General features: G+C 35.8%; 1 protein-coding gene across 7 annotated transcripts; it reads right to left on the bottom strand.

The window, feature by feature from the left end:
* Positions 1-3577: 3577 nt before the first annotated feature.
* Positions 3578-49519, bottom strand: LOC117327762 (protein quaking-B-like). Of its 7 annotated transcripts, XM_033884896.1 has the most exons (9): positions 49268-49519; positions 30974-31107; positions 29703-29819; positions 25317-25475; positions 19409-19526; positions 16890-16973; positions 16290-16562; positions 12830-12912; positions 3578-9790 (listed from the first exon to the last, which is right to left on the bottom strand). In XM_033884896.1, the coding sequence occupies exons 1-8, from the start codon at positions 49392-49394 to the stop codon at positions 12839-12841; spliced, it is 1086 nt and encodes a 361-aa protein (XP_033740787.1). In that variant the 5' UTR covers positions 49395-49519; the 3' UTR covers positions 3578-9790; positions 12830-12838. The 7 variants fall into 7 exon arrangements, with proteins under 7 accessions (XP_033740787.1, XP_033740788.1, XP_033740786.1 ...); XM_033884897.1 differs by lacking the exons at positions 3578-9790; positions 19409-19526 and adding an exon at positions 19639-19756 and having other exon boundaries at positions 11111-12912; XM_033884895.1 differs by lacking the exon at positions 3578-9790 and having other exon boundaries at positions 11111-12912; positions 49268-49518.
* Positions 49520-60948: the final 11429 nt, after the last annotated feature.

Below are 60948 nucleotides of genomic sequence, written 5' to 3'. Positions count from 1 at the left end.
TCTAATGACAGCGTCGTGAACGTTTCCAAATGAAAGCGTCATGAACGTTTCCTAATGACAAGTGTCATGAACGTTTCCTGACAGCGTCGTGAACGTTTCCCAATGACTGCGTCATGAACGTTTCCTAATGACAGCGTCGTGAACGTTTTCTAATGACAGCGTCATGAACGTTTCCCAATAACAGCGTCATGAACGTATTCCAATGACAACGTCAACGTTTCCCCAATGACAGCGTCATGAACGTTTCGTAATGACAGCGTCGTGAACGTTTTCTAATGAGTGTCGTGAACGTTTCCCAATGACAGCGTCATGAACGTTTCTCAAAGCGTCATGAATGTTTCTCAATGACAGCGTCATGAACGTTTCCTAATGACAGCGTCATGAACGTTTCCTAATGACAGCGTCATAAGCGTTTCCTAATGAAAACGTCATGAACGTTTCCTAATGACAGCATCGTGAACGTTTCCAAATGACAGCGTCGTGAACGTTTCCCAATGACAGCGTCGTGAACGTTTCCTAATGACAGCGTCATGAACGTTTCCTAATGACAGTGTCGTGAACGTTTTCTAATGACATCGTCATGAACGTTTCCTAATGACAGCGTCGTGAACGTTTCCCAATGACAGCGTCGTGAACGTTTTCTAATGACAGCGTCATGAAAGTTTCCCGACAGCGTCTTGAATGTTTAATGATAGCGTCATGAACGTTTCTCAATGACAGCGCCATGAACGTTTCCTAATGACAGCGTCATGAACGTTTCCCAATGACTGCGTCATGAACGTTTCCCAATGACAGCGTCATGAACGTTACCCAATGACAGTGTCATGAACGTTTCCTAATGACAAGCGTCATGAACGTTTCCCAATGAAAGCGTCATGAACGTTTCCTAATGACGGCGTCGTGAACGTTTTCTAATGACAGCGTCGTGAACGTTTTCTAATGACAGCGTCGTGAACGTTTTCTAATGACAGCGTCATGAACGTTTCCCAATGACAGCGTCATGAACGTTTCCTAATGACAGCGTCATGAACGTTTCCTGACAGCGTCGTGAACGTTTCCTAATGACAGCGTCATGAACGTTTCCCAATGACAGCGTCGTGAACGTTTTCTAATGAGTGTCGTGAACGTTTCCCAATGACAGCGTCATGAACGTTTCTCAAAGCGTCATGAATGTTTCTCAATGACAGCGTCATGAACGTTTCCTAATGACAGCGTCATGAACGTTTCCTAATGACAGCGTCATGAACATTTCCCAATGACAGCGTCATAAACGTTTCCTAATGAAAACGTCATGAACGTTTCCTAATGACAGCATCGTGAACGTTTCCCAATGACAGCGTCGTGAACGTTTCCCAATGACAGCGTCGTGAACGTTTCCTAATGACAGCGTCATGAACGTTTCCTAATGACAGTGTCGTGAACGTTTTCTAATGACAGCGTCATGAACGTTTCCTAATGACAGCGTCATGAACGTTTCCCGACAGCGTCGTGAATGTTTAATGACAGCGTCATGAACGTTTCTCAATGACAGCGTCATGAATGTTTCCTGACAGCGTCATGAACGTTTCTCAATGACAGCGTCATGAACGTTTCCTAATGACAGCGTCATGAACGTTTCCCAATGACTGCGTCATGAACGTTTCCCAATGACAGCGTCATGAACGTTACCCAATGACAGTGTCATGAACGTTTCCTAATGACAAGCGTCATGAACGTTTCCCAATGAAAGCGTCATGAACGTTTCCTAATGACGGCGTCGTGAACGTTTTCTAATGACAGCGTCGTGAACGTTTTATAATGACAGCGTCATGAACGTTTCCCAATGACAGCGTCATGAACGTTTCCTAATGACAGCGTCATGAACGTTTCCTGACAGCGTCGTGAACGTTTCCTAATGACAGCGTCGTGAACGTTTTCTAATGACAGTGTCATGAACGTTTCCTAATGACAGCGTCATAAACGTTTCCCAATAACAGCGTCATGAACGTATTCCAATGACAACGTCAACGTTTCCCAATGACAGTGTCGTGAACGTTTTCTAATGACAGCGTCGTGAACGTTTTCTAATGACAGTGTCATAAACGTTTTCTAATGACAGCGTCGTGAACGTTTCCTAATGAGTGTCGTGAAAGTTTCCCAATGACTGCGTCATGAACGTTTCCTAATGACGGCGTCGTGAACGTTTCCCAATGACGGCGTCATTAAAGTTTTCCAATGACGGCGTCATGAACGTTTTCTAATGACAGCGTCATGAACGTTTCCCAATGACGATGTCAACGTTTCCCAATGACTGGGGCATGACTATGCCATGAAAGTTTTCCAATAACTAGGGCATGACGTTTCCCAATGACTGGGTCATGACATTCCCAATAGACAGCGTCATGTGTGAAGACACTTGTAATCAAAAGTCATGTGGTTAAATTGTTTAATATCAAAAACTGATGGGCCTTCCGATCATATGATGAAAGCAAGTTGTCTGTATTTAATGTCACTACATGGCTAGTCAAAATAACTATATTTTGGGAATAGTTTACACAAATCTGTATACGCCTGTGGTAAAGGGATATAACCTTGCCCCCTAAATGGGGTCCGACTTATCCTCTCTCTGACCTTCCATTTCGTAATATCTCAATGGCCTCCGTATTGGGGCGACAGTGAAAGCCAGAAAGGTTGTTTAGTCTCTTATCGGAGAAAAACCAAAGTATATAAAATTGGACTTCCTGCTATCTGTTGACCTTCATTGACCAGGACAAACTTAAATCCATAATACTCTCGACTTTCAGCTATAAACGCAGCGCGACAAGGACTGTTTGTCAGTATGTTACCAGATGAGGTGTTTGACTACCTATCAGTGACAAAATCATAATGCACTTAGAGTGGCCCCAGACTTTGGATATTACGAGGACGAAAACCCTTCAAGACCTTGACTTTTATTTTTAAATGCCTACTACTTTCAGCTAGTTAATACCCAATGCCCTTCCTCTATTTCTTGTTTCATTGTTTCTATGGAAATTTCTGGTGTCTGTGTCAAATTGCCCGAATCTCTCCCATAAACAGAATAAAGAAAGGGTTTCCCTGGAGACAATTAAATATATCTGAAAGTGTATTATTGATCCTACTAAGACCTTTTTAAACTCATAGACACAGCCTCTTGCAGGGAAGTGCTTTTAAAATTGCCAAGCATACAAAGGTAGCTATGACTCACTTTAGGGTTCAAAATAGTTCTCAAACTTTCATGGAGGCTAGCAAACTCAAAGAAAATACTCCTTTTAATATGTACCGCATGTATGTTAAATGAACATCTAGACATATGTTTGCTTAAAATCGTTTAACGGTGATGATCTAAATAATGCACATGTAAAATATACATGTAGTCCTCTCAGAGGAAATACCCGTTACAATTTGTTTGTTTATGTTTTACGGCCCATCGACAACTAGGGTCATTTAGGGCCAAACCCGTTACAAAGTATCACCCAACTGTAGCTAACACTGCCCTCTTTAAGACATTTTCCAGCAGCAACAACAACCATAAACAAAATATCCTCATGCTGATTGAAGAACTTATCCAACACCTTAGTTGACTTTTTTTCATATTCTTTAATACTCTTTTTTTTTTGTAAAAAAAAATCCTTGCTTGCGATGACTACCCATAGCAGTGAAAATATAGGTCCCTGCACTATCGTCATCAGTATATTCACAAATATAATTGAAAAATGAGATTCAAAATCAAAGGATGAAGGTTACGATGTAAAACTATACTAAATTCAATGATTGGTGCATATGTGTTAAAATGATTATCAATTATAATTATGCCTTGAAAAACATCATTATGATCAATGATTGTACATACCGTTAAATATGAAACAAATGTGATTTAAACACTTGCTCTCAAGATCCACAAGAGAGCAGGACACAAAACGTCTAACATCATCATCTGAAAGCATTGTCATGGATATATTGTGTAAATAGAGCTTGGCGATGTTTCGCTCAAGCTTTCAGAAATAAATGTAGTAAAAGTAAAATAAACAGATCCAAGAAGATAAACAGCATTAAGCAGGTTTTTGTTAAATTTGAGCATTTTGAGCAAAACTTGAAATAACCAAGAAAGACGACAGAAGTAAACATGTAAGAACATGCGATAGGGGGAAGTTATAACTTCTCATAGCGATCTTTACCCCGTCACTAGACGGGAATTTCATTAATATTTTCCGTCCCAAGTTACCACTACAATGAATTAAAGAGAAATTTACACTGAAATGAAAATGTTCTTATTTGTATGTTTAGCAGATGATTATCATTAACATGGCAAGGCTGAATAACCAAGACCATCTGAGTATTCTCTACAGCAATAAAACAACGATGATTTTTTATTTTGTAGAAATGAAATAGGAAACATATATGTCTATAATAATCTTACGGGAGGGACCACTTTAATGCATACAATATCACAGATCCAAACTTTACTTCCCTGAAGTTAACTAAAATTGTCTAAGCTTAGTAATACAAGGTTAAGGATAGTAGTAAAAACAATCTTTGGTTAGCAAGGTTTTTTTTAATAGTTTGTATATATTGGAGGCAACTATTAGCAATGTTTAGTAAGATTAAAGGACAAAGTTAACCAACAAGGAATCAATCTTGTTCAAAACATGACAAGGCACTTCGATTTGTGTCGCTAGAACTACTTTGGCATTTATGGGATCTTGCATGCTTGAAAACCTCCCCTGTCTAGTTTTCTTCAATAGAAGAATAAACATTTATCAAAAGGATGACATTGGCATAGAAGATTATCACAGCTGTCCAATCTAATCTATACTTCTCTCATAACCTTTAACTCTACAAAATATACATTTACAAAATAGATATTACCACTAGATTATACATCTGCTTTACCTATTTATTCAACTTCACATATAATAAACTAGAAAATATAAATCAAAGACTAAAATGATGTTCAACATCTGTCTTTGAATTGATAATTGTCTTTGTAAAAACTTTCATTTCATCTCAACACAACAACCTTTAGATACAAATCCCTGACCCCACTGGGCAAGATTTGGGCCTTGACCACATTGCATGTTCCCAGTGAAAATCAACCAGATTGAATAATTGATCACAAATTGGTACTAATTTGTAACTCAATATTCTATTAGACTGTTTATATTCAAACTAGACATGAGCATTAAGGTACAAAGTCCAACCTGGCCTGGATAATACAGCATATAAACGTATCAACCGTCATGCTTGTTATTAAAATCAAACTACAGGCAGAGTATGCTGCAGGGTGACCGCAGGGTGAGTAGGGTTAGTAATAAACTGAGAAATACAACACACATACAAACAAGACTTTATTGCATAATACTGTTACGCAAAAAGTACAAAATGCAGTGTTATATGTAATGATGAATTAGTCGTAAAGTTAAGTAGACAAACAACCAACCCAAGGTGTATAGCATGGCCATCAATTAATTTCAGCAGCGACATTTTCAACAAATCAAATTATAATAGTGTCAACAAGATTGTTTTGTGATGTCATATTCTGGTAAATAATGATAATCTTTTTGTTAACAAATATCGATGGAATTTTAAACATTTATTTCAATAAAGACATGGCCATGTTTGAAAACTGTTAACACCTTGGTGGTCTGCAGTTCTGGTCGAATGACCATTTATGTTACATCTGTGAGGAGAATCAAACAAAGTTACAGGCGTGCACATAGGGGTTCAACATGCAGGGCAATGGGCACGCCCACTTCTTAAACCACTGGTATGTCAAATAGGATGGCTATATCCCCCATTTACTTAAATTTCATTCAATGTTTTTGGCCCCTAACTGCCACAGAATTTATCAGATCTAATATTGCAGACCAATCCCATTTTCCTTTCATTTTGGGACAAGTAATATCTGTACTGAAATATCTTAATTGAAGAAAGCTCTGTAATCATGATAATCTCCTTGTATAAAATATGTGGTTTCTGAGGAATTGTTCCCTCTTTATAGGAGTATTTCCAAAATGAGGAGGGGAAATCAGGAATACTAGATAAGCTATATGTATGGGTAGGTGAATACCAATTAATAAGGAAATATATATATATATGTGTGGAAAATCTGAGATTCACTTCAATTATGACTCTGAACTACACATGTTAATACAAAATACACTCCAAACTAAACACATGAGTAGGGCTGTCGGTGAATCCAATGCGGACACTCCAACAGTCTGGGAGGACATGGATGTATGTTATTATGCATTTTCTGTTATTTGCACCAGCAAAAACAAAAAGATATGATAAACATAAAGAATAATTAGGGTGGGAAGAAATCAAAATATCATGTTAATATTTACAAAAAAAAAATAAACAGTAACAAAATACTTGTCAATATACACAAAACAAATGCTAAGTAGCTACAAAGTTTTGGCCCAGTACAAACACCTGCGCAAGTAATCGGTGCACAAGTTATCAGTGCATGCAACGTTAATAAGAGTAAAAGGCACTTGAGGTTTATGTATCTACAACCTGCATCCAAGATCTAACAAAATAATAAAATGAAATGAACTCAAAATAAACTTTGAAACTTAAAAAAAGACACTGATATATTTTAAATGAGCATATTTCCATGTTTTAAAATAAATTGCATAAACTGTCAAAAAGAAAAAAAAAAGAAAAAAAAAAGAGCCACCTTATTTATATATTAATGGGAGTTCCTGCTTGGTGGCAAACAGATAGAAAACATTTTAATATCAAGTGAAAACAAGGAAAGGAACACTCAACTAATTGTTCAAGTCCTACCATTTTGATCAATAAGTAATTTGCTAAAACTGTGGAAGCCATCAAGGTTAGTAATTGAAAAAGAAAATCAGTTCCTTGATGAATTTTGATTGGTTCATGATCTTGTAATTATTTGTTTCTCATCGCTCAACATCACACTTTTACCATCAGAATAAATAAATTCTTAATAAAATTAACTTAAAAATGTGTGCATATATTCTGAGGAACTCCCATTTCAAATATTATATTCATCGAGTATATTTACAGGTCTTGTAAAAAAAATAAACTATCCCATTTTTGTGCAATCTTTGGAAGACAATCCAAAATTGAAATATAAAAAATCTCAATAATTCTCCAACCCTTCATTGAATACTTGACAAATGCCTGCTACACATAATAAGTATGTAAATCTGGAAGCATAGGGATATGATCATTAATTGCATAGCTACTATTGTTCTTTTCAATATTTTTTTTTTCTTTTTTTTTCTTCTCTTTTTCTCTCACTCTCACTCACTCATTTCTTAATACATCTCTCCATATTCTTATCAATGTATATTATATGAAGATTATATACATGTTACATATGCAGTGACATTCTATACAAATGTTATCAAACAAAATATAACATAACCCATCCAGTTGTACACAGGAGTTAGGACAGTGCTATTCCCACTTAATGCATAGAGATACACACAAAAACTGATATAAATGTATAATATAGTAAGTACATTGCCTTAATGTGAAGTGTTTTGATCTTTTTCTCAGTACAATAATATAAAATATTGATATGTTTGAAATTGCAGGACAGATAAAAACATCTAGATTATCTAGACAGAAAATAAGATCTCTTTTATAAGTATACCCTGTTATCATCAAAGACCTAACGATATGTACAACGAGTATCAAATTGGTAAATATTTCATCCTCAAATGGATTCTGACTGGTAAAACCCTACAAACTTAACACAAAACATCATATATAAAGCAAAATTACCATGATACACTCTCTATACAGAAAATAAGTTTGGTTTATATACGATTCTGTATAGTCTACAGATGTTTTAAAGCTAGATATGTGTTTGATGGGGTGAAGCAGTCAAAATTCACAGGAAATGGATTTTTAAGTGGGAATAGCACTGTGCAAATTGGTGATAGGAACAGAAAGCTGTGCTCAGAAGCTCAGGACAACAACGGTTACAGCAGTAATGGCTCAGACACCTGTTGCTTTGATATGACTTCCCAGGTTATCATCTAAATCACTGACACGCAGATCTACCATGAAACTGTGCAATGTTAAAGATGACAATTGTACAGTGTAATGAAATGTAATGATGCTGGGTCAATATAAAAGCACCAGTTGTGGATTGTCAGTCTCTTCTTCCTTATTTCTAGTGTCAATGGGAAGCAATCAAAACGACAAGTTTTTGCCAGCACAATAACTTTTCTTATGAAGACCAATTAATATTGAAAGGATAGAGGAAATTGTAGAGCTCTCATCATTGCATCTAAAACAATTATTTTGTTATGTCAATATCAACCAAAATACATAACACCTCCGAGTTCGGGAGAAAATTACCACACAAGAAGAGATTCTATCTTGTCCCTGTGTCCAATTTTCCGTGCCAGATATCTGTAGGCCTTATGTATGTGTGTAGGTTGAGATCTGATGGCACTAGGTCACCTCTGTGACCTACTGTCACCAAACACCCAAGGACTGAGATATCCACTCCGTGGTTATATAACACATGGAATTCACTCGTTAGAACCACTAAGTCATCGTACCAAACACGTTCTGTAAGGTCATAAAACATTACATTTCTGACAAAATGGGAGGCTGTTACTTTCATATATACCAAACAAATATTGCTTTGTATATATACTTCGGTGGGAGAGTATTGAGCACTTCAATATATAGTTATAATTTAACTATTTGAATATTTACTTAAGAGGTGATACCCATGTCAGAAGTAAAGGTGTTTGGTAGGACAACACATGATCAACGAACCAGTCTCTCTAACCACATACTGCACCAATAACAGGTGTTATTATTATATCATAGGGCAATGATCTTAAAAGCCAACTAATTGTATAGCCTTGACCTTGAACCTGTCTTAAAAAATTCTTTCAAAATCATATAATCAAACTTTCCTTTAACCTTTTAGATCCAATATCATATTTTGACTTTGCTTAGCGAAAAAAACTTGTCCCTGAAGTTAGAAAAAAAAAAACGGCCGGGACATAATATCAAAAGTATAAACACCTACAGAGAGCCAGTACCAAAAACTGTACAAAAAAAAGTTAATAAAATTCTGGTTTAACAAGGTTAATGTATATGATATATATGAATATATACTATATATAGACATGTCTCAAAGAAAAAAATATTGATTGGTAAATTTTTGTTGCAATATTTTCTTTGCACACAATGCTATGTATTTGTTACGGTGGGAAACTGACACAACAGTCAAATTAGTACAAAGGAATTAGTTAACGAGTAATCTCCAGGCACTTAGACATTCTGACGATTCTGTCAAAATATTTTATACACAAGGACGGTGGGCTCTTTCATACAAACGTGTAAATATAACACTATAATCACACTTTAGTCCATCTGTTCTGATAAAAGAATGTTAATCGGCTCAGCCTCCAAGTCACTAGGCTGGTAGAAGGCAATGTTAGTGGATGTTGTTTGCAGAAGGCAGGGTACCGATTCAGTACGTCTGGAAGTAAGTAGTAGTAGTAGTAGTACTCCTAAGTCCCACTGCCACACGGTTACCAATGGAGCGTTAAGGTGGATGGTTCGTGATGCAAGTCAACAAATACGGTTGTCGGTCCGTCTATAGTGGTGCAGTGTCGGCTACCCAACAAACCCCTCCAGTAGTACATGTGTTAGGTTTGGACCGACTGACCGACTGATCGATACGATGCAGAAGTAGTAGTAGCAGCAGCACAGCATGGATACGTACGGACAGGCAAGGGGTTCGACTTTAACTGTGACCAGGTATGAGTTAGTTGGTAGGCAGCTGAAGGTTTAGTGAAAAATAAAAAGAAAAAAGAAGAAATGTTAGTTTATACTGCTACCATAAATATTGTCTTTGTATGCATTCAATATGAAAATTACAGAAATTATTATTATGATTAATTCTGATTGATAATAATAACATTTGTTACCCATATAACAGTGATACTACTATACAGTTTGCAGATTAAAGTGTGCTTTACAAGTGAGAGTAAAAACCTCATGCTTTTAAAAAGATTATATCAACTCATGCCGAACCCACAACTCGTTTTGTAAGAAAGAAGGGGAAGGAATGGTGTACAGATAAAAGCATATGTCAAAGGTCAAGCAGCCATTGACCAATCAACAAGGCGACCCAATTAATTAATGAACAGTGATTAATGTATAACTGTATACCAAATTAAATTAAGATAGCACACCTTTAATCCTCAAAATGTTAGTACATGTATTGTCATTAGTTTAAAGAGTACAATCAGGTATAAGCCTACATGATATTACACAAAATGTCCGAGAGGACGGCATATCTATCTGTAACACTGTGCAATACTACTGTCATAGCTTTATCTTCTATCAACACAAAACAAATGTTAAGACAAACTTCACATGAACCTTGTAAATCTGGACTGCTGTACAATTTCCTGGTATTAGTCAATAATATCTTAATAAAATTTAATAAAATGACCACAGTCCAGATAAACATCAAGTCCATACATAACAGTCTCAACTCCATTCATTCTGAATTGAGTTTTAATTTAAAAGCGATATCTCTATATTGCTGTTTCATGGCCTTGTGAATGTTTTCACAAATCATGGAAATTTACAATGTTAAAAGCAGAGTTGAGAAAGTTAAAATTTAACATATAGCGACTAGAATAAGGCATAATAGTGGCCCCTCCCTATGTAAAATAAAACTTGGTTAGAGCTACATACAGCAGTCGAACCTTCCTTCCAGATATCCCCCCCCCCCCCCCCCTCCCCAATATCACTTAAAACTTATCCACACCATCCATCTCTCTAGATGTTTCCATGTTGTATGTATGCATCACCCTAATGGTGAGTAGTAGTACATACGGTGAATAACTGTAAATGTACTTGCTGTTCTTGAAGTAGAAATAGCATTGTAAAAGTTTTAACATTGTAACTAGAACAAAACTCTGAAAATTTATCTTTCTTTTTCTTTTCTACTTACAGAAATTCATCTTTAGTTTAAAATTTCCAAATTTCTATGAATCTATGCATGCCATAACTCTACGTATTGAAAAATAAGCAGATTTACAGTTAAGATCACGACCTCGTTAATATAAAATGAAAATCAACACTGTTGTTCGCTCAACTGATGTGCTTTTATTCCTAAACATACTTAAAATATAACAACAATTGCACGTGTCTCTTGTCACACGGTTTTCATTGTAAAAGTTGAAAGAAAATGTTGATGTCATATATATATAGTTAACAACTGTGGACATCTAAACAAGGGGACATACAACTATACACTGGCTTAATCCACCTAAAGAAACTAATGATTGTACTTGCATGGACTTTGCACAAATATCCCGAGAAAAAATACTTAATGCATGGAGAACAAACATTTCTATCTAGTGTATTACCAGATCATTGGCATGTTTCAGAATCCTTTTATACAAAATGTATACAACAGTTTCAACAAATCTACCCATACCAAAGTTGCACTATTTACTTTGAAACATTTAAAAATCATTAACATCATTTAACATTTGTATCGGTTATAATTTAACTTTTCTATTTTTCATTGGAATCAATCAGCCTGCATAGTTTGGTAACACTTTCCTCTGCTACTATTTGTATAGAGATTGCTGGGTTAGAACACTAAATATTTTTATATGAATTGAACTTGAGCAATGACATATTTTTTTTTTTTTTTTCGTTTTTCAAATTCATATGTCAAGATATTGAGCATTTACTGGACTTCCTTGGCAAACTGCTTCATTTACGAACAGATTGGCGAAATGGATTGGTATGGTTTATACTTTCGGTTAAATAAACCCAACTACAATTTTGAATGGCTTCTACATAAGAATGAGAAACATATAATATACAACTGTATAATATGACAAAGAGATGAAAAGGTTCAAACTGACAGGAAAATCTTGGCAAAATAAATTGTTTAAATGATTTTAAAGAAATTTTGCTGTAGTTGATGGTCAACATAATACCTACTGACTAACAAACAAGGAAATACCATGTAAATCAAACATCCTGAGTATTGCTTCTAGTTTTCGCAGTCAAATCATTGTAAATATATGTATAAAACTCAATGAAAACTAACATATTCATTTAAGAAAAAAAAACATGCTAACGAAAAAAGGAACGAAATATCTCTAAGATATGCAGACATGATGAATTGGATATGGAAAATATTTCTGAAACAAGATATGACCCTCACCAACAAATGGCTGTGGTATGTTGGGAATCGGTGCCGACACTATTTGCATTACATTATATGTAGCTGTGATGAGACTATACACTATGGTCATTTGACATCAGCTCTACAACATCCGCCTTTAAGGCACATCAAAATATCAAACTTAAATAAAGTATTATGCACAGCCATCCAATATTGGATAGGTAAAATTTGATTTTTGTCCTCATGTAAAATATAAATAACTTTGATGGGTATAAAAAGAGCACATATGTATGTAAAACATATACAGAACATTTTGTCAATGGCGATGGTTAACCCCAAAATCAGATAAAACAAAAGAAATGGATCCTTGTATTTTCATTTTTACATAGGCACATAATTGAATTTGCATTATTGTAATTGATATATATTTCAAAATTAGAAATGTTCTTACAATGCATAGTTATGCATGCGCAACTGACCAATTTTTTTTTGAAAAGGATGCTCAAAAGCAAAACAATGATGCCGCCCAGTCAATTTAAATACAAATCCACTTTTCTTTTGTTCACATCAACATTATCCATGGTAACCATCCCCTTTGATACGAAATGAAACTCCACTAGGGTAAAACATCTCAAATAAAATATAATAACTGGGACTAACCTTCCACATTTATGGAAGAGAAACCCTTGCGTAAGGGTGTGCTCTCATTCCCTCGAGCGTTCTCCTGATTTTAGGCACTGCACCTACAATATCCCAAGACATTTAGATATTGGCCTCGGCAAATACAAAAAAATTATATATGTATAAAGGAGAGACACCCTCTCAGTATTTTTGACTTGCCTGATAATGTTTGCTTTCATTCACAATTCCTCTCAGTGACTTGACCTCCGACCTGCCCTAATAAACAGTCTATACATCTTGGCATTTATGATAGGTAAAGTAGGTCAAAGTCACAAAATTTTAATAGGTTAATTAGTCTAAAAGTTAATTCTACTTATACGAGATCTTTGGCACTTTGTCTTTTGGGCTAAGTTATAAATATTTCAGTAACTGTTATAGGCTTTTGTCCACTATAATACGGATTTGAATTTAGAACAATCTACAATATAATCATTTAAGATGCTTAAACTTAGTATGTTTTATTTCCATTTAGTACAATACAAATAAAGTAGGGGTCAGGATGGTTTTTTTTTTTTCCCTTTTTTTAATTAACTATTCTGAGTATACTAAACTTGAGTTACTGACAGCTTAATGAAACCTTACAGACAGAATGATGATTTAACACAAGTGTAAGATAAAGCATGGAATGTGCCTGAAGCCGAATTAATACATGTAATGTGAATAATGAATACACTATTAAAGCTCTTGCTCATCAGGCAGGGAATTAATTGAATTAATTTAAGGTATATAATCTCCGTCAAAATTCTGCCCCTAAGTGTGATTAAGTGAAGAACATGAACTATCTGTGAAAAACATGAACTATCTGAACTCTCAACCCTTAATTTTGTGTTCATCAAAAATAAGACAATAATTGGTAGATAATTTGGCTGCATTGCTCCAGTTTTCATTCTGCTGTCATTCCTCAAGCCAAGCTTACTGAAATGGCTTCAGCCAAATTAGCAGGAGATTATTAAAAGGAAACTGTTAAGGTTACAGGATGTGAGGTTTTCCGTTTAAACCATTACCATAGGGATATATTTCTGTAATGCCTTGGCATGTGAAAGTTAACATCCAATCCTAATGTGTTAAGAATTAAGAGAGGTATATGAAAGGACAGAAAGCAAACACTATCATTGAAGTCCAATGGCACCAGTCAACCACACCTCCTGGTTTACCTAATATCAACATCCACAACATCATGTTATGGCTTGTATATTTACAATCTTTATATTAACTTTCAGCGTGAAAGACAACTGGTTCATGTTAAAGCAAATATCAGCACATTTTGTGCTATGAATATTTCATTTTTGAAATCTTACAAAAATAATTGTGTTAATCTAAATTTGTTAGATCGTGAGGTTAATCAATTAGTTAAAAAATAGGATTAACAGTTTTTATTATATAAAATGTTCTTTACAAATAAAATTGAAAAATATAAATAATTATTAAAATTGCAAACTTGAAATTAACAAAAAATCAAACTTTTTCTTAGCTATAAATCTATTTTAATATCTAGTGCTGTTACAACCAGGAGATGTCACGACAAAAAAATGATCGAAAAAAATCGACCAAGGAAAAACGCAAGCTGAAATTAATACATATTATTGGATTATTAACAATTCTTAAGAGTGCTTAAATTCATGGGAAATATTTGACAAAAGCAAACACAACTATATTAAATCAAATATATATGTAGTATTTGGTTTGGGTTTTTTTTTTTTATGTATTTTTTATGTGTCAATCCATCACCAAACATAAGATTATTTTAAGAAACAAATGAAAATTATGTTTTGTTTATTTCAACAAAAAAATATTAAATGGTGAAAGTAGAGGCACACAAGTGAAATGTCTACAGACACGACTACCTCCAATTTACAAAGCATAGGGACGCATGTTTAGGCCTAGATTGAGCCACTCCAGTTTGATTGGCTATGCTTTGCCTGCGAGGAGAAAAAGAGATAATGTGTTGACTGGTTGGTGAACCGGTATGATATCATCACAGTGGATAAATCGTGAAACTATAAAAAACGATTGCATATAAACTATCCTTAAAGTCAACTGTTTTCCACTAGTTAGAAGGGACAGATATATATATAAACAAGCAGATTATATTTCTAGTACATCTGTTGGTTACTGCTAGTATTTTAATTTATATACAAATATTTCAGCATCCCTTTGTAAAGGAATAATTAATGGAATGCTTGAAAAGCAGAAATCACAGAATGTTTGACTTTCTTCTGTTGAAGATGCTGTTAGCTAATCACAGAATTTAGATTTCCCACTTTTACCATTACAGATTCTATTTGATATGGAATGCACAATGTATTCCGTTAGTAAATTTAACACTTGTTTACGTAAAGGACTAGTGAATTTATCAAAATGTTATATATGATTATTTTCTTTAAAACAAGTTAACTTACAAAGTATTTTCACTTTTTTTAAATAGCATGCGTAGTCTTATTACCACTGTAACAACTTTTTGGTGAAGTTGACTTGGGAAATGGTGAAGTCATAACAAGCATTAAAATAGTAGAAAGCAATAACGCTAGTAGTATTCTCAACTATTTTCTGTGCTCCATTTGTGGGACTGTTGCTTTGGGTATATCATACATACCATGTCTGTCCTACACAATGATTAGCATGTAAAGTGGAAAAGAATTCTACATTACATACATGGAGGACCCGTTTTTCATTGCATTTCTACATCAATTCTATAGATATGGGACTTTTAAAATAATCATAGTAAAACTTAAACGTGTAATATCATTATTTACAAAAGACACGGGCTACTTTCACAATCTAGCACAAGTAACTATGAGTTTGGAATGTCGAGGAATTACATTGTGTGAACGAAAACATAAATTTGTGTAAAATATGGGAATAGATTCCAACAGTAAATAGAGGAAATTTACATCATTTACAAACATGAGGGTTTATGAAGTTTATGTGTAAATAAATTTAAGAATTCATATTTAAAAAAAAAATAAAAATAAGAATAAAATGTATATGAATAAAATGATAAAATGGTCACATAACCTAACTAGGCCCTTTAGGGCTATTCCAGAAAAAAAACAAATATATGGTGGGTATTAGGTAAGGATATTTTTGGCAGAAAGGCACATCTATGTGAACCAAAACACATATTTTCTCTAAGTTTACTAGTTTACTAAGCAAATATTCCTAACTATAGATCCCGCCAGCCATACATTCCCTTGAGCACCCCTCTATATAGTCATGCCTGGAATAGCCCATGTATGGTTTCTTCATAAACAGGTGGATTTCATTCATGTTCATGTGATAAAACAGCATTCCACATAAATGAAAAATAATGATAAAAATATCAACATATATATATATACTATATATATATAGACAAATAATGATTGTGCAATTGATAAAATGATTTCCCCTGTTGATAAGCCACTCGATGACAACATCTAACGCACTACGGGAAACATACCAATGTTGGCTTGGTCAAATGAAGAAGGATATTCAATGAGGGCTGCTGCTTGGTGAAAGGCGGCCGCAGAGTAGGGACTGTACTCGTAAGGGTTATACACCAGACCAGTGGCGGCCTCTGTTGGTGACACAAGTGGTGGGGGACCGTTCATTATACCAGCCTGACTCGTTGGGATCCTGGGCGTCAGAATGATGGGGGCACCTTGTGGCGTTTGCGTGCGTAGGTTGGGAATGTGTGATAACTGTTGTGCTGTGGTGATTAGCCTGGGTGCTTCTGTAAGTAGAATACATGTAATATGTCAGTCCAGGGCAGTTTGACCTGATAAAACACAAACTTCTCTCTCAGGACATCAAAAATAGAATTAGAGGAAATACTTATGACAGCTTCGAACACCTTGTACATACTGCAAACAATGGATGGGTACACATTTTCAATTTGCTAATATAATAGTTGTATATAAATTTAAAATCAAAAGTTATTACATCAACACAAAACTTTTGCTTAAATTGTGAATATTCAAATGTCAGCCTTTAGGAATGCCTGTTAGAAGTGGTAGAGAAAGGATGAGGTCTTGTGATAGGATAGCTTTGATTAACCAACCTCCTTGTCCCACTGACGTTGGGGAAAGGCAGCCTACTCCTACACCTTGAATATTTGCAAGATCCCACGGTCTTTTCATACCAGCTTAAAGTGAAAAGGCAAAAATTTATCAAACAATGAATTCTTCAAAAGATATCTACCAGGTCCAATATAGTGTTACATATGTAGGAGCATTGAAAATGTGAGCCCATACATGTTAACAGGAGATGTTTGCTGCACCTTTGTCACATAAAATCATTGTATATACACGTGGCACAAATACTACAAGCATTTCTATCAATGTCAACACCAACGTAAACCAAGGTTAGTATACTGCTTAAAATTCCAAAAAAATTCCCTAAATCACAACTGTACAAATTGACCAAATCTTCATTTTCTAAATTGAAATATTTATCAGTTATTGCTCTAAAAGAACAAGAACAATAAAATTTGAAATTCAAGAAGTTTGACAAAATCAAAAAAAAAATAGAAAAAATAATCTGCAAATTTCAGTAAATTTTAACATTTCAATATTTCTATTATTTCGTCATGTTGACAGCTTTACAAATGAAACCAATGACATTAGAACTATATTTATGCAAAGTTATTCATATGGATGTAGGCTTTGTTTCTTGTCTATCAATCAAATATGCTAAAAAATGTTAATCGCTCTGACTTTATATTCCAACAGATAAATTTTGCTCAAAAATATAAGAATTCCATCAGAAAGCAATTTATCTTTTTATATCTAACTTCTGTCGAGATGAAGGAAACTTGTTTCAAACTCTCGCTTATAAGATAAGAATTATGTTATGGGAATTTTTATACATGAAAATTAAATCAAGGCAGAAAATCTTCCAAGTCAAGTACAAAGAGATGCATTTTCCTATCAGATGTTTAGTTTACTAAGACCTGAAGAATAAGAAAATAGTACCACAAAAGCTACCATAGCCTAATTAGCCTTACACCTCTCTTTGTTTAGAGCTTTTAACCTCCATTCCAAGGAGTAATGAAATTATATATAAAAACTGGTTTTTATCAAGTCCACATTTATTTGGAACACATCTTTTTTCACAAAAACATATTTTAGATTCTCGATAACATTTATTTTTCTCAACACAAAATATGGAACGTTAACTAATTGAAACTAAACAGTTCAAGATACAAGATTTCCATGTGGGTGGCTACGTGGATCATACATCAAGCAGACCTTCTTTCTTTGAACAGAAGCATTTTGATTAGTACAGAATACAAATATGAAATGTGAAGCTAATGTAGGTAGCGTTTGTGGTCTGATTAGCAAAATACATAAAAAACCAATGTGTAATAAATACAAAATAGGTAAAGCAAACAAAATCCGTTCCAAAACAGGTCACTAGATGTGTATTTCATCTGAAAGTCATGCACAAAAACCGTTCCAGTACTGTAAGAAAAAGTCAGCCATTTCACCCATGCATTCTAGGGCCTTGGCCTGTAACTCCCTCCAACACACATGCAGATGGAATGATATGGAATGGTCTCTTATCAGTGAATGATACTTTGGAGTGTCTAAACCATAATAACTTGCACACCATATCTTTAGAAAGTATCGGAATCGGTATCGGCCTAAACTGATATTTTGTAAATTTTAAACAACTTTGATATCGGACAGGTTCAGTACAAAATAGAGAACATCACAGAGGCCTCTCCTCTTGGAAAGATCTATATTTGGAGAAGGACGACAGGAAAAGGGAATGATCCACATATTTTTGTAAGGTTTGGATTGGTATTGTTGAATGTTCTATCAACAGCTATATATGGTCATTTAAGAATGACTATTGGTTAAGTAAAAACATCTAGAGATATACTTCTGTACATACCAACTTGATTTTTAAGACAACTGTCCTCATACAGAAAACAAAATAAATAAATACAATTACGGGAAAATAAACAGGTACATAATGATTTGCCTGTTTATGTGCATTATAATAAACCTTCAGTGCAGTTTTATTCAAAACATGTTAACAAAGCTGTCTAGTCTAGATTGTATCACTTATAAATTCTACACTCCTTGTTAGCAATAATATACAAAAATATTAAAAAAAATTACCATTAGGAATTCTAGGATTACCAGGCTTTAAGGAAGTGATGAAATCCAAATACCTAGAGTAAATGGACGGTGAAGTGATTGTTATACTGGGAGAGGTGAGGAAAGATGATGAGGATGATGAAGATGTTGATGATAAGCAGTGAGACAACAAACCCCCTACATCTATACTGGAAGCAGCACTATATGGTCCCCAAAACTGGGCTGTCCGGTCCAATCTACCCCAGTTAAGCAAGGGTGGGTTTCATGCATCTACCACTCAGCCACAGAGTAAATGACACAGAAAACGGGTGTGGATATTAAAGTTCCTCTTGCCAAAAGGATGCAAAGATAAATAAAAAGATGTAGCAATACAGGTAAAAAAAATAGAGGAAAGCTAAACACCGCACACTGGCATAAGATAGGGTTGGCTGCTGGTATATGGTGGCCCATAGGAGGTGTCACCGTGACTTACGAGTCGTTGATGTTTGAGAGTTCGATGAAGGTGAGGGTTTAGAAGTGTCACGGTATGTGCCATTTATGATAGCTAACTCCATGAGTTGGCGTTTCTTTAAGTCATCCTCTCCGTCCGGCTGCAACAAATCAACAACACCAGTCAAACATCAAATTGTTAATGGTCAACAAAACCACCCTGTTCGTCATTGGTTAGTCTTCATGGCGATCAGGGGGTGAAAAGAAACTTACGGGCAAGCCCAGTGGGTGAGAACCCTGGGGGAGCAACAAGTTTTGAGTCTCTGTAAGTTCCATTCAAAATTGCAAGTTCCATCAATTGCATTTTCTTCAAATCATCTTCTCCCTCCGCCTGTAAACATAATGGCATTCATAGCATGGGTTAAAGTACGTAAAAGTTATCTCCCTTGTCAATGTAACTTTCCTTGGTTTCACCACTAAAGACCTTTGATACCTTTCTTGATCTCTATTATAACTGTAGTCTCCCTAATTGAAAAGCAGATTATTTGATCAGATTATCAACAGAGACTAATATCCCTCTTGGGTTGTGGCAGTTGGAACATAATTTAATTAAATGATTTTAATATCTTTACAACAATGTGGTTATTGTTTGGTTGTATCTCCCAGTATTTCCCCCCTACACTGATGCCCCTCCCAGATGTGTTCCCTGTAACCTCGAAAACAGAAAATTAAATCTTAACAGCATCTATGTATGAACTACCTAGTTGATTGTATTTCTAATTTGTGTAATACAATCTATTTATTTAAATCACTTCTTAACTAAAACGTGTTGAAATATTCTCCGTCAATATATCTATATATGGAGATGACTGCTCTCCGAGTTCAGCTTTAAGTAAATTAAGATACAGATACTGTAAACTAAATTTCAGACTGTACCCAGATCATTATTGTTGCTTTGGATTTCAATTTTCTATGTGGAAGCAATCAGTACGAAGCTAAAAATTCAGTAGTACAAACATTATCTATGGCTAGTTCAATCAATCACCAAGTATTACATACTAACAGGTCGTCTACAGCTAATGGAAGATTGCTTACAAGTTTTCTCGGAGATTATTTGTAATTAATCAAGAGATGTAGTCTGTACCCTGTACTTAAGTCAACTCCTAGTAAGCCACTCTATGTATGAGGACATTTCTGGTCTAGACACTGTTTGGATAAGAGATGTAAAAGGAAACTGAGCTGCATCTGTACATATATGGATAGTGAGGATCACTAACACAGCAAAATTACCTAGAAGCTACATTATCATATCTTAATTCTATTTCACACAAACCTAAACATAAAAAAAATCTAGTTCTATCTGATTTTTTTTAATCTTTTAGTTGAAATTTGATCCCCGTTATGGAGACCTCTGGACATTATTAATGAACAACTGAAAGCCTGCATACGTTCCATCTCTACAGGACTCAAAACATAGGAAATGAAAATATTCATCTGTTGAAAAACAATACTAGCACATGTTTATAAATGGCAATTATCACGGACTTGAATACAGTTGATCTTTCTATTCTACAGCTTCCCTCCATAAATTACATCATGATATCATCTCCATTACCACCAAATTTAATTCCTTCCCAATGTCTCGGTTATATTCTAAGTTATTTGTTGTGCGCCGCCCGTGTTATAGAGTAAAGGCAATAAATAAGGCAGCCATGCGATTACTAGACATAGGTAGGTCATCATTATCTATGCTATGTTGAACACTTTCTGCCACAGGCCTTGAATTATGAAAATTGAGCAACAAAGCATTGCAACAATTTTCCTCAACAGTTCGACAGTAGCTGGGGGCTGAACATTTTTGGTGTTTGTAAAGAGAAGTTGTATGGGTTTATTCATGCGACCCTTTAGCTATGTGGCTGGGCTGATACTGTAATTGGTTGGTCTCTGGTATAGAGACCAGTACAATACCCAGTGTACAAACAGCTCCGAGACCACAGGTACACTGAACAAAGACGACTCCAATCCTAAGGTTTATCCTACACAAACATGGCACCCTTGTTTTTCTCTATACTTAGAGTATTTATTTTAAATAATGTTAATGTATAGAGCTGTAAAACTACTAATCTCTGGGTGTATCAGTTGTAAACTAAGCACCTGTACTAACGGAACAGTAATGCTGGCCACTGCTAAGTACTTTTCAAAATATATCTCATGGTGTCTGAACATGAAACATCGAAAGACTTTTATCACCAGTGAACAATATCATGCTCAGGTATCTTCAAATTCTCATATCAGTCAACAAATGAGAAACTACCAAAAAATCAACTATCAAATATTTTTTTTTGAATTAATTATAAATTTAAAAATTTCTGATATACCAACTAACGTAGATATTTAAGTGTTAATCTAAAAGTCACATTTTTAATGCTTATCACGAATTTCTACAAGTTATCGTTTTCTTATAGGATTTTTTTTTTTCATTATAAGTTAAAAAAGATATTTTTATCTAGGCCATCCAATTAGCTTGTTCACCTTCTCACAAAACATGTTGGGCAAGTAATTTCATGTACAATATACTCAAAATATCACCCTTCATATAAATAATTGTCTTTAATATCAGTTATCAGTTCTGTATAGAAGTTAAGCTGTCAATATAATTTCCTGTATTGAAGTAACAGCACCTATCTGATCATTTTCAATTTCAAAAACAAATCGAAAGCAGTTATGATAATAACCTCAATATACAATTTGAATGGTTTTTCAAATATTCTGATTTCATTAAAACTGAAAGATAGTGCTTTTTGAAGCAATGGGAATTACATTCAATACAAATCTGATCTTAGAGAGGTTGCCACAGAAACCAAGCTATATCAACATCAAACATATGTTCACATTCTTTATTGGTAAAAATTGAAACTACATAATTAAATTAGAAAATTGCCTCCTATCCAACAAATTCAATTTCAAATCTAGAAATTGTTTTCAGATGTTTTTACAAGATATATTTGTATAACTTGCTGTGTATATGATTCCCCTACGAGTAAGTTATTACTTTCAATGACAAACTTCTAATACCCAAGCTTCAATTCTATGTATATATAATGTGCCAGCAAATCTCTTTCAGTCTAAAATAGATCTGTCTGCTAGACTCTGTATTTTATACCTCTCCATACACAAAATTATTCCTAATCCACAAACGTTTTTAAGTCTACTACGCCATTTAATGATTTTCCCAATTGAGACTGACAAGACCAGAGATATAAAACAGCTCTTGTGTTTAGAACTATTCACATCAGAGAGCTCCTAGTGTTTCCACTATCTCTAACATCACACTGATACAGGGTAAATTGTGGGGCACTGGCCAAACAGGTACATAGATATTTAAAATATTGTCAGAACTAATCAACTAAATACTGACAAAAATGTTACCTTGGTTATGGATATAGCTTAGGAGGGCAGTCGTGCTTGGTACTGAAAGAACAGTACAATGGAGACCGATGGAAACAATACCTATTCTCTGTGCACTGGCCCTTGCCAGCAACCCTTACAGGAACTGGCAGAGGGGCAAATAAATTAACTCAGCATGAAAGCTGTGCCACTGCTAGCTTTCATACAGATGAACCTACACAGGAGCTGAAAGGATCATGTTTCAGTTTTCACCAGGTCTTATCTCTGGTCTGGTGTACTGAGCTGGGAACTAAAGCCACCATCCTCTTATGTATCTACAGTGCAAAGTTCTCTGGAAATGTGGTATAAATGTTTGTGACAAGCAATTTGTTATGGACCACAGATACAACTTGCAGCTGCACATTTCTACATTCTACTGTTAACTTTGAGGTGTGATTTTCCCTACATTGGTATTCCTAACAGCAATGGGACACATCTACAAGCTAGACATACCAGTTACAGAAATAAGCATTCAACACGAAATCTTTGAAATATTTTAAAGTAATCCACAAGTAGTAGGGATACCTTTACTTTATAACCTATAATATAATTACACCTCTACTGGCAAGTCATTGATATTTAGGTCTAGCAATAAAAAATCACATTACACAATTAACATGTCTGTTTACCATAATCTGACTTGACAAGATGCATGTTTATGATTTTCTTAGAGTAATTCTTGCCAAATTTTGCCTGACAATATAATGATAAAGTCAAGTCAAAATATCAGACTATCTAGATTTCTTCAATTTAATGAATTTTGAATTATTTACATTTCTCCATTGGAGTATGTTGGAGTCTTTCCGCCTAAATAAGTTGTTCTCAAGACTGATGAAAACAATCATGAATTTGGCATCACTGTGTATTAACTTTGTTATATATAGCCAAAAAAATTCTGTGTAGTCATGTGGTAATATTAATAATAGAGTTTTTTAATATTCTGAAAATTTTGCTATTGGCATTTTGACAAAAGGATGAGGGATGGTTTATATGAACTTTGAAATAATTCCAAGTATCGTAAGGGTAGGACTCGCTGCTAGAGGCAGTCTTTCTATTTTGAGATGTATTCAGGGAGTATTTGTACAACGACACTACACTATATACAATATGTATGTATTATGATTTCACAGGAGCTCCTATACAAACTGGTAACACAGAGAATTCCTAAACCCAACAAATTAGCTAAGCTTGTGGAAATACCAGACAACTTTTCACAACAAGAGAAATTCTCTTTGAGAGCCAGGTAATGACAGAATAAATACATTCTTACGGAACAAGTGTTTTTGTAAAGGGACACACACATAAGCCGGCTAGATCCTCTCAACCTAATGTGAACTCTTAAGCGATGTCTCTACACAAGTTACAACATGGCAGTGGTATTCATTTTTTAAATTTCGGGTTTTTACTGGATACGTAGAGGTTGGGAAACAGAAAATTGAACTATTTGGAGTATAATTTGACAAAGAAATAACTTTAAACAGTAACTGTTAAGATTACAAAGCTATGTGTACATATATACATGCACTCAGTCAAAACAGTCAAACCTGTATAATTTTTTTTTTAAATATTTAACTATTTAACAATAGTAACTCAAATTATAATTATACTCCAGGATATTTTTACTTTACAATCTGATAAATAACTTGTCCTTCTCCCAACCTAAGAAACCAATTATAAAAGATCATGTTCCTTCTAAAATAGAGTATATTTGATCACACACAAACTTCCTTGTACACTTCCACAAGTATGATTTATTGAAGGCTGGCTATAAATCCCCATTATGGAAATCTAATCCTGGCAAGAAGTGTCCATTTACAGACCTCAATGTGGAATGCAGCAGTGCATATCAGCACTATCCAAATTCATCTTTGATGGTTCACAATGAAAAGTTTCATATAACCAGCTACATGCATAAACACAACAATTTCCACATTTACTTGGTCTTTAACTTGCAAAGCAATATACCTGTACTTCTAACGTCAGTGTTGGGGGTGTGATAAAATAAAATACCCTTGTGATTTCCCTTTTGTCATATTTTGGGAATAGTTCTTTTTTATCACAGTTACTAAGAACTGAAATTCTTAGAAAAGTTTAGGCAGGCAAAATAATCATTATATGTTCACCACTTTAAAATGCTAATGTTGACACCCGAGCTAGGCTGCACATACCTAGGAGCAATTCCAACCTCAAAAGGCTATACATATACCTTCCATATAGAAAATTAAATTTCTTAAGTGTATTTTTATTGGAAACCAATAGATAGGTTTTATTATGGACATTTAAAATTTCTACTTTACATTTTTTTCACATTTAAAAATGGTTTTATTTAAATCCAGCAGATAACAGAAAATGTATCTACAATCTTCCCACTAACCAACGTTTACCTACATTACAGCTATTTGTTGCGGAGACCAGGTAACATTATAGTTATCAGTTGTCAAATCACATTTACCTACACAACCCAAACCTGAACCATCCCTGTTCACAACAGCATTACAACTTACCGCAGGCACCAGCAGCTTCTTTACTTCTTCAATGGCTTTGGCCATCTTGACCTCTGCCCTTTGTCTGGCATCCTCCACTGTGATGAGTACATGTAATTCTTCATTTAAATGTTCCCAGTTGGCTTTGCCTCTGTTTTGTTCTTCCTGAAATGATACATGCTAAAAAATATAAACAAATTATAGAAATTCAAAAACAAATGTATCTTTGTAAGAATAATAAGCAGTTATTCATGAAAGGTCACTTTTCATGAGGATGAACACTCCATTTAATCCAGAAATGATTCAACTTGTTACAAATTTAAGTTTTTTCAAATGACTACAACCCATTTCAATATATCCAATACAATGACAGGAAACATAAACATCTACATCTCTGGGCATATTGCTTGAAAGAGTGTCCCATTAATGGTATTCTTTAATTCCATCCCCCAATTAAGTTCTAGTGTAATGTTGGTATTTATTCCCCCCCCCCCCCCCCTTAAAATTCCCATGGAGGGTTTCAATTTTTTTTCTCACACAATGGAGATTTTTTAACCAGTAGTATATTTATTAAAGGCAGCTTTTTGCGTGCCCTTACTGCTGTGATGAGGACCTGACTGCTGACAGGAGCCTGATCCCAGGCTACCACAAGGAAGACAGGTCATTAAACACTCTTGTCATCTTTCTTAATTACCGACTGGATTAGAAATCCTTCATCAGCTATTACAATATCAGAAGACTCAATGACAAATAAAGGCAATTAAAGCAAGTTGGTGGATAATAAAGATAAACCAAACAGATGATATCTTAACATTTTAATTTAGAACATTAATTACACCCAGGAATGACATTCACAACACAGAGAAACTAGGCCATCCACAATCCTCACATATGCTTAAGCAATAAACATTTAAAATGTTCATCTCCATATGAATTCAATTACCTAGAAATGGGATGAATGACCTAGAAGTAAGATATCGGGGATAGTTCATGCTAAATAAGTTGTAGTGCACTGGATAAGATACATCTCCATCTCAATCACACTATAACTTTATGTATTAAAAGTTACAACAGAACGCATAACATACTACTTAGTAGAGTTTGATAGAAATTTGTTTCTATCCATAATTTTAAGATCTATGCCATTAAACTGCTAACATGGAGTCACAAGTGTAATATATATTTATATATAGAACAGTCATTAATAGCATATTTGACAAGGGCCAAATTGATATGAATTTCATTTGCAATGCAGATCAAAATCTTAATCATACAAGAACTCAACTCCATCTGTTTTTAATATTGGTAGAGATCTGCAAATCCTTAACTTGTAGGGAAAACTCAAACTGAAATATGTTTTTGATATTTATATATCTACAGATAGTTCTTTTTTAAAGAATCTGGTTTTTATCAGAGTAAACTCACTAAGGGTCATTGCCAGCATTGGCCAGACTCCAAAAGATCTCTTCCCCAATACCTATCCCGAAAACTTGTTAACGGTTAAACAAAGATTTTTCTATATTTTATACAAAATTTGGACAGCAAGTCTGTTGTTAAGATAAGTAGTTCCCTGATCATAGTCCGAAGATAGAAATAATTGCATGTAAAATATACCCAATCTGACAATAAAATAGATAAGTCAATCAGAGGTATCCCTGAACATCTGAAATCTGTATTTCACTGCTGTGTAGATGTATACATGTGTGCTGGTATAGCAGCTGTATATCAACCAAAGCTGGGTAACACCAGCTAGTGCCCTACACTATCACCATATTGTTATATTACACACAACAATGATTAGTATGTGTGATGATTTGACCCCTCATGTCTTCACTAACCATGCCCAGTAATGTCTGGAGTATATATATATACCCACAGTCTATATCACAGCCCACACAACCAATCCTTCTATTTTCAACAACAGTTGTAATCTGCTTCCATTTACCTCAAATGTCTGCTTTCCCATTTGGCTTATTAAATTGCTACTAAAACAACACTAAACTTCCTCCACCATTGCAGCTTTCTCATTTCTAGCCTTGTGAAAATTTTCTCGAATCTACTGTAGAACAGCTGCAGTGTATCTAGAGGAGAGAACTTGTAGGACACATGGAACAATTCAACAGGTTTAACAAAACCATGATAGTGTAGAATATATACATCCTTTATGTCTCTCTCCATTGGTAATCTGTTATAGATAGGTTATCATACAGCCCCTAGTACCATCAAGTAACCAACCTTTCACCAACTAACAGCTGGTTTGTATATATTCTATTTAGTCACCATCTCCAGGTTTCAGGCTAGAAATAGTTTTACATAATTCTATGATACATATTTCCCTTCCAATACTGTCCATGTGATTACATCCTTACTAAGTGACTTTAAATGTAGCCTTTAAATTGGATTAGCCCCCCACAAACTGGAATGATTATATGGAAAACATGTTTCATTGCTACACATAAAATATGTACTCGGAAGTAAGATACACTCCAAAACTGAAAATTTCAGAAATGAAAAGAACGAAACTTTGGCAATGAAGAAGGGATGCAAGATAAGGGCTGTTGATAACAAAACCTGTCCAGTGTCCACTTTCTCCCCACAGAAGTAAATTTTATGGAGATTTTTAGCTTCTGAGGGATACAACCTGCATTATATATGACTTGTGACAGTGGTGGATCTGTCCTGGCTCTGTGTGTGTGACTTGTGACAGTGGTTGGGATCTGTCCTGGCTCTGTGTGTGTGACTTGTGACAGTGGTAGATCTGTCCTGGCTCTGTGTATGTGACTTGTGACAGTGGTGAATCTGTCCTGGCTCTGTGTATGTGACTTGTGACAGTGGTTGGGATCTGTCCTGGCTCTGTGTGTGTGACTTGTGACAGTGGTAGATCTGTCCTGGCTCTGTGTATGTGACTTGTGACAGTGGTGGATCTGTCCTGGCTCTGTGTATGTGACTTGTGACAGTGGTGAATCTGTCCTGGCTCTGTGTATGTGACTTGTGACAGTGGTAGATCTGTCCTGGCTCTGTGTGTGTGACTTGTGACAGTGGTAGATCTGTCCTGGCTCTGTGTATGTGACTTGTGACAGTGGTGGATCTGTCCTGTCTCTGTGTATGTGACTTGTGACAGTGGTGGATCTGTCCTGGCTCTGTGTATGTGACTTGTGACAGTGGTCGATCTGTCCTGGCTCTGTGTGTGTGACTTGTGACAGTGGTGGATCTGTCCTGGCTCTGTGTGTGTGACTTGTGACAGTGGTGGATCTGTCCTGGCTCTGTGTATGTGACTTGTGACAGTGGTGGATCTGTCCTGGCTCTGTGTGTGTGACTTGTGACAGTGGTCGATCTGTCCTGGCTCTGTGTATGTGACTTGTGACAGTGGTCGATCTGTCCTGGCTCTCTGTGTGCCAGTCCCCTCCCTGTGCGTCATCCACCTGATTTCCTATGTAGCTGAGTGTTATCCTTTGTACTAAGTGTAGAGCACTACATGGTTGTAACTCCTCCACTACTTAACAGCATTTATGTGGTATTCTACTAATTTCCATTGTTGTGCAATCAATTGCTATATGGCTAGTTATATAGATGAAAGCCAGTGCATCTTATACAACTATTTTTTTCCTAACCAGAATGTAGCAGACTTATTTGCATCATTTTTGATCACCAGCTATATATACTCCTATAAATCTTTCCTTGTTCATAAAAAAAATCTGTATGGGAATATTGTTTGCTAACAGGACAGATATCTGTGCCCTATTTCCTACACAAGACAGCACCAGTATGGAAGGTTAGCGTCTTGTATCTTGTTACCTGTAACCCTGACCTGTACAGGAACCATTACTTGTACCAACACAATCAATGGCAGAGTGCATGACCAAGTCCTTACCAATGTGCTTCCAATTTTTGGGGTAATAGTGTTTGTTTTATTATCTGGGTTGTACTCTGTACCATTATCCTTCATATATTATGTGTGGTTGTGCCTCTGGAAGTGGATGGGGACCAGATGGCAAGGGGATCTTCCCTAGACTTGAAATCAATGCTTATAGGTCAGCAACACTCATCACAATTTACAACTGTTGCTATTGCTGTCAATTAGAGAGAGGACCATATGTACACCTGAGTATATCACAGAAATACCACTAACTATCAAATCTAGACACTGCCAAAAAAGTCCATAATTACATCAACCTGGGTTCAGAAACTGTCCATAGGTTTTTAGTTTATGAGCTTCAAAGTGCAACAGGAATGGATTCAACAGAGATTCAGAAATGTCCATAGAGTGTATGTAATAACATAACCTTAGGTTCAGAAATTTCCTACCAAATGATATAAATTCTTACTACTACAGTGTATAAAGGTTCAGATTCTAGTTCATAGTGTACAATACTATCACTGCAAACAATAAACCCAGGTGATATTTACCTTCTTTTTGTCTCGCATTGATCCTTTGCCTCGGACCATTATTTTACATCCTGTGAACTGTTCCAATTCTTTTGCTGTCATCCCCCTTGGTCCCAATATTCTCCCCACAAAGTTGAACTGGAAGAGATGAGAGAAATTAATTACATTACCTTAACAACATGAACATAGAATTACACCAGCATAAACCAATCACTAAATCCTGTATCTACACTGCTCGACACAGACACTCCATATTAATTTGATTCATTAGCTATAGGGTAACATTAACTATCTTCTCTACATTTCTGAATTCATTTATTTGACCAGTGCAATTACTTTTTTTTTTTTTTTATAAATTTCAGCAATGCAAATTTTGTGTTTTATCTCTTGATCATGTACAATATTGTTAATTATTATCTAATGCATGAAATAATTTCAATTGTACTTATAAAGGGATAAAACAAAACTTCACATGTATCTTTAGTATATATACACAAGAACATGCATTAACTAAAGATTATATCCCACACAGCTGATGAGGATCACAAACATACATATGCATGTGATATCAATCTCCTATCTCACATATTTTACATCCCGCTCAGAACTATTTTCAGAAATGCGTTAAAAGTGAGCCATCAAGACTGGTAGTTTGTACAATGGGATTAAATGAACCTGGTTGACGTCAGAGCCTAAAAACTTCCACACAACATTTCTTTACTACACAAGTAGCCCTGGGGTTTTCTGATCGCCATGTAAAGCTATCCTATTATATTGCTATTCATTTTTCAAATGGAAGAATTCTTGCACAAGAGAAGACTACTTTTTGTAAAAGTCTGTACAATATCTACTGATCCATCTAGTTATAATGAGGCCACGAGGCTACCTTCAACTCAAGACACCTGCACGTAGAAATAATCTGGTCAAGGAGTACACCATCAAAGCCAAATATAAGAAATCTTACTTTGGAGAGATGATACAAAATTCTCAGACAAGTAATTATATATAACCATAGCAGTGCCAATTACTTGGCCAGACTATTTAATGATACAAAAGTTCAAACTTGTATATATATATAGGTTTCTTTTTTTTAAAGTTTCTTTTTTCTATAATTTTTTTTAAATTTTTTAACTGATGGAATTGTCAATAACTTTATCCACCAGATATGTTAACAAGGTGTTAAGTACCCATACCTATAATGCTTCCAAAACAATGCTGATAAACCGTCCATGAGGATTTCAAAATCCATCCATGAACCTGAGAAGTTTTACCATGTCTCCTTGTATACTTACATCTGGGTGTTCTTTAACAGGGACATATAATTTTTCTGATAGTGTAACAGTAGGTCCCTGTACCTCAGGTAGCGGAAGGGGATCTCGATTGCTTCCTTTGTGGTGAAATAATTGTAATCGAACTCTGTTGATTTCTGAAAATACACAAACATCAATTCTCGTATAAAATTTGAATACAGGTCTAACAGTGAACACCTGCCACCATTTACACAAAAAGTTTGCATCAAAAACATCCTCACTCTCAAAGTTTTGTAGACATTTCTTTCTTGAATTTGAAATGTGTACTATTATATAGCATTAAAGATGAGATAGACGTTCGGACAAACAAAGATTTTGAAAACTGGTATAAAGTTTTTAAGTCTGTTTAGATTTTAACACTTAAAATGGGACGTCCTACACTGGAACAACAATATTGATGTAAGTGACATAGTTTGATGTCAGCAGCATGAACTGTCCAACATTCTGTCAACATTACATGGCACCCTAACTGCTATAACTATCGGCACACTATTGTTATCAATATTAGCTAATTAATTATTAACTTAGTATTTTCAATAGGGGATGCTTTTAGTTGCTGATTTTAAAAAGTTAAATTTCTAACAATTAATATTTTAAAGTTCTTAAATTTGTATTATGTTAAAGCATTAATGTTATATTTTTGAGATCAGGACTGGAATCTGGACTACATTTTATTAACGAAATTGTCTGAACACACATAGAAAATACAACAATACTATCTGGCCAAGTACATATATGTGATGACTCTAAATTATACAATTCTGACTTGACATAAATAAACATGAGCTCAGGTTATTCATCAGCATTTTGACTTCGTGACTGTGAAAAATGGACAAGTATACAGTCTGTCATTGTTATCGAGAACATCAACTCAAGATTCTGATCTTGTTTTATCATGGGTAAAAACAGTTTACTCAGTGCATATAATATAAATCAAAAAATATATAATTAAACAGCTAGCTATGGTAGACTGTTGTACATAACAAAAACCATGCAGTAATTGAATTTGTCATTGTATATATTTTTGTACATTACATCTATGTGACATATCATAATTTAACATTCAATTACTGTATTTTGATACACGTATATATATACACACAGGATATAACACAAAAAGTCCAGTGGAATGTACAGGTTTGAACCAATTCATAATGAATTCGATTAATTATAGCCATTAGGAATTGGACATTATCTCTACAATCAGTCTTAGGTTACAACATTCATCTGTCCTAGTGGTACTTAATATTGAACATGTACTGCACCATGAAATCACACAGATTTAAAATAAAGGAAGTCCATTGGCAATCTATATTTAAACAAAAAATTAATTCAGGTACATACAAAATGTTTTAATACCCAGTTGTACTAAAGCTACAATCCAATATACAAGCTAGGAACCTACCAGAATATACCTATCCATATACATAAACCCACCTTTATCAAGTATACATAGTACATATGGGATGTTAAGTAATTTTCTGGGGAAAACATAATTACATTTTATAGTGAATTTCTCATGGATAAAAATACTAATTTTCTGTGTCTGAAGTTTACATTGTAAGAATCATCAAACTAATCTGTAGTGATCATAACCAAGACACCAAAAACATTACCATTTGACCTTGTCAATTATTATGTGCTCCTCCATGGCATAAGCAGAGGGTTAGCTTGACCTCTAGTTTAATTAGGGCCTGTGGCATGCAGGCACAAGGTCAAATACCACATGGCCCTTGAGGGCATGGCTGGCCTTTATGAGTATGTATATCTGACACTGACCAGAACCCCAGTACACAAACACTAAAACCCCCTGCTGTGTTGACCATGTAAAAAGGTATGTCCATGATATACTGAATGACCTTGAGACTAGCCATTCAAGTTCAAACAACAACTCTTTTAGGATACACTTTGTTGTGATCAATTTTCCTCAAATAAAAAGTAAGCGTCTTCTTGACAGTAAATTTGTGTGAAAGCCCCTACAGGTAGAATCTTCATGGCTTTGTTTTATGGCTTGTCCTGGTATGATTGATGAACGGAGAGCTAGCATATATATTAAGTCATCCAGAGTTCATGCAGGGTAAACATGACATAAATTACTGTTGCATACTTTTTCATTATTTGTGTGTATATATATCTGTATCGGCTTGATTTCTACACCGAGCTTTACCTCTTACAAATGTTATCACAAGATTACATGTGTACTCGCACATTCCCCAAGTTCCTGTCCCCATCTATAGGGCTAACAAACTATATAACACATCAACTACTCACAGGGTCAACAACTAAAAGCTCTGTCACTTTTCCCAGTACACCACTTAGGGATAAGTACACTACTGTACCAAGTTTAGACTACCTCGGAGAGGGGGACATTTGTGAAGGTACATATTATAGTGAAGCATAATCCCTACCTAAATGTGAATCAAAGTTGCACAGACCTGGGGTTATATATATCTTAAATATACCTATAGTAACTCCGGAAAATAACTAATTACCAGCCCTACCTATAAAACAGAACTTTGAAAAAGTATAATTCAAATTTGTCACAACTGGAAATACAATTTGAGGGAGGAACTGTATACATATATAATATCAAACAGCAAATTTATCACAATAGTATTAAATACATGTACAGGTGTAGCTAGCTCTGCATTCTAATTACACTTTGTTTCCTTGGTTAAAAGAGACATTACCTTAACAGAAAACTTGAGAGAACTAGTAAAATTGCCAAAAAAAGGGAATGCCTTAAGCTTTCAACCTTGAATATTTCACAGCAATAATCTTCAGCGGTAGTTAATTTACCAACAGCAAAATAAACTTTCTAGGGTCATCTAGTATTAACATCATTATCTTCAACATTGTACTTGATTTAGTAGTGAGTGTAATTATCAGGGTAGCTTTGCCCAGTGACCATTCCCCAATTAGTGTTGAGCATGGTGGGATGGAATGCCTTGGCCTCCTCATTAGTGATGCATGACTGGCTTCAGACAGAATGGGGAAGCTGATGTTGGCACACATAATGATGTTTACAGAGTGTTTCCCATATGATGTACACCATGCCTAAAAGATCAGACATGCATGCCCGACATGTTGGCTTCTGTTATATGTTCAACAGGACAGGACAGTGTTGATTGGTGCCAACTAAAGCAACGAAAGCTTTGTGAGGGGACAGTCGGAAATAACAGAATACCTATGTTAAGAACAAAAGATGACCTCTTACAAGTGTATAACTAACACAAAAGATGTGTGAACACTCCTGTTCCTCCCACTCAAAAAAGATGTTCTACATTGTATACAGTTCTGAAGGTGATGAAATTCAGAAACATCCCAGCTTACATTTTACACTAACCTCAAATTTGATTAAAAAAAAAAAAAAAAAAGGTACTGCTAAATCATGGCATCTTAAAATGACTCCATTTGGGCAGGTTGAGTATATCTATATAAATTTAGTTAATGACATAATGTTTCCAAATTCTTTTTAGTGTTATATTTCAAATGAGATATATAGTATATATTTCATACTGGCTACATGCAATAATCTAAACTTTACAAGTTTTGTTTTCATAAACCTTATACATGTATCTATTAAAATTTGCAAATTACGAAATGAGTTGTGCACAAAAAGAATTTTTTATTTTTTGGCAAAAATTGAAGAACTTTGATTATAATTGTCTCATTCGAAATTGTATTGCATTAGATGCTAATGACATAATCGATTACATGTTTTCAACAAGAGTAAAATTCTTAAAAAAATGATATACCGTATATATTATGCTTAACATCTAAATTAATCCTTTCCCTCATAAATAACTACAATAGTTCTGACAACATCTACAGTATATACTTTCAGTACGTGTAAAATGTCCAAAGTTAAAAAAAAAAAAAAAAAACAGCCATGAACTACTGACTGCTACCTACAATTTTTCAAGTATCGGTTTGAAATCCTGTAGTAACAGAGGATTTGTGTTCATAATGTGATTATTTACCACATTTGAATGTAAACTCGGTCATATGAACATTCACAAACTGAAACAATGGCTCTAAATGCAGTAAGCGGCTTTTTCACGATTAGCTTATTTCATAGCTCCCAATCAGAACCTCCTACAAAGTTTTGAAATAGCAGCACCTCTTATACAAATGACAATGTCAAGAATAGGGGAATTAATCTGACACAAAAAAATGTGCCTCTATTCTAAATAGCTCCACATGACAATCTGATTGTAGAAACATTGCCTTCACACATGACAGAGTATACTGAATGTTGGTATAAAACACATTTACGGTTTGTGATGTTAATCTAGGATGAACAGTTGCCAGCAATTAGATAAAGCTGGTAAGCATTCCCCCTGGTATTATAAACCTTTAGCATACATGGACAGATAAACCATGTACAAGTTAGGACAAAAATCTAGTGACAATAGATACACGCTGCACCCTTCTCACCGACAGTATCTTGAATACTGACAATTCTGTTTAAAATCATAAAACGTGACAAACAATTGTTCCCAAGAGGTAATAAAGGACATTTTGAATCATTGAGTTAGATATATGTATACATGTAGAATCATTGAGTTAGATATATGTATACATGTACAATGTACTGGTATTGCCCAATAAAAAAATTTTTAATGGAACATTTGTTGATACATTACGGTTAGTCTGATTAAGATTGTATTACTTGTTTGTTCTTCAAATTAATCAACATTAAAGAACCCCAAAACAGGAACAAAAATCAAAGTACTGGAAGTACTGTAAACGAACATTATTGTTTAATGCAAAATCAGTAATCTTCTTAGTTTTAAGTTGATAAATTTACTGATATTGGTTTAGGAATTAATTGCAAATAATTTGAAATGTTTGCAGCTGTTCTGATTTGATTGTACACATGCATGTTTCTGTAAGGTCCTAATTGAAATTGGAAGTTTGTTGATCTATCTTGGATCGATGAAAATAAAATATGTCTTCTTTCTTTCGGGAAGGCATCATCAGTTATAATACAGCTAGGACTCTGTGACCTTATTGATGCCAACTTCTAATATGCACTAAATTTTGGCTAGTTCCATCGTTAGTTTAGCATACATAGTTGTATTTCAACTAAATATGATGAAACACACATAAAGAATTACTGAAAACCAAAACCAGAGCTGCTAATCAAGGCCCGAATTAAGAATGTATCCTATTGAAACTGTACTCAAGCATTTATGGTACTTCAAAACAAAACAAAACCTGACTCCTTTTGTTCAGGAATCATTTGATGTTAATAAATCTGTATATGAGAAGATAAACTTCGGTTATAATTACAGTATTATAAACAATGTGATAAAGAATAACAACCAGATAAAGACTATCTTCATTGAATAATTCAGCAAACAGGAAAAGAAAACTTCAAGATTCATTTTCAACTTCAAACCTGATCACAAAGATTACAGTCCATTCGATGGGATGACACATTCCCTATTTATTGTCCTTTTCCAATGTTGATCATCTAATCATACTGAACCACACAATTCAGCAATGTAATTGCACAAATCACACCTTTATGTGGTGAGGACATTTTTGGGTGTGTTATAAGATTCCATAACTGTATGCAAATTTGTGAAGCATTCCATATCTATGTAATTATATACCGTACGTGTATATATTTACACATATCAAAATTGGAATGACACAGGAGATTTGCAAGTTTAAGTTCACCATCAGTCATGGGAGGTTTATGTAAAATGTTATATTTACCGGGGTAATTAGTAATTTTGAGAACATATTTATGAAGCTCTATTCTGTACATTCTACCAGTTCTTAGAGAATGGACACAATTTTATGTTCTCCAATGTCAAAATTAATTATATGTAAAATATTAGGGGTTTATTCGCCATTCTAGGCCCGATTGCCATCATAGTAAAATTACCAAAATGGACTTGAAATCAATATTTTTAAGAGAATGATCTATGACTTGAATATTTCATAAAAATAATGTAATACATCGTTTATTCACTTCATTCAGATCTTCAGACACCACATAATTTGTGAAGTCATATATAGAAATATATGAACCATTTTGTTATTATTTATAGTTCACACAAGTAAGCACTAGATGTAAGCAGTAAATATATGTACCGCTATCTACTGGCATGACTTTGAGTACAGTAAACTACACTCGCTTTGTGGATATTGACAGGATAACATATATTTACATACTAATTCAATTTTAGAATTGTAACTGAAATCTTGTAACAGCATGGCACAAATAGTCATCTGAACATGTGTTGTATATTGAAAAATTATTTAAGGTAAATTTTCAGTTTATCAATTCATTGATTACTCCGTGTTTGAAGTATGGTGTAGTGAGAATATCAAGTCTTGATCATGACTTGATGAAAATGTTAAATTAACAAATTATTAAAATGAATTTGTTTGAAAAATAACACAAGTTCCACAGCAATATTATATAGAGAATCAATCACAATATATCAAAAGTTATAAAACTACAAATAACAATTAACGGCTGAATATCAAATTAAGTGAATATCACAAGTCTTTTTGCATTTGTTTTTAGATAATCCAGATTTCGGTTTTCTGGCTTTAAAAAAAAACCGAGAAGTATTTTAATTGCTGTTATAGTTGAATTACCAAAATGGACCTGAAATCAGTATTTAAAAAAAAAAAAAAGATCTATGACTTGAATATTTCATAAAAATAATTTAATACATCGTTTATTCACTTCATTTAGATCTTCAGACACCGCATAATTTGTGAAGTCATATATAGAAATATATGAACCATTTTTGTTATTAATTTATATTAGTTCACACAAGTAAGCACGAGATGTAAGCAGTACGTATATGTACCGCTATCTACCGGCATGACTGAGTACAGTAGACTACACTCGCTTTGTGGATATTGACAGTATAACATATATTTACATACTAATTCAATTTTAGAATTATAACTGAAATCTTGTAACAGCATGGCACAAATAGTCATCTGAACATGTGTTGTATATTGAAAAAATATTTAGGTAAATATTTAATTAACTCATTTGCTTGACTTTTAGAATTGTAACTGAAATCTTGTAACAGCATGGCACAAATAGTCATCTGAACATGTGTTGTATATATATACCGGGTAATTGAAAAATTATTTAGGTAAATATTAACTCATTTGCTTGACTTCAATTTTCAATTTATCAATTCATTGATTACTGTGTTTGAAGTATGGTGTAGCGAGAATTTCAAGTCTTGATCATGACTTGATGAACGTTCTAAATTAACAAATTATCAAAATGAATTTGTTTGAAAAATAACACAAGTTCCACAGCAATATTATATAGAGAATCGATCACACTATTTGAGAAGTTATAAAACTACAAATAATAATTAATGGCTGAATGTCAAATTAAGTGAATATCACAATTCTTTTTGCATTTGTTTTTAGATAATCCGGATTTCCGTTTTCCGTCTTTGAAAAAAAATTACGTAGGCGTATTGCATAGTAAACGTAGCCATATCATATGTACATATGTAACAGCTGATTTCAATCAGATTGACTTAACATGAACTTAACACCGTCTCAGTAGTTCGTCACAATCGAAAATTTGATCGTGAATTCGGTATTTTGCAAATTCTTTCAAAATACTTCCAGGTAAAGGAAAAAATGCATATGGTCTCTATACACACACCAAAGATTAATAGATCCTATATTGGGTCCATTCTCTCTTAAAAATATCGATTTGGGTCCACTATCGGCCATTTCGGTAATTCAACTCTAACGACAATCAGGCCGCGATTCGCAAATGAAAAATTAATTTAAAATTCGTAAACCTCTAATATTTTACATATGATACAATTAGGCATTGAAAAACATATATGTGGGTCAATTCTCTGAAAATAATGCCAATTTATATTATAATTAAGCCCCATTTTTCTTCGTTTCGGTATTTCCAAGTCTGCTTCACCTGTGGTCCGTTTCAGTAAATATTCTCGACTTTGCCGAAATAAAAACAAGCTATATAATTGTTCATTTTAAACATGACAACTGCCGACCACACGTATCTAAAAGTGTTAGTGTTGATATCATCTGAATATTGCCGTAGTTATCTGTCACTTCGATTGTAAACCCTTTGCCAAAGTCATGGAAGAATCGACCAATCAAATTGGTTTAACGTTTGATTTCCGTAATCTTGCAGTTACCTCCCTTACAACAGTAAATACGTTCTAAGTATCGCCTACAACAACCAATCCCGTGCACATGGCAACAAGATATTATCATTTGCATTTGATTTATTGGTCTTTTTCGTCAAAGGAAAATGGAATATGGAAATCGATGACAATGTTAACGCTATGACCAGTCACCCTGACCACAAATGCCACCTAGTATCCACCTTTCTCGCAAACATGTACTGTACAGTAACCTATATAGTATGATACAATGTATCGTCTCGTATGCCGTTGTTGATATATTTCTTTCTCTAAATTATATAAATACTCATCTAGTTGATAATGATGTAACATTCTAGAATATATATAATACACATTTAAGTAAATCGCGGACATATTTGCAGACCGATGCTATAATGTCAGCCGTTTTGGAATGAACACGGAAGAGCAAAACTTTCTAAACATCCGGAGACGAATGCGCCTGCGCAATATTTGTTTACATAAATATAGGCCCTATTGACCTGGAGTTATTCGCAAAGTTCAGGTGCAGTCTTCACATTTCGCTAGCGTTATGCATTTCTCAAATCGTATGCATCTTGAAAACATCTACTGAATACATTTCAACATTTTCGGTAAAACTACTACATAAAACGAAGATGTTTTTGCAAGTAAACTATTTGAAGCGTAAGGCAATGGGGGCAGCCATATTTCATTGAAACAGACAGTAGATGGCGTATTGGTGAATGTGGCTACCAAATATGGTCATATTTCTCAGTCCAGTTCTTGATGGCAATAACCGAACATTAATGTTCGTTTAAAAACCACTATCATTTCATGCTATATAAATGAACGTATTGATTCTCGATTCCAACAAGTGCACTATAGGATGTCTTTTATGTGGTGCTGAACTTCCCTGTAACATAGCTATGGCAATGAAACGAATAGAACAGTGTTATGCCTAATTGGACAATAAAACTAGCCTTCATTCCTTAAACCTACTGAAGGTGCAGAATTGGAATTGATGATGCAGTTCTTCAAATGAAAACGTGTAACAATGACAATAAACATGTGATGAAAGCCAGCACAGACACCCTACAGAATTCTTCAACTGTTACATCTAGAATACTGACATCATTTCACAGTCTTAACATCCTTCAACTTGCTGTTTTCATCTAGAAAACAAGACACATTCTACCAGTCCTCAACTTGATTTTGTGTTCCAAAAACAGACATTACGTAAGTCCTCTAACAGAGATCAAACTAAAATTTGGGTATCCTTTGTTTCCTCAAACTGGAGAAAAATTTCCTTTTCTTTTCTAATACAAATTAGTAATGTTGCCAACAATATCCAACTGCCTTAATGTTATTATAAATCCTTTGATATAAAATTGATATACTCATCAATTTTTGTCAATATTTTATTTAATTTTCTGTGAAATTCTAGTTTTTTCCTAGACCTCCAAAGGAGAAATTTGTTCCTAAAAGTGGTAAAATTACAAATTGTGACTTTTTGAAAACAATCCAAAGCTACTGTCCATGATATTGAAATAACAAAAGTATAATAATGAAAATAATGTATTGCTCATATACTTGTCAATATGCTGTTTAATCCTCAAATTAAAAGAGATAAATATTTTAATACTGGTGTACATGTATAGTCCAATAATTCTGTCTAGCCAATTTCAAATTCTGTCAATGAACCTCTGGCTAATACATTGCAGTTTAAAAACACTTCCTAGATACAGATATTCTAGAACATGATGCGATGTATTTCAATAATCCTTGATTACATCTTTCAATACTCTTATAGGTAAAACAGATCTGTATATCAATGCTGAATATCTTTCTCGGGTATCGGTCATACAGATCTTTGCTCTTCCAAACATCAGCAGTCTAGCTACATGTACTTAAGAAGTACGAGATTCTAAAGCATTCCACCTGTTCCAAGATCAGCAATTGATTGGATTGCTTGATCATACCAAAAGACAAATTTATTGAAAAAAATCTACTTGTACAATTAGCTATAGCTATATATAGTCTATAAATATTTTTCATACTTTGACTGCAATTTCAGGTAATTATGATTACTGTACATGAATCTTTTATTTTATTATTATATAATAGATAGTAAGAAGGAACTTTGTAAATCCAAAGAAACTTCAGTAACTGTTTTGGGTTGCCATGAATTTGAAGTGTTGTCTGTATAAAGTGTAAGGTATGAGATACATATGTAGCAGACCAGTACATAAATCAGAAAACTAAATGTGCCAGGATGTTGTATGATTGGTGGGTCCCAGTGAAAGTCGAGGGCAATCTATATCCATGATAGATGCATGTTTTAGCTTAGGGACTGTTACAGCACTAGACTCTACACTGCACTCTCTGCCTCCAAAATATCAATTTTGAGGTTCTGCTGCCAAGGGGAATAGTCTTCTGACAAACAAACTTTTCAATTAAAGTGCGCAATATAGAATTGTGTACAAGAAAAATTTTCACTATCAAAGCCCGATAAAATTATACTGAAAAAGTATCCAGGAAAAAAAAAAGAAATCAAAAAGTGACCTGTGAAGCCTTACAATTTATATATATGTATACAGACTTCACAAAGGAAGTGTGTGGGGCTAAACAATAAACCTGCGATTCAGGGGCTAAACAATGAACCTGTGACCGAGGCTAACATTGGACCTGTGACAGAGGCTAACATTGGACCTGTGACTGGGACTAAACATTGGACCTGTGACTGGGACTAAACAATGGACCTGTGACTGGGGCTAAACATTGGACCTGTGACTGGGGCTAAACAATGGACCTGTGACTGGGACTAAACAATGGACCTGTGACTGGGGCTAACAATGAACCTGTGACAGTGGCTAACAATGGACCTGTGACTGGGGCTAAACAATGGACCTGTGACTGGGACTAAACAATGGACCTGTGACTGGGGCTAAACAATGGACCTGTGACTGGGGCTAAACAATGGACATGTGACAGTGGCTAAACATTGGACCTGTGACTGGGACTAAACAATGGACCTAGGCCTGTGACTGGGGCTAAACAATGGACCTGTGACTGGGGCTAAACAATGGACCTGTGACTGGGGCTAAACAATGGACCTGTGACTGGGGCTAAACAATGGACATGTGACTTGGGCCTAAGAAAATGCATGCCGTATGTTGCATACTGGCGGGAATGGGCAAGATGATTGGCATGGTTGGGAGGGGAAAGGGCACATTTCTGACTGACAGAGAGGCAGGGGTGAGGGGGTGATTGATCCCCTTCTATAAAGTGGGGAAGCAGGACTACACAACCTCCTGCAGGTGCCCTCATACTTACATATATCCCTACACATCTGCTTATGATCAGCAATACCCTGCTGTTTCCTCATTTTTCTTTTTTTTTCACTGCTAAAAAATGTCAAACAGCTTGAGATGATTGCAAGCGTGTTAACTTGTGAAGGAACTTCTAAGCTAAAACCATAAGGACCTCTCTTTTGTACTTCCTTATATTTAAAGTCCAAACTGAATGTCAGCATGAAAATCTAAGTCTGAACTTGAAAATATGAATTACCATTTTAACAGAGAAGAAGCTTTTGTTTGATGTACATATAGGAGCCATTAAAAAACAAACGAGTCGTAAAGAATGAGAAAATCATAACGATTAAATACCACTGAAATTTTTTTTTGAAAAAAACTTTACACCATAAAACACATATATTTAACTAAAATATAATAAGCTGGGTATAGGGCGACTTGAGGCCAGGAATGCACATAACCATGAGGCATACACAACCATTGAAGCATTGTGGGTATTACACCCTTTCAACTCCTCCCACTTAGACTGTATATATCATAACAAAGTCCTTTCAGATGTAAAATTGCATGTAATATGGGTGTATTACCTACTATGAAAGTTGCATCATTGAACAATATAAAGATAAAATACCTCCCGAGCTCTTAGTACTGTGTACACAAATAATGATGTCTGCATCATGGTGGTCCAACAATATGAACTCTATACATCAATGCTATATCAATTTGCACTGCTCTTCCATGTTTTGTTCTTCAATACAACTCTCTATAAATGTAAGCAAATCAACATGAAACATCACTGTATACAACCATCCAATTACCATAGTCCAATTCCCTTAACAACGGACAGACATAGCCAGCATCAGAATAACAGAAGCACTCACCAAAATGTATAAATCAGATTCAAAATAACATTGTGGCTCGCCATACAAATGTTCAAGCATTAAATTGTGTCTGCTTTGTATCTGATCCCACTAACTTTTCATCATATCTCAATTTCTACTAAATGAATAGATGAAGAACTATATACTTTAGTTTATCCCTGAAGGAAAGCACCTGTAAAATGACTCCGCCACACCATGTAATAATACACCATACAGTAAACCTCCGGTTAGTTCGTATACAGTTTTTTGACAGAGGTAGTATCACCATTGAACCCTTCCCATCGAGCTACTAACTGTATTATTCCCCAGGTAAAAACTAAATAGCAACATTGCTTTTTTCAATTTTTGAAGCGAGAATGTGCCAATCCAAAACTGGGGCTGAGGATGGGCATAAACCTGTTAGTCGTATTGACTGAATTTAACATGATTAAAAATAAAATGGAGTATCAAATTTAACTATTTCTCAACCTGAATGCAAAGTTTGAATCCTGTTCCTAGATTACGAAGAGTGATAGAATTGGAAAGTGTCTGCTTCATAAAATGAGAATAAATCCCATATCACAGCTATCTAGATTATAGTCTACTATAGGTTAGGAGGAGTAAACAGATACCCCTATATACCATGAACCTGGTAGAACTAAACTTCTCTATTGACCAACTGCAAACACATGTTTCAAAGACTCAAACAGGCTAACCTATTCAAAGGCCCAGAAAAATTATTTCAGAAGTGAGCAAGGTCATCTATTGTTACCAAGATAATAAAACTCAACAACTTTTATAAAGAAAAACATTAAATCTGATACAATAAGATGACCAACAAAGTGCCCATTTAATTAATGTTTTAAATACAAATCTATGTGTAATTTTAGAATAACCCCTAAAAATTAATGTTATAATACAAGATGTTGCTTGAATTATGATGCCCCCATTATTCCCTCCAAAGAGACTCCCTGACCAGCCCCACATGGCCCCATAATGAGGACTGTGAGAACTCCACATGCTCCAGATTGGGCAGGGCTGGCACACACAGGAGGCCAGGAACCTCAAGAGGCCAGCTCAGCAGGGCATTTACAACAAGTCTTAGCACTGATGGAGATCTTTTTGTAGTGAGAATGTGCCAATCCACAGTGGCCTTGGTCAATCGACATGTGGTTCTAATTCTTTCCAATATATCATTGCTGTTAAAATAATTGTTTTCATAAGGCTCTCACTGTCAAGCAGGGCAGTATTGTGTTATAGAGGATTTCTCCAACACTGACCTCTATATGATTTATGCATTAATTCCATTTTCCATATGGAAAGTTTGCTATCAAATAATCAATGCAGATTTATACATGTATGTACACTAGTGCATATAAATGCCACAATCCCAACCACATTAATGCTAACTGCATTCAGGTTCTTCAACTTCTACTACAGGGCAGTTTTTTTTAACTTTAAAACCAAAATCCTGACCATACAGTGTGACAGTGTTTATTGATTTGATGAACAGAGTATACACAGTGTGTAGTAAACTGGTTTCCAGACTCACTGCTAGTACAATCACAACCACCAGCATAAAGACAAGCTATATCTGGTTAGGAATTCACAGTTTTTCTGCACAAGTGGAGATCCCTTTGATTGTCCTGGCAATAAAAACCTGGGCTTTAATGTCGAAATGACTTACAAATACAGCATTTCATAAGTTTTATACATGAAACTATCAAATCTGTAGATCAGGAGACAACTGCAGATTCCAGAACATGAGGATGGATAAGATCATCATAGACATCACAACATTGCAATTGGTTGTATCCAATCCCCCATGGAAAATTCTAAATGTATCAACATATATTTAGATTCACTGATAAACAGGCTAAAACCCTCAATAAAATCTTGCAGGTCATAGCTACCAGATTTCTCCTGATACATTTACTATTCTTAGTATCATAACAGTGCAAACGAGGACCCATATATATGTAGAGCATTACATAATATAGTAATCTTATGTTCAAAATAAGTCTCTAATTCTTTATATAGATAAAGTTGGATTAATCTGTGATGCACTCTATTTTGATCAAATGTCTTAAGCTTACAATTCAATCACACCTTGGAGACAAAATTTTGAACAATCCTGAATGTTGCAAATAACCAATTTTTGTTCTTGCAATTTGGGATATGGAGCCTTTTTGGATCATTTTAGGAAGAAAAGTCGCGAGAGAACACTTTCAGGAGTAAAACTGCAAATTTTAGGAATTCAGGCTTAGATGTGAATAATTTCAATGGGAGATGGGGCCTATTATCGACGTTAAAAAGATCCCCTGAAACCTTGTATCCCTCTTTAGGCATATAAGCCATACTTATAGGTAGTCAGTATGATACTTAAAGGACGACATGCAAAGAACGTGTTATAGATGTTGAACTAACTTCAAAGAAGATATTGTATGCCTGGAGTATTCAATACTATTGTATTGCACCTGTGAGTCATATAAGGAACTTATTAGGGGAGTTGAGACATCATGTAAACAGTTTTCAATGTACATGGAATATCTTCACACAAAAGCAAGTAACATAATTACCTTGAAGAGATATTTCTATAAACAATAATGCGAAAAAACTTATGAAGTTGTGCAATGCCATACAAATGCGTAATTTTTTTTCTTGGTTTGAAAGAAGCCTCTGAAAGAATGTTTAAATAACACTGACTAGTCCAAAGATAAACCCTGTAGTATCACTTTATCAGGAAGGTTTTGTGATATTCCACCCAACCTTGGTCTGGAACGGGCACTGCCAGGTCTTCTTGTGCAATGGGGTGTGAAATATATAGTATCTGTGTAGGTTTGTAATTACACACCGATTATTCACCCTTCCAGGCCAACAAGCACAGCCATACAGAGGACAGACTCACAAAGCCTGTCTGTGTCCTCTTCACATGGAGTCTCAAATCCTCCCCATTACATACAGTCAGTGCAAGGCTTATCTCTCAATAATCACACTAGGCCAATGTCAGCAGCTCAATGCTCGAGAATGTGATCCATTTTCAAGATTTTCAAGTCTGTTTTATTTCTATCTAGATTAACTTTTACCTCCTTTTCTAAATTTGATGAACAGCATGCTTAAAAATATTTTGAATCAAAATTCATTAAAAAGCCAAAACTTTTTAAAATGGTGAAATGGACTGCAAAAATACTGATCAACCTTGTGGTAAATTTGATCAAATAAATTGAAGCGTTATTTATAGTAAACTTGGGTTGTCAAATTGTCATCTATGAATGTACAATGCACAATGAAGTTTTCAAACATTCTCTATTTCTGATAAAATGATTCAATTTACAAAAAAAAAGGGACCGTTTTATTATGATATTCTAAAATTAAAAACATTTTACATTTTTTTGTTATTTTCATAACCTGTTACATTCCTTATTTATCTTAAGTAATATATCTCAAGCATACTATCAGGTGTATACTAGAATTTTCTCACACGCATTTAGTTGTATTCTATTCCACATTTATATATATATACACACACACACTGATTTAGTAGTAAAAAATATTCCAGTTTGAGCTACATGTTCAGTCATCATTTCAGGAAAATCTGAAAAATCCACTTTAAGAGTTCCCAAATAGTTCTGTCCAGGCTTCAAATGTTGAACACATCATCAATTTTCATTTCCTTTTGTAGACTTTCCAGGGTTGATGAGCTCAGTAAATCCATGATAAGATATGATTCCAAATGTATTGTTCCAACACAAAAGTCACAAGATATCAATTTATAGACAGAATATATACATACACAGTGTGGTTATAGTAAACGAACCTCCATAAAAAAAAATCCAAGTTTCTGCACCAATAAGTTATCCAACTATATGTCACCAATAAAATATAATTGCACAGGGAGACCTATTTCAAAATGCATAGATTTGGAAAAGGTCTTAAGATTAAATTTAGAGTTGATAAAACAATAACATCTTTAACACTGAATACAGTATATGTAGAAAAAAGTCTTATTTAATAATTAATATTCAGATATATTTAACATTTACTACAACATCTGCCACAATTCATCAAAATATATATTTTACCATACCTGTCACTGTTCTGTGTAGCTGATATTATTAGCTGAAGTACCACCGACAATTTCAGTGTATTGGCCGCTCGTAAATCCATCCTCCTCTTTGGAAACACTTTTTTTCTCATATTGGGATCACAATATTCTCTAGCGTATATCCTTTAATGGGTGTCAAACAACAAGTAAATAGTTGTTGATAGGGAGGGATATTAGTAGATTAGATGGTAACCCAGTGCTCAGATGTTGGCACACTGAAGACTGCATTATATATGGTACAGAACATGTAAAATATGGTGGGAAAAATGTTACTGTTTTACACAAAATACTCTAAATAGCTACCACAGGTTAAATGATGAGAGACTCTCGTATATTTGAGAAATACATTTAATGAAAACAAGGTTATTAATATTTCATGTGACATGTGATTCGCACCCATACATTTTTTTTCTTTTACAAACTCAAACCTTTGTCAATTTCTTTTAGATGGACAACATGTCGCAAAAAAATTGACAATCAAGCAAGAGAGATGCAGATAATAAATATTAGACATATGAGTGTTACCAGAAGTGACGGACAAGCATAAATGATGAACTGGTTAAGAGGTAGACATGCTAAAACATCCCGTGCTGTGGACAGGTGATTTCAATAAGGGAAAGGGTGCATAGTCATTTGATGCTGCTTAGTACGTAAAAATGTTCAATACAATTTTAGATATTACTACAATAGTATACATCATACAGTAGCTCAATGAACAGCCTAAATAACCACATATACATGGGTATAGGCCAACCTAGGTTACACATAAGCCAATAGTCCAGGCATTTAACCCAACAAAACGTGCAGTACAAATTATTGATCCAATCAGGTTAATGTAAATAAGAGTGTTCATTGACAAATTTTCTATTGATTAGTTAATTATAGGTCTATCACGAGATTTGTTTAAAGCACAGATTTCTGAATTCCTTAACAAGATCTTCATTATTATTGGCTCAAATATTTAACTTGTCATTAACTCATAAATAGCCTTTGATGATAATTATCCGTGAATTATTTATTTAGCGTTAAATTATTCAATACAGATTAAAACAAAATTTTACAATTGCAAACATTAACTTTATAATCAGTACTATATATTATTGTCATACTTAAATGAAGGCAAACAATTACTAATCAAAATCGAAAAAAAAATACTACCTCTTTCTTTCGCGTATTAACTAAATTATTTACCTATGAGATAGTGCGCTACCTGAGCAAATCAGCTGAGCTCATTTATCATACCTTATCAACAGGTAATATTTACAATCTGGAGATAAGAGAAACCGCGGGAATTACGTGTTGATATCACTCCAAACTGAGATTTCCCGGTGTCAGATTGTTATTATTTTAAAAGAAAATCAGAGAAATCTTAAAATCAAGAAGTAAGAATGAGTCACGCAGTGTAAAAACACTCCAAGCTTGTGCAGTGACGGGAGAAGTTTCAAAATGGCTGCCAAAATCTGGGCTGTTCGCTTTGTGTCGGTATGCGGCGAGTATGTAGCTTACTTCCCACACAATAGCCCAGAATTTGGTCGCAATCATTAGCAATTAGCAAAAACTCAATATTGGAATAGCAAAATATCAACTAAAGAGAAATTTAGTAACTTTTCCGAAGTATATTACTTGTGTTATTTTTAGTCCAAAAACTTTTGGTAGACATGTTCCCCTCCATGTGGGTCAGGCCCAACTAGAATACACCATCAGAATTCACAGGCACGAGTAAATTCCAATACGTTTTGCGTCCGTATCAATTCATATAAACACTCCGAATTATAAATAACAATTTCTGCGAAATTTGTGGCGAGAAACACCAAGAAATTCGCACGTTTTCAAGCTTCACGTGAACTTACCTTCATCTAAAAGTTTTTCCAAGTGTACAAAAACATTCGGAAATGCCTGAATTTGTTTCTTGTCTTTTAGTAACTGTGCTAAATATTCTGGCGTGTTACGCTCATCTTTGTTAGTTTCAGTTCCCATGTTAACAAGCGTTGAGCTCTGTAGCAAACTACCTGAGTTAAGAAGGGTTAGATTCCAAACTACAAGTCACTACTATATAGTTCTGTGATCCCTCTTTCATGAAAATTTGTTTATGAACACGTGCTGCCGTCTGCGCATGTCATTGACCGGACCAATGAACTCGGAGCTTAGAGAGGGGTGTTCAGGTTGTTGCGGTGTACACTGCAATACACACACGTTTACAGCGCTACTGTACCAGAAGCAAGAATCAGGGAGTATGCTGTTGTTGTGTCTTCTTTCGTTGCTGTACTAGCATCAAAGTAAAAATATAGAATTGGAATAGAAGTAAAATATCAATATGTAACTTCGTTTTTTCAGAACAGATGTTAGCTGCACGACGAGTGACCTCTCTTCTGACACATAGGTCCTAGTTAGGCCTATAGTGCGGTAAAAAATGTCAAATATGTCTTTTTTGACAGCTAGAGTGACCAAACCGGAAAATACCTTTTATGGCAACATACATTCGATCAGTGTCTTAGAAGTAATACACATGACACATGTAGTTATTTTCGTTTAATTATGGGATTATTCTGAATTTTAGCAATATAAGGTAGTATTAGTAAAATTATTTAATTGCCAATAAAACATTAGTATTGATTGTTGAAATATAAAAATAATGTACCGGCATTAATTTTGTATAATGAAATCATTTTTTACATGGAATATAACCACCCTGACCAAGCATTGTTAGATACGGATTATCATTTCAGACCAGAACTAGTTTGGCTGTACAACTTTCACTTGATGTGTATGGTAAATCATATGCTACTTAATGAATTACTGTTTTGGAAGAACTTATGATGAATATAATAACACTCTAGTGTGGATTGCCTTTAAATGGAAATTTATTTTAATTCAATTACATTTTTTAAATCTATAATATATTTAGTCTATCATTTTGTCTTTACGTTGTAGATGATAGAAATAATGAAGTAGATTGGTAATATGATCCTTTCTTTTAAAAATGATAATCAAGCAGTTTATGGTATGTTCTCTTATAAAAGAAATATTTTTATAATTTGTTTGTGTGTGTTTTTTCTTTTTTTCTTTTATTTAATTTTCTTTTCTTTTTGTGACAGCCATTTTGATAAACACATTTATATGTGAAACCAATGGCTTAATATTATTTCGTGTTTATAAGCATAAATGTGTTACTAAATGATAATAATGATAATTTTCAGCAATTGTAGATGTGTATAGCGCTACCACAGTCCGCCTGTTGGGTGTGAGGATCGTCAGGGCTGAATGTGTCAGTACCATGTTATGTGCTATCAATCAGTTCGATGATCTATAATCAGACCGGGATTTGTACGGGGAATGTTTACCCCGGGGACACGCGCTGTCCGACATGTCAATCAAATAATTCACGTATAGCATCATTGCTATGCAAGATTTTTTTTATTACTCCTAACAGAAACTGATGATGATGAGATTTAAAATTCGTCATGATAACGAGTAAATACCAGACATATTATGCCACATATGATAAAATACATTCATTAGATACAGTAATATGAATATTCATACCCATCACGTGTATCTCAGTATGAAGGCACCGTCTAGCGGTGGATCCATACTTCTTGATGACAGAGATGTACTACGTTACTACCAAGTTGTGTTGATGAGACGGAGTCATAATGTAATATGTCAACCTGAACGCACGTCATCATGTGACAAAATGAGGTTCTAAGGGTTCGAAAAGCGAATGTTACTATGTAATACATTTTATATGAATCATAAATAAAACAAAATTCCATTAGTTCAACAAACATCAGATTAACCATGAGTCCAATTAACGTTCATTTACATGCTACCGTATTAACTTGTATTTAAGGTGATTACGTACGGATTACTGGTCATTTGTAGAACAGAACTAGTTCCAACTGAGCCAGATCCTGTCGACTATTGAAGCCTAAATACGTGCCGATAATTGATAAAAATCCAAGCAGGTGTACTTAATTAATAAATCATCATATTGTTTTCGTTCTTTCTTTCTTTTTATTTTGTACATTTATAAAAAGGTATTTTGAAATGTAGGACATACTTGTCTAGTATTTCATATGACCACATACAGTATATACAGTTTTCTACTGTGACAGTTATCGTCCATAATCTCCTTTACAAATAATCACCTCTTTCACACGGGTATTTGTAAATCTAGCAATTATTTTTCCACCTGGGATTAAAAATGGTACAGGCCAAATTAATGCCTATTTTCCAGTTAAGCACCAGTCCAAATTCCGCTATTATGACAGGGACTTAAAAGCCGAATTCTTTCAAAAAAGAGCGATCTTTTACACGCGCTACAGGCATTGACACGCCACACTTTGCGGAACCTCGCGCTGGCAGCCTCGGCCTTTTGTTCGAGTCCTCAACTCAACGCAATGAATAGATTTAATTAAAGCGTTTTAGCCTTGGAGATCTTCGATTGGTATGGCGGAGTTAAATAGCCCCTGACTAACCAGTGCTATATCATAGTAGGTATGTATCTATGTTGGCCCAGGACTGCACGATTGATACTGTTGATGTGTATAAATAAAACACCAGTAAACACAAGTTAGGCCACGCTACAGATATGGCTGGTGATTACATTTTTTAAACCACGCTAAACTAATTCACAATCCAAGGTTTGCATATAAATAGTTACAACAACCGTAATTTTTATGTTGTCTACCTTTCGTGGAATATCCGAGATATCTTTATTTAATTATTGCGTTTTGTGTTCTAGGTAATCCAGACACCATTTAAGAAATCATTGGTTACTCATGATACCGAAACTGTAATACAACGCACATAATCGAGAATAACGCGAACCTATTTTATTCAAACATGTTTAACATGTTCCAGTCCAGTCTGTTGATGTCATTGTCAGAGTCAACAAGTCCCCAATATGGTGTAATCATTGTAAACATGTCTTTTGTCTGTTGTCAGAGCCAACACGTCCCTAGTCTGGTGTTGTCGGTGTCAGCATGACCCTAGTGTGGTGGCGTCAAAGTCAACATGTCCGATTCTTGGTATCGACATGTCACCGACCGGAATTTGTCTAATTCAACATATCCTTGGTCTGGTATCGTCCGAATCAATATGTCCTTGGTGTAATGTCTGAATCAACATGTCCTTGGTGTAATGTCGTCCGAGTCAACGTGTCGATCCTTGGTCCGATGTCGTCCGAATCAACCTGTCCTTGGTCTAGTGTCATCTGAATAAACATTCCTTTGGTCTAGTGTCGTCCGAGCCAACATGTTCTTGGTCTGGTGTCGTCCGAGCCAACACGCCCTTTTGTCCGGTGTCGTCCAAATCAACATGCCCTTTGTCCGGTGTCGTCCGAACCAACATGTCCTTGGTCTAGTGTCGGCCGAATCAACATTCCCTTTGTCCGGTGTAGTCCGAATCAACATGTCCTTAGCCTGGTGTCGTCCGAACCAACATGTCCTTGGTCTGGTGTCGTCCGAGCCAACATGTCCTTGATCTGGTGTCGTCCAAATCAACATGTCCTTTGTCCGATGTCGTTCGAATCAACATGTCTTTAGTCTGGTGTCGTCCGAATCAACATGTCCTTTTTCCGGTGTCGTCCGAGCCAACATGTCCTTAGTCCAGTGTCGTCCTCGTCAACGTGTCTTTGGTCAAGTGTCGTCCGAATCAACATGTCCTTTGTCCGGTGTCGTCCTAGTCAACGTGTCCTTTGTCCGGTGTCGTCCTAGTCAACGTGTCCTTGGTCCAGTGTCGTCCGAACCAATATTTCCCTTAGTGTAATGTCGTCCGAATCAACATGTCCTTGGTTCGGTGTCGTCTGAATCAAAATATCCTTAGTGTAATGTCGTCCGAGTCAACATGTCATTGGTCTAGTGTCATCCAAATCAACATGTCCTTGGTTCGGTGTCGTCCGAATCAACATGTCCCTTGGTTCGGTGTTGTAAGAATCAACAGGGTCTTGGTCTGGTGTGGTAAGAATCAGCATGCCTTTAGTCCGGTGTTATTGCTATCAACATGTTCCCAGTCTGGTGTTGTCAGTGTCAAAATATCCCCGACCTGGTTTTGTCAGCGTCAACATTTTTGCGGTTCATTGTCAACATGTTCCAAGTCGGTGCCAGTTTTTCCCCTGTTTGATGTTGTCGTTACCTGTATTTCCTCGGTCTGGGGTTTTCGGCTCCAGTATTTGCCCGGTCTGGTGTTGTTGGTGCCAGTATTTGCCCGGTCTGGTGTTGTTGGTGCCAGTATTTGCCCGGTCTGGTGTTATTGATGCCAGTGTTTGCCCGGTCTGGTGTTGTTAGTGCCAGTATTTGCCCAGTCTGGTGTTATTGGTGCCAGTGTTTACCCGGTCTGGTGTTATTGGTGCCAGTGTTTGCCCGGTCTGGTGCTGTTAGTGCCAGTATTTGCCCTGTCTGATGTTGTCGGTGTCAGTATTTGCCCGGTCTAGTTTTGTCGGTGCCAGTGTTTGCCCTGTCTGGTGTTGTCAGTGCCAGTGTTTCCCCTGTCTGGTGTTGTTGGTGCCAATATTTGCCCTGTCTGGTGTTGTTGGTGCCAGTGTGTTCCCGGTCTAGTTTTGTTGGTGCCAATATTTGCCCGGTCTGGTGTTGTCGGTGCCAGTGTTTCCCCTGTCTGGTGTTGTTGGTGCCAGTATTTCCCCTGTCTGGTGTTGTTGGTGCCAGTATTTGCCCGGTCTGGTGTTGTTGGTGCCAGTGTTTGCCCTGTATGGTGTTGTCGGTGCCAGTATTTGCCGGGTCTGGTGTTGTCGGTGTCAGTATTTGCCCGGCCTGTTTTGTTGGTGCCAGTATTTGCCCAGTCTAGTGTTGTTGGTGCCAGTGTTTGCTCGGTCTTGTGTTGTTTGTGCCAGTATTTGCCCAGTCTAGTGTTGTCGGTGCCAGTATTTGCCCAGTCTAGTGTTGTTGGTGCCAGTGTTTTCCCTGTCTGGTGTTGTCGGTGCCAGTGTTTGCCCGGTCTGGTGTTGTTTGTGCCATTATATCCCCGGTCTAGTGTTGTTGGTGCCAGTGTTTCCCCTGTCTGGTGTTGTTGGTGCCAGTGTTTGCCCTGTCTGGTGTTGTCGGTGTCAGTATTTGCCCGGTCTAGTTTTGTTGGTGCCAGTATTTGCCCGGCCTGTTTTGTGTTGTTGGTGCCAGTGTTTGCCCTGTCTGGTGTTGTTGGTGCCAGTATTTGCCCGGTCAGTTTTGTGTTGTTGGTGCCAGTGTTTGCCCTGTCTGGTGTTGTTGGTGCCAGTATTTGCCCAGTCTGGTGTTGTCGGTGTCAGTATTTGCCCGGTCTAGTTTTGTTGGTGCCAGTATTTGCCCGGCCAGTTTTGTGTTGTTGGTGCCAGTATTTACCCTATCTGGTGTTGTCGGTGTCAGTATTTGCCCGGTCTAGTTTTGTTGGTGCCAGTGTTTGCCCTGTCTGGTGTTGTTGGTGCCAGTATTTGCCCAGTCTGGTGTTGTCGGTGTCAGTATTTGCCCGGTCTAGTTTTGTTGGTGCCAGTATTTGCCCGGCCAGTTTTGTGTTGTTGGTGCCAGTATTTACCCTGTCTGGTGTTGTCGGTGTCAGTATTTGCCCGGTCTAGTTTTGTTGGTGCCAGTGTTTGCCCTGTCTGGTGTTGTTGGTGCCAGTATTTGCCCAGTCTGGTGTTGTCGGTGTCAGTATTTGCCCGGTCTAGTTTTGTTGGTGCCAGTATTTGCCCGGCCAGTTTTGTGTTGTTGGTGCCAGTATTTACCCGGTCTGGTGTTGTCGGTGTCAGTATTTGCCCGGTCTAGTTTTGTCGGTGCCAGTGTTTGCCCTGTCTGGTGTTGTCAGTGCCAGTGTTTACCCGGTCTGGTGTTGTTGGTGCCAGTATTTGCCCTGTCTGGTGTTGTTGGTGCCAGTATTTGCCCTGTCTGGTGTTGTCGGTGTCAGTATTTGCCCGGTCTAGTTTTGTTGGTGCCAGTATTTGCCCGTCTAGTTTTGTTGGTGCCAGTGTTTGCCCGGTCTAGTTTTGTTGGTGCCAGTGTTTCCCCGGTCTGGTGGTGTCGGTGCCAGTATTTGCCCTGTCTGGTGTTATTGGTGCCAGTATTTGCCCGGTCTGGTGTTGTTGGTGCCAGTATTTGCCCGGCCTGTTTTGTTGGTGCCAGTGTTTCCCCGGTCTGGTGTTGTTGGTGCCAGTATTTGCCCTGTCTGGTGTTGTTGGTGCCAGTATTTGCCCGGTCTAGTGTTGTTGGTGCCAGTATTTGCCCTGTCTGGTGTTGTCGGTGCCAGTATTTGCCCTGTCTGGTGTTGTTGGTGCCAGTATTTGCCCGGTCTAGTGTTGTTGGTGCCAGTATTTCCCCGGTCTGGTGTTGTCGGTGCCAGTATTTGCCCGGTCTAGTTTTGTTGGTGTCAGTATTTGCCCGGCCTAGTTTTGTTGGTGCCAGTATTTGCCCGGCCTGTTTTGTTGGTGCCTGTGTTTCCCTGGTCTAGTGTTGTCGGTGCCAGTATTTGCCCGGTCTGGTGTTGTTGGTGCCAGTATTTGCCCGGTCTGGTGTTGTTGATGCCAGTATATCCCCGGTCTAGTGTTGTCTGTGATTTATGAAGCTTTCACTAACCCAAATGTCCCCTTGCATTTTTCAGATTGGTCTTATCACGGACAATCTCTAGTCATGTAGCTGTCTGGTTATATATTTTTGACATGTCTTCTTCGACAGTCTGGATTAGTACGGGACAAGTTATGACATTTCTTTACGATGCCAATTTATGTGAATCCTCGAGTGACCTCACCATCAACCGACAAGGATGGCAACTATTGCAAAGTAGTTTAACGTCTTATTATAACCAAACACCTAAATACTTAATACCAAAGGGAGACAAGTATATTGGAGTGTCTATTTATCAACAAGTCCAACCTCTCACAGGAATGCTTAAAAGGTCATTTACGCGTCACTGACGTGGTCGTAATATACTCTGTTATAAGGAATATAGATGAAGACAACTATTAGGAATACAGATGTAGTGCAATACTAAACGAAGACATTGGTTGGAAAATATGATAATTCGAAAATATGGTAGTTATTGGAGGATTAAACAAAAGACATACAAGATATTACCACCTCTTAAAGCACATTGAGAGGTAGTTACGTTATATCTAAGTAATTAGACAGCAACATAATTATAGGACTCGTCAAACTGTTGATGATAGGAGGCGACCAAAAACAAAACTCGAAGTAGATCAAACGACATGTCATACTCTAGACGGAGAGAATTTGATAATCTTGAATAAATTTCATAATAATCAATGTTGCATTAAATAAATAAATAGATAAAACCCCCAAACATTAAGTACAGTACTTGTGTATATTCCGAACTGTTTCATTATTCGAAAAACCAATAGGACTGTAAATCCCATTAGTCAGTGTCTACCACCGCAAAGGATTGTACAGAAGACACACACGCTATTATAGAACAGTTACGAACAATTATTGGGACCCAGCTAAATGTTACAAAATGGGGGGAAGTATAAGATTTTGCAGTGGAAATATAAGTTTTTTTGTTTTTGACCAATCAGAGCGAACCTTTGTAATCACCTCATTGAACCTTGTCGATCTTTCCAACCGAAGCGAAGATAGATCTACTGGTTATTTTACTGTATTTCTGAAATATTCAGACTAGTTTTTGACAAAATACTCACTTGACGTTAGTTATTCATGCACAGATTCTCCGATCTTTCAAATTGGCACCGTCAAGTTGACGTGGAGTAACGCCACAAAGTAATGACGTCATTAATTATGTTACTGATTCCTTTTTTAACACTATTATTTTTTCGATGTTTTTAATTTTGTTTTTAAGTATATAAAATGCAATAAAAAGAAAATTGAATGGTTTCCCGTTTAATATAACATATATTTCACTCATATGACAGAATACTGCAATATTTTTATTCATGCTTCGCACTCGTGAAAATATCGATATTCTGTCATACTCGTGAACTATATGTTATATTAAACGAGAAACCATTCAATATCCTCTATATATTTATCTTGTATCCCTTTAACTTTAAGGTAGAGGTTGAGTACCATTTTGGTGATGTACCTTTTAATGTCTTATGAAGGTTTAGAAAAAGACAATTTTTGTTTTGTGGGCGTTGATATCCTGTTGATATTCTGTCGTTAAGGTATTTCTGTGGTCACAGTGTGACAGGTTCCCTAACGTGTTTTAATTGGTGTTGGTTTACCTTTAGATACCCTGTGAACGAACGGCGTTGATGGAGCACCATTACGATTTACTGTCACCAGGGACAAGCAGCCGACAGTACAGAAGCTGTGCAAACATACGCTAATTGTTTTAAATACTCATATAATGCTCAATAAATGTCGTTCAGTCGGTGGATATGATTGACTATTTGCAATGGTGAACTACCGCCGCTACCAACTGTCAATAACAAGAGAACGGGTATCGGTGATGGAGTCAGCTCCACAACAGCTTAAACAGCAGGGTGTCGATAGCAAACGTTCAGAATAATGTTACTTCGTATAATGGCTCGTAACCAGAGCAGAAAAAGTTCAAATGAAGTATTGTTCCATCGCCAATAATTTCAAAAATAATATCACGAACATTCATAATTCTAGTGCCAACGCGATGCCGCCGATAATGTGTTGTAGTAAATGATTCGGAGCTATAACTGGTAGGGGTTTAACACATATCTCGCGGCGTCATTGATATATATCTTTTATTTTAACTTTCCCAATAAATGGATATTCCGTGTTGATCAATATTTATTTCCACACGAGCCTACAATCATCCGAATAGAGAACCATTTCACAAGCCGCGCGCGCCAAACCGAGCTATCGTCACGCCCTCTGTTGGCGATATTTGGTGTAACACGTGAACCATCCTAAGCGGTTAACTATTAGATTACTACGTTAAGATACACGGCGACAAAAACCCGTAATAAGACGAGGAAAATGAATGTGATACTTTCCAACTTTCGAGCTAAAGCAAATAAAAACTCAGGATAGGTTATACCAGGATCGAGATTAATGTTAATCGATTTGTAAGTTGAATCACGACACCTTTCCATTACATCTCTAGCGAATCAACTCAATGTATTTTACATTTGCCGATATGATACCGACGTATTTGACCAACGAGCATTAATTGCAAATAGATTCCATGAAACTAATCCTAAGGACATCAATACTACTAAATTCATATAATATAGTTAATTCAGTGTGCTGTTCTGACATCCGTAGTTTCTCTGTAAGACTCCAGGGGTTTATGCAGAACATACATTAAAGTTCCTGAAGTTTACGGTAATAATTTCCTTTTCCATCAATAACATTCTACATACCACGGCACTGTGGATTTAAGGCGGTATATCCTAACTGGAAGCACATGCTCGCACGTGAGTCAGACATATAGGAACCGTTGTCATCGTTACCCCAACTTCCGCCTATATCATTTAGTAAACCTTTCCCAATATATTTCATGGATGAACAAAGTTATTATATGAACACATTTTAACTCGTACACGTTTTGATTATTGTACGTAAATATATAATATCCGTGCTGGCAGTACCTAGACCATGTAACACGTACGGGTGTAAATTGTGAAAAAAGTTGCATGCCCTTTATTATAAGTGTCATAGGGTGTAGGATTTTAGATAAAATACCCTTTGTAGTAAGGTAAATGACCATTGAATCACAGAAAGCTGCACGCCTTTAATTACTGATGTCATTAAAACCCAGAAAGGCGCATGTCTGGATTGCCTGCCTTGGTACAATTTCTCTCCGTTTGGGCTGCACTCGATGAACAGGCCAGGATTATCACTTTGGTCAGGGTCCCGACCAAACGAGATCTTGTTGATCAATTAGATCGATTGACGACAAGTTTGGGTAAAGATATTGGTATTGGAAATATTTTTTTTTTCAAATTTAAAAGTAATTTACATATACCGTGTCAAATAGCGTGTTGAAAGTAACGGAAAACTCGAATGTGCTCTGAAATTTATACTTTTCTATTTCAGTCAATATACAACCAATGGCTTTAAAGTTCTTTCCAATAAGCACACACTTAATGTTCTGGAGCATGTACAGTGTCATGGTGTACTGGATACAGTATTGTAGCGGCGATTTTACGAAATAGAACATTCCCAGAATTCCCAGATGCTATCCGGGAAAGAAGATCCCTGTGACGTTTATAAACATTAGGCAATCAGAATACCAATATATATAACACTTTCTGGCATTGAAGTAGTGGTGAAGCGAGGCCAAGCGGAGAGTGGGAACTACGACAGCCAATCCAGTCCACATGCCCTTCTTTTGTGCATCGATGTCACTGAAATACAGAAAGGGGTATGGCTTTATATGCTGCTTGTCACTGAATTGCAGAAAGGTGTATGGCATTTTATGGTGCTTGTCACTGAATTGCAGAAAGGTGTATGGCATTTTATGGTGCATGTCACCGAATTGCAGAAAGGTGTATGTTTTTTATGGTGCATGTCACCGAATTGCAGAAAAGTGTATGGCTTTTTATGGTGCATATCACTGAATTGCAGAAAGGTGTATGTTTTTTATGGTGCATATCACTGAATTGCAGAAAGGTGTATGGCTTTTTATGGTGCATATCACTGAATTGCAGAAAGGTGTATGGCTTTTTATGGTGCATATCACCAAATTGCAGAAAGGTGTATGGCTTTTTATGGTGCATATCACTGAATTGCAGAAAGGTGTATGGCTTTTTATGGTGCATATCACTGAATTGCAGAAAGGTGTATGGCTTTTTATGGTGCATATCACTGAATTGCAGAAAGGTGTATGGCTTTTTACGGTGCATATCACCGAATTGCAGAAAGGTGTATGGCTTTTTATGGTGCATGTCACTGAATTACAGAAAGGTGTATGACTTTTTATGGTGCATGTCACTGAATTACAGAAAGGTGTATGACTTTTTATGGTGCATGTCATTGAAGTGCAGAAAGGTGCTAGTCCATTTTTTTTGTTTCTCGAATTGTGTAAAGGTACATGGACTGCTATTACGCATGTCAATAAATTTCAGAAATGCACATTATCTTGTCGTTGTATTGTTAATAGCTACATGCCTGTCTATTTCGCATAGCAATGTCTTGTAGAAATACATGCGAACTTATGTTTTAGAAAGATGCACGTGGTTGTAGGGTATAAAAGCCTTGTACTGTAGTTGAGTATACCTCCCTGCGTCTGTTATGGGTTATGATGTTATCTAATACATTATTTTATATCCGGTATGACTATACCTATTATATGTAGGGTATGAGAAGTGGGAAATTGAGCCAGATATATTTCCTACATCACATCCCAGTGATTATTCTACAATAAGACAACCCCCATGTCATTGTTCGGTATCGAAGTGTGAAGCTTGATAAAAGTTGATATAACTCTTAATAGCTTTTCTTGTGATCAATGACTCGTTAACTGTGGTAAAAAGGTTTAAAGTCTGTGAGTCGGAAAAGTTTGCCTCAATTATGATTTGATGTCTTCCTAGACGTGTTAAATCGTCGTAGATTGACACTGTTTTAAAAGTGTGTTTAAAACGTGAGGCGTTCAT

The sequence above is a fragment of the Pecten maximus genome, chromosome 5, assembly GCF_902652985.1.
Source record: "Pecten maximus chromosome 5, xPecMax1.1, whole genome shotgun sequence".
NCBI lineage: Eukaryota > Metazoa > Mollusca > Bivalvia > Pectinida > Pectinidae > Pecten > Pecten maximus.
The sequence above is the reverse complement of the archived record's forward strand: the minus strand, read 5'-3'. Positions and strand labels throughout refer to the sequence as shown.

Excerpts from the sequence above, each read along its gene's own strand:
- LOC117327762 (XM_033884896.1), bottom strand. The coding sequence starts at position 49,394 with ATGGGAACTGAAACTAACAAAGATGAGCGTAACACGCCAGAATATTTA. Across the intron at positions 29,820-30,973 it reads CTGTTAAAGAACACCCAGAT|TTCAACTTTGTGGGGAGAAT; the intron begins GTAAGTATACAA and ends CATCTCTTCCAG. Across the intron at positions 19,527-25,316 it reads AGAAGCTGCTGGTGCCTGCG|CCGGACGGAGAGGATGACTT; the intron begins GTAAGTTGTAAT and ends GATTTGTTGCAG.